The sequence below is a fragment of the Apodemus sylvaticus genome, chromosome 9 (assembly GCF_947179515.1).
Source record: "Apodemus sylvaticus chromosome 9, mApoSyl1.1, whole genome shotgun sequence".
NCBI classification, from domain to species: Eukaryota; Metazoa; Chordata; class Mammalia; order Rodentia; family Muridae; genus Apodemus; species Apodemus sylvaticus.
This window is the reverse complement of record NC_067480.1, coordinates 86,365,447-86,437,535: the sequence shown is the minus strand read 5'-3', so window position 1 is coordinate 86,437,535 and position 72,089 is coordinate 86,365,447. Positions and strand designations below refer to the sequence as shown.

Below are 72,089 nucleotides of genomic sequence, written 5' to 3'. Positions count from 1 at the left end.
CAGATGTGGATGCTTGGAGTCAACCATCAGACTGAGCTCAGGGAAACTGGTGGGGAAGCTGACAGAAGGACTGGAGGGGTGGAAGAAGATTGCAACTTCATGGAAAGAACAACATAGGCTGACCTGACCACCCAGTTTTCCCAGAGTCTAGACCACCAACCAAGGAGTGTACCTGGAGGGATCCATGGCTCCAGAAACATATGTAGCAGAGGATGGCCTTGCCTAACCCAACAGGTGGGGAGATCCTTGGTTCTGCGGAGGTTTGATGCCCCAGAGTAGAATGCTGGAGCAGGAGGGTATGGATGGGTGGGGGAGCACTCTCATACAGGCAAGGGGGGGGGTTGTGGGATGGGGGTTGGTGGAGGGGTATCCAGGACATGGGGTATCAGGGGATAGGGGGTTGGTGGAAGGGGGTCACTGGGATGTGGGATATCATTTGAGATGTAAATGAGTGGAATGATTAATAAAACAAAAAGCAAAACAAAAAATTTAAAATGCTATAGTTACATATGTTTAAAAAAAAGGAAGCAGAGGAACAGGACATAAGATGGCATCTCCTAGAAATGTCAGAGAAGCTACATGCACGAAGTCTCACCAACATGGATACCTAAAAAGTGATCTGAACAAGCACAGCACCAACAGCATCACATGCTTTGAAGAGGGCGGATCTCTTAGGGCCCCCACCCTTAGACAAACAACTGTAGGAAAGTACGCAATGCTGAGAGTAGGGGAAAGAGTCTTCAGGGAAGAGCGCCCCCAACTGGTTGTCCAGTACTAAGCTACCAGCCTTAAAATCGTATATATAAGGTAGTATTATAGGAACTGAACAGGTTGTAGCTATATATTTAGAAGTGTGTGTGTATGTGTGTGTGTGTGTGTGTGTGAGAGAGAGAGAGAGAGAGAGAGAGAGAAGGAGAGAGAGATTAAAATTTAAGCAAAAGAGGCCATGGATTTGAGAGTTCAGGCTATACTAGAAGGGTTAGGGGTGATAACAGGAAAGGGAAAAATGATATGTTTATATTTTGATTTACGAATATAACAACAAATGTATAATAAGGAATCCAACAGACTCAGGCTATGGTCGTGACTTTGCCACTTAAACCATGAATAATTTTGGTTACCTAGAAACAGTTCTAGCTTTCCAGTACTGATCATATTGAATGTAATCTTGAAGTATTTATTGTCTTTAGACCTCAGATTTCAATGTAATAAGATTAAATTTGAATGTAATATAAATTTCCTAGGATTATACACACATGCATATAGAAAATATGTCACATATCTTTTATGCCGTTTTCTATAATCTTGTTCACACCTCTGTGTGAATTTCAGATGTTCATGAAAAAGCAGATTGTAACTCAGGTGGCTGGGTCAGGTCTGGTCTTCTGAAGGCAGTTGTTCATGAAGCCATGGCAAATGAGAAGGAAAAATTGGAAAATGCAAATTCTCAGTTTCTACCAGGTGTTCACTCAATGGGGGGTGGGAGGGCGCGATGGGGGATGGGTCGACATCTGTGCTGCAACCTTTCCTCTCTTGATAAACAGCAACCTGTGGAAACAAATGAAAACTCCCAGGGAAGAACTGTAGTTTAAAATCACAGTCTGCTGCTAGTCATTGAAGAGGGTAATGGCTGATCTCCTCCTGAGAGATTAGCGACAACAAAAACAAAAAAGACAAAAAAAACAAGAAACAAACAAAAAAAAACCCTCCTGCTGGAAAACATCGAGGGTTGGAGATGACAGAGCAGGAGGTCAAAGGCCCTAAATTAAAACATGCATTTTTCATGTGGTCTTTCTAGGGCAACAATGGCTAGCTTTAAAGAATTCTTTCCTGCAGTGACTTCTAACAGGATCTACACCCTCTATTCGGAGACACAGCTACAGCCCCCCAGGGACCCCAGCCCCTGAAGTTCTTGGTGGTGGAAATCTGAGAGTTGCAAACAGTTGGGGGGGGGGGGGAGGGGGACGATCTTGCAAGCCTTTTTCAGGCCCTTTTCAAATCCACAGGCTTCTCTTGGTTTAATTCTCACCTTAATGGTAGCTAAAAGGGGCGGCTATTAAAGGGAAAGTAAGACCATTCTTGGAATTTCTCCAAGCTAAAGGTGAGCTTGCAAAGAGAAAGCTGCAGGGGTCAGAATAAGCCTGTGGAAACGACAAGGCAAGAACTCAGCTTGGACACTCTTCAGCAGGTTTATGGAGGCCATGTTGTCATCCCGGACATTTCCCTGGGAGGGGAATCCCCGGCTTTGCAACTTCCTGGCCAGCGTGAGGGCCACCAGTCGGCTGTAACCTTTCCTGCGATGGTCAGGCAGGGTGTAGCCATGACACATAGTGGCAAACTGATCTGTGATACCCCAGGACACTGGGTTTCCCTTTTCATCACGCACACACACGCTGGGAAAGCAGGCGATGAGATTGGCCAAGTACCGCAGACACTGCGGGTTCCCACCACGTGACCAAGTCCGGTTCAGAAGATCTGCATCTGCAACACTTAGGTAGGTCAGTCTTGGAGATGGCCCGGATCTACAAGAAAATGGCAGGCGAGAAGAAAAAACAACAACAAAAAAAAGCCATCAGAGTCACATGATTACCAATAACTACTTTTTTTCTAATGATTAAAATGAGAAATCCAAGACCATGTCCCCATTTTTAAGAATTTAGAACCTAAGGACGGCTCAGTTGAAAGATAAAACATTCTTGTCAAACTTAGTTTTATGCCTGCTTGTTTTCGTCAGTCAGCTCTGTGAACTGAGATGTGGCTGCTCCTGCATCTTCATTCACTAGGAGAGAATTACAACTTAATTTAGGCTTGGATTTTTACATACTGACACAGCCAGTTATAAGCAGGCAGCTGACCTGAATTTCTCCCGAAGGAGGCAGCTAGCTAGCTGTTGCCAATCAAAAGCTCCTGCTTTGCTATCACCTGGATGGCAGTGTTGGAGTCTCTTGATTTTTGAGTGGTGTCAGATTCTTGAGTCATTCTTTGCACAAATAAGCTAAGATACAGTTAACATACACATACATGCTTACATTATTATTATTATTACTATTATTATTATTACTACTATTATTATTGGTTAGAGTTGTCCTTAAAAGACCTTCGTGAAGTGTTAGGCACTCCAATCCTTTGAGCTCTAATATTTTGGTACTAACTGATATTCTAGCATTCAGGATCCTTCTTCCCTTGCACAGTCAAGGCTAACAAATGAATGCAAGTCAATATGCATTCTCTGGGAGAACTGACTTTGCCAGAATTTCCCCTTGGCTGCTCTTCTCCAGATTAAATATTCTCAAATTCTCACTGGCCAAGTTTTGCCAGCCACTAGCCTGTATTTGTTTTTATTTTACAGAAGTGTCTAATAATTTTATATGTAAAAGCCACGATAAAGTCGCTGGTATATTAGAACTGAAACACACGGGGGGCTTGGATAGAGAGACAGTTCAGCAGTTAAGAGCACTGACTGCTCTTCCAGAGGTTCTGAGTTCAATTTCCAGCAACCACACAGTGGCTCACAGCCATCTGTAATGGTATCTGATTCCTTCTTCTGGGATGCAGGCATACATGCAAACTTACATACATGAGTAAATAAATCTTAAAGAAAAACTAAAAGAAATTTCAGCCTATGAGTGTGCCTTGGAATTTGCTTTCATGGTTGACTTGTTTGCTAATTTGTTGATACTACTTAGTCCGTTGACTAGCAAAGACTCAAGACTTTAGACCTGCTGTGGTTTTATAAATGTTTCTGATTAAGTCTTACACTTTTTCTTGAGCTGTAGCAATGGCCAGTCTTTTATCCAGGAGGGAAGGGAGGAAACTGCTTTAGGATTTTTCAGTTCAACTTTGAAAGTATACTTTAAAGAAAAGGCAGAGAACACTGAGAACAAATATTACTGCAAACAGAAACATAGCCAAGGCATGTACTTCAAGCAATGTGCTGAACATCTGAACAGAAGGACTGAGTATGAGTAAAGTCCACAACGTGAGTATAGCTTTAGGGTTAAAGAAAAAAATGTCACGTCTATGAGAACTCACTAGAATAAGCCCTATGATCTTTCCAATGGGCAGGAATATTTTAAATAAGATACAGAAGTATGAGGGAAAATTGTCAATATAGGATGACATTGAAATAAAAGCTTCCAGAAGAGGCAGCTATACTAGGTATTGCACCACTAATACATCATAGTAAAAGCTATGGACAGGAAAAAAAAAGTGAAGGAAAACCTTGCCAATAGGTGAAAGTACTTGCAAGTTATACTTGTCTATTATCTATCCTATTGTCCAATATCCAGCACAGAATGAATGGAAGAAACTCAATGGGGATAAAACCAAATAACCCAATTTAGACACAACTAATAGGCCTATAGAGACCTTTTTAAAAATAAGGTATACAAGGCCAAGAGATAGATAAAAATTATGAATCAAACACACAATGAGATATCGCCTCACTGGAGTCAGAATGGTTCTTACCCAAAAAGTCAAAATGGGACAAGGAATCTGGCAGATGGGAAAAAGAAAGTAAATTAGTGAAGCTACTGAGGAAACGAGGATAAAGACCCCTCAAAAATTATAGCTAGAACATGATCAAGCAATCCTATTACTAAGGATATACCTAAAATAGTAAAAATCAGTGCGCAGTAGAGACATCTGAAGTCTCTGTTGACCACAGCATGATTCACAATAAGCAAGACACTGATTCATGTTAAGTGTTTATGAACAATGCGACACATACACAATGAAATAGTGCTTATCTTTAAAAAGAAGGTTGAATCTTATCATCTGTAAAAATATGGATGGGAATGGTATTGTATTAATCAAACTTAGTCAAATACAGAAAGAAAAAAACCCACCCAATCTCACTCACGAGAAAATCTAAAATCATAATCTCTAGAAATGAGAGAAAGAAACAGAGGTTAGCAGAGGTTAGCGAAAACCAGAGGCAGATTGATTTTTCTCTTTAGAGCCTTCATCTTACCTAGGCATGGAGGTACATACCTTTAATCTCAGAATTTGGGAAGCAGAGACAAGTAGATCTCTGTATTTGAGGCCTGCCTGGTCTATAAAGTGAGTTCCAAGACAGCCAGAGCTACACAGAGAAGCCTTGTGTCCACTACCACAAAAAAAAAACCAAGCAAATAAACACAAACACAACACAAAAGCAAAAACTCAAAATCCAGAACTAAACCAACAAAAATCTCTATCCTTTAGACATCTTAAAGCTAGAGTTATGGAAGGCCTGTGTACGGTTCTGTTTCAATTAACTGAATGGCATGCAGTGTTCCTAGGGTAGAGTTTTCAGGGTGTATGTGAAATTTTACCTCTGTCGTGGGGGAGAGTTTTTCCTTTCAATGTTTGTGTGTACTCAAAGTTTTCATACTGTGAAAACATAGAACAAAGTCCTAGAAATTTCCTAAGACTTCCTGTGACTTTAAAGTTAGTCTGTGCTAACCAGTTCCTTCAACTCCTACCATAGGGAACAGGGAAACTAACATGCATGGAGGCAGGCACATTGCGATTTATCTTGTTTCATTATTTTACAAAAAAATAAAGAAAGAAAGAACAAAAGAAAGGAAGGAAGGAAGAAGGAAGAGACAAAATCTTTTACACACAAAATCTTTTAATTTACTTTTATTTAACAAACTGCCTCTGTGTGTATGTGTGTGTGCATGTTAACATGACATATATTCATAATTGTTCTTCACACTATTTTTTGAGAAAGGGTCTCTCAGTGAACCTGAGCTCACTAATTCAGCTAGATTGGAGAGCCAGCAAGTGTCAAGAGAGGCTCCTATCTCAACCAGAGCTACAGGTGTGTACTGTGCACTTCCACAAGCACCTTTTAAGTAGATGCCGGGACTTCAAACTTGTGTGTGTGTGTGTGTGTGGTATATGTATGTATATATATATATATATATATATATATATATATATATATATGTGTGTGTGTGTGTGTATTGTATATGTATATATATGGTCACATATGTATATATGTACATGTGCGTACATAATGCATATATATATATGTATGTATATGTATATTATGGTTTGTATATGCTTGGCCCAGGGAGTGGCACTATTAGAAAGTATAGTAGGTGTGTCATTGTGGGTGTGGGCTTTAAAACCCTTGTCTGAACTGCCTGGAAGCCAGTCTCCTACTGGCTGCCTTTGGATTCAGATGTAGATCTCAGCTCCTATATTCCCATGTCTGCATGGACACTGCCATGCTCCTACCTTGAGGACAATGGACTAAACCTCTGATGGCCCCAATTAAATGTTGTCCTTTATAAGTGTTGCCTTGGTCATGGTGTTTGTTCACAGCAGTAAAACCCTAACTAAGACAATATACATATGTTTATATGTACATATGTATACATTTGTATGTATATATTTAGGTATATATGTGTATGTATATTACATTGGCATATATATTGGTGTATATATAGGTACATAGGTGGATAGACACACCCACACACTTACACACACACACACACTTTTTTCTAAGAGAGGATTTCTCTGTGTAGCTCTGGCTGTCCCAGAACTTCCTCTATAGACCAGATTGTCCTCAAACTCAAAGAGATCTGCCTGCCTCTGCCTCCTGAGTTGAATTAAAGGTGTGCATCACTATAGCTTGGCTCAAACTTAGGTATTTGTACTAGCATCAAAGGCACTTTACCTGAGTAAGCTAGCTCTCTAGCTCCTAGACCCTAATGTCTGAGAAGAAGTGAGGTCTAGGAAGGAGAAGCTGAAGGGAAGATAGCAATGACAGCAGAAGGCCTCTAAACAAGGGAGAAGCAATGGAGACACACACTATTATGTGCTTTCAGTTACAGCCTTCTTATGCTGGATCTCTGTGATCAGCTGCTGGCCTCAGAACTCACTTGTGCTTTACTTCAGCTGTTAAAAATAGAATAATAGGGGAGCAATGGGTTACTGTGCAGAAATGGCCACATCCAAGAACCACACCACACATGACCAGTCCTGCAAATGGCACAGAAATGGCATCAAGAATCCCCATCACAATGATATGAATCTCTTAAGGGGGTTGACCCCACATTCCTGAGGAACATGCACTTTGCCAATAAGCACAACAAGAAAGGCCTGAAGAAGATGCAGGCCAACAATGCAAAGGCAGTGAGTACTTGCCCAGAAGCCATCAAGGCCCTTGTGAAACCTCAGGCCATCAAGCCTAAAATGTCACCAAAGGGCCCCAAATTCAGACACCTGGCTTTTATCTCTCACCCCAAGCTTGGGAAGCAGATTTGAAGCCACATGGCCAAGGGGTGTAGGCTCTGCCAGCCAAAGCCCAAGGTTCAAACCAAGGCAGAGGCCAAAGCTCCAGCTCAGGCTCCCAAAGGTGCCCAGGCCCCTGTGAAGGCCCCATAGAAAAGGCTCCTGCCAGTGTGAAGACAGATGGACTGCTGGGAGCCACCTAGCCATGCACTATTTGCAGATGACCAGTATCCTATGCTGTTTTTACAAATAGACTTGAGGCTAGATCTTAAAAAAAAAAAAAAAAAAAAAAAGAAGAAGAAGAAGAAGAATAGCTGGCTGGTGGTGGCACATGCCTTTAATCTCGGCACTCAAGAGACAGAAGCAGGTAGATCTCTGAGTTCAAGTCCAGCCTGATCTACAGAGCAAGTTCCAGGACAGCCAGGGCTACAGAGAGAGACACTCTGTCTTGAAAAACCAAAATGAGATAGGATAGGATAGGATAGGATAGGATAGGATAGGATAGGATAGGATAGGATAGGATAGGATAGGATAGGATGCAATGCAATGCAATGCAATGCAATATAATACAATACAATAATGATGGCTCTACTTTAGAGGCCCATGGAAATAAAGGAAGAAGGATATATTTCAAACATTTAGTTCCTTGTACTTGAAAGCTCAAAATAAATCTGGAATGGAATATACTTCTAGCTTTAACAACAGAGACCTCAACTACTTTGGACTCCAGTCCACAGGAATTATTCAGAATTAATTTATGAAGGAGGAAGCCAAGAAATGATCTTTCTATATGGACTCTATATATTTCGAAATGCAGTTATCATAAGCTCACAAAGACACTGATTTGATTTTCAGAGAAATTACAAACCATGGTGTACAGGAAAGAAGAATACATAAGCACACATATATTAGCTTTGTTTTCTGCACTTGCATAACAATACACCCAGGCCCAAATGTTAAACTAGGCTTACATACAGGAAACTGTGGTCTGGCACAGTTGAAACAGGAGAAAAATGGACAGCCTTGAAGGAAGCCAACTTTATATCCAAATCTAACAGCTTTGCATTGGCAACGGCTTTGGAAACAGCAAATAATTCACTTTGTAACCCTGGATAATAATAGACACAAAAAACACAATCATAATATTTCAGCAAAATGTATTTATTTTAGCATTTATATGCGAAATATCAATACCACCAGTTTACTACCCTGTCGTGTCTAACCAGAATATAATTAGTTTATATATGTATTACTATAGGTGTAGGGTTGTCAACCTCACCTATAAATATAAATCATGTTTTCATCACAAGTCATAGTCTTTCAAGGGAATTTCTGCTGGAAATATCTCAAGGGAATTTGGAGTTTCTTACTGGAAGTTTTATTTGTTAATTTTTTTAGTGCCTCTGATTATTTTAAATTTCTTGAAGAGAATTATCTTTTTTTATTTAGAGCTTTAAAATTAAAGATCAACTTTGGACTTGTCCCTGAGTATCTAAGTATATATAATGTACAAGTGTATAAAATATCTTTTAAATGAGATTTATAAACAGTGTATGTGTGTATGTGTGTATGTGTGTGTGTGTATCTGTGTGTGTGTGTGTGTGTGTGTTTGTGTTTGTGTGTGTGTACACATATGCACACATGAACATACTGACTGCGGACACCAGAAGACTATGTCAAATGTCTTGGAGCTGGAGTCACAAGTGGTTTTGAGCTGCCTAACACTAACATGGTTCTAGAAACTGAACTCTGACTTCTTGGAGGGCATCAAGGGCTCTTAACCACTAAAGCATCTCTGAAGTCACCATAAAATGTCTTTTCTATACCTCTCTAGTACACCTGATAAAAAAGAGAATGAGTATATAATGTATGCCTTGAACATGATCTTACCTTGTATTTGAAAAACTTGATCCCAGTTAATAACATCGTGTTCTTCCAATAGCTTTTGGTAAGCTCTGACGTCCTTGTAGAACACAGCATATGCATTAGTGTAATGGTCTAGGTTATCTGTCTCAGCCTAGGGTAGAAGACATAATCATGAATACAACACTGAAACAAATCTTCTGCTTAATCCACATCTTAGATTATTATCTAAGTTATCATTACTATCTAGCTAATTTTCTATTTCCCAAATTAGTTTCCAGAAACAGAGAAATAAGAATGAGACTCAAACTACAGTGAGAGAAATACAAATGTTGTAATTTTTTTCCTTGAATTTTTTCCCAAAATTAAGAGAGTTATTTCAAGTTTTGGGGATTTATTTTATATAAATAAATATTGTAGTGGCCTGCATGTTTAGTCTGGATGAGCTGAGAGGCTGTTGAGGGTCTGAGGAAGGAGAATTGTTTGATTCTGAGAGGCCAGCAGGGGAATATTAAGACTCCCTCTCAAAGCAAAACAATAACAAAAGAAGAATAGAGGTTTGCTGGAAATGTAGCTCAGACACAAAGCAATTGCCTGGCATAGGCCAGACCCTGGTCTTGTAGTTTGCTTACTGTTTCTGTAATAAAACACTCTGACAAAAAAAGTGGGGTGGGGTGTTTGGCCTACACTTCCTGGTTACAAGTCATTACTGAGGGAAGTCAGGCAGCAACTGGAGAAGATATGAAGGAAATGTGTTTGTTTGGCTCTTGTTCAGCTGGCTGTAGTCTGTAACCAGAGTGTCCCACTGTGAAGTCTGGGCCTTCCCATGCCAGTCATCACAGACATGGCAATAGAGCAATAGAGCAGTGCAGTGTCTCAATCAAGTGTACTTCAGATGGTTCTAGAACACATCAAGTTGACAGTTAAGGCTAATAAGGAAATCTGGGTATAACCCTGAGCTGTACACACACAGACACACAAACACACACACAAACACAAATACAAACAGAAAAGGTAAAACTCAGTGAGCACAAAGAAAGAATGATAGCTCTCAGTCTTCCTACTGGGGAGGGCAGCTTACTTTTGATCACTTGAGGTTTGCTTTGGCTTCACAGCCATCATGAGACCTCTTCGTTCTGATGATTTCTTTACTTTTTTTCAATAGTTTTTCAAATCCCAAAATTCATCAGTCAGAGAAATCCCTACTCAGTGAATGAGCTAGTATGTGCATAGTGCATGCTGCATCTTCTAGAGATTATAAGGCAGTAAGGGAACACTTTCAGGCTAGCAGTCGTCCATGTCTGAGTCCCCAAAGCAATCAATCACAAACTAGCGATGAACTGCATACCATATTTGTTATTATAAATGGTCATTCTTTTTATCTTTCCAGTTGGTGCTAACTTTATTTTTAATTTTAAATTTTTTTAAAAAATTATTTTATGTACATTGGTATTCTTCCTCCATGGATGTCTGTGTGAGGGTGTCAGATCTACTGGAACAGGAATTACAGACAGTTGTGAATTGCTTGCCATGTGGTGTTGGGGATTAAATTGAACCCAGTTTCCTCTGGAAGAGCAGCTGGTGCTCTTTAGCACGGAGCCACCTCTCCAGCCCTACTTTTCCCTTTTCTTAATTTGCCTTTCAGAATTGTACCTCTCTCTGTCGCCGGGTGATGATGGCTTTGAAGTCTGGCCATGAATCCAATACCACTTCCTTTTGAAAGGGATTTCCACGATTTATGTTCATCACTGCTCCATAAACCTGAGCCAGGGAACCAGAAACAAGACAGTTATACCTCTAGCCATTCCAGCTGCATCACCGTCTTCCAGCTCTAATCAAAATCACAGCCCTGAGAGAGGAAGTGTAGATACATTCCCTCACACAGAGACAGTATGGATTTCTTTAGCATAGCCATTTCAAAGATGCTCATAGAGCTGATTGTCACTAAAGTGCTGATACCCTATAATCCTGAAGAAGCTGAGAGAATGTGGTGAGCACCAACTAATATTTGGGAAGCTGTTCTGCAGCTTTCTCATCTTTTTCCTTCATCAAGAAAAATGTCTCTTAAAAACATTATGCACACACAGAACTGATGAAAGTTGCAACATAGGATTCTTGAGCTAATGTTCATAGCTAATTCTTTTTCTTGTTGTTCTTGTTCTTTCTTCATCCCCATCCTCCTCTTCTTTGTCTTCATCATAATCAAACACAAAATAACCTAAATGTCTGTCAACTCAAAGGCAAATTTACTGCTCGCAGCAGCCCTATTTTTATATTTCTTATAATCTTTGATTTATGACATCATTCACACTAGCATGGAGATGAGGCGGCACCCTTGGATTTTTGATTGTAGGCTTGAGTGACCAAGAGGTAACAAACCTACATCTAAACTTCAGTCCTCAAGCATATTCTTACCTTCAAGGTTACTACATCCACAATATTCTACTATTTAAAACACTTTACCTCAGGAATAACATAATCTACCATTGCCCAAATATCCGTAAAGAGTCCCCTAGAGCAACAGAAGGATGATGGGAGCAGACTGGAAAACCAGCATGTTTTCATGAGAGAAGATCAGGAAAAGCCACAAGTCTGACATTATCGATAGCTTAACACAACAGAGAAACTTAGTAGAATTACCAGGCTTATACTACCTTGAGTGATTCAGGAAAGTGACTCTTCAGCATGTTCTCCAGTATGAGTAATTTGGTGGAGCAGTTTAGCACCAACATAGTCTCCACAGTTATATATCCTGCACCTAATGAGGAAATTTAAGATAGACATTTAATTTCTACTTATTAACCCTGCCTATTAACATATCTACTGGGGATATGCTTGTGGTGCTGTTTTCTTTGGATATAACGCTGATGATTCCTTTGAAGAGAAAAAAAGCAGAAGATACAAGACTGCTGGATAAATAAACCAGTGACTATATGGAAATGTTGATCACTAGACGTAATCCTTTACGGAGTAGGCTACAGATCCACTGCATTATCATTTCCAGCAGGGAACTTGGAAGAGTTGGGATATCACATTTATGTATGTTCTCTTTCAGTTAGTTTCCCTCAAATAGCTTGTTGGCAGCAAGATGGAAGGGCCTGGCTAGTTTATTGTTTTCCTTTGGGTCGCCTGCCAGGTTAAGTTCCATGTTATAGAAGAGAACTATAGACACATATGGACCAATGAAGACTGAGAATAGAGAAATTACTGGGTTGTACACTCTAAAATAAAAACCCGAACTCTTTTAGAGTCAGTGGTCTGTCTATCTCTGTGAGGCCCCTCCTCTACTGAAGGAACTGTCATGCTTGGCAATACTTTTGATTTGTTCTGAAAATGTCCGTGTTCCTTAATTGAAGGATAGAATGATATCACCTGCTACTTCTATCAATGCATAAATGTCTTGAAAACAGTTTTTTGAAAGCAGGCAAAATATATGTGTTGGGGTTTTATCTTTTACTGTCTATTGTCATGCTAAATACGATCCATAAGACCTGAAGTCTGAGTGTAGCTCCTGGGACCCTGGCCCTAAGTTAATTCTGATTGGTAAATAAAGATGCTGACACCCAATAGCTTGGCAGAAGAGATATAGGTGGGTTTGAGATTTCTTGAACTTGTGGAAGAGAGCACCACAAGCAAAAAGTAGCCATGAACAAAGAATAACATACTGAAGGGAGGAGAGTTGCCATAGGCTAATGGTCAAGAAAACATGGCCCAGAGCACTTCCAAGTTGGAAGAAGAGCCTAGACAGAACATAGTAAATGGTAAGTAATAATTTGGGGTTTTCTAAAGTAGATTCTAAAATCATGGAGGGGAGGCAACTGCCCAGCTGTTGGCTGCCTAAGGCTATTTTAAGCAATCCCACTGAAATCAGGGAATAGACAAGGCTGTCCACTCTCTCCCTACCTGTTCAGTACAGTACTGGAAGTCCTAGATAGAGCAATTAGATAACAAAAGGAGGTCAAAGGGATTCAAATTAAAAAGAAAGAAGTCAAAGTATCACTGTTTGCAGATGATATGATAGTATATCTAACTGACCCCAAAAATTCCACCAGAGAACTCCTAAACCTGATAAACCAACAACTTCAGCAAAGTGGCTGGATATAAAATTAACTCAAATCAGTAGCTTTCCTGTACTCAAAGGATAAAGAGGCCGAGAAAGAAATTATGGAAATGGCACCCTTCGCAAAAGTCACAAATGATATAAAATACCTTGATGTGATTCTAACCAAGCAAGTGAAAGATCTGAATGACAAAAACTTCAAGTCTCTGAAGAAAGAAATTGAAGATCTCAGAAGATGTAAAGATCTCCCATGCTCATGGATTGGTAGGGTTAACATTGTAAAAATGGCCATCTTTCCTAAAGCAATCTACATATTTAATGCAATCCCCATCAAAATTCCAACTCAATCCTTTATAGAGTTAAAAAGAGCAATTTCCAAATTTATCTGGAATAACAAAAAACCCAGGATAGCAAAAACTATTCTCAACACTAAAAGAACTTCTGGCAGACTCACCATCCCTGACCTCAAGCTCTACTACAGAGCAATAGTGAAGACCCAGAAATGAACCACACACCTAAGGCCAGTTGATCTTTGACAAAGGAGCTAAAACCATCCAGTGGTAAAAAGACAGCATTTTCAACAAATGGTGCTGGGTCAACTGGAAGGACACAACATGTAGAAGGACACAAATTGATCCCTTCTTATCTCTCTGTACAAATATCAAGTCCAAGTGGATAAAGGACCTCCACATAAAAACAGGGTCTTAGTCAGGGTTTCTATTTCTGCATAAACATCATGACCAAGAAGCAACTTGGGGAAGAAAGGGTTTATTCAGCTTACAGTTCCAAATTGATGTTTATCACCAAAGCAGGTCAGGACTGGAACTCAAGCAGGTCAGAAAACAGGAGCTGATGCAGAGGCCATGGAGGGATGTTTCTTAGTGGCTTGCTTCCCCTGGCTTGCTCAGTTTGCTCTATTATAGAACCCAAGAATATCAGAGAAGTGGTACCACCCACAAGGGGCCCTATCCCCTTGATCACTAATTGAGAAAATGCCCCACAGATGGATCTCATGGAGGTAGTTCCCCAACTGAATCTCCTTTCTCTGTGATAACACCAGCCTGTGCCAAGTTGACACACAAAATCAGCCAGTACAAATGACCCCTTGTCAACTTGACAAACACACCACTATTAAGCCTTAACCCTTACTTTCTTATTCATCTCCAAGATCTAAATAACTTTAAAAGTCCCACAGTCTTTACATATTAAAATTTCAGTCCCTTTAATATGTCTAATATCATTTAAAATCCAATGTCTCTTAACTGTGGGCTCCACTAAAATACATACTTTCTTCCTTCAAGAGGGAAAATATCAGGACACAGAGTCACAATCAAAAGCAAAACTCAGACTCCAATGGTTCAATGTCTGGGATCCAACTCACAATTTTCTGGGCTCCTCCAAGGGCTTGGGTCACTTCTCTAGCTCTGCCCTTTATAGCACACACCTTGTCTTCTAGACTCCACCTGTTTGTACTCCATTGCTGCTGCTGTTTTTGGTGGTCATCTCATGGTACTGACAACTCTAAAACACTGCTGTCTTCCACTGTAACTAGGCCTGACCAATAGCCTCTCATAGGCTCTTTTCATGTTGCCAAGCCTCAACTCCTATGCATGACCCCTTCAGTTCTGGGCCATCAATTGCAACTGAGGTTGCACCTTCACTAATGGCCTTCTGCAGCTCTCACAGTGCTGAACCTCAGCTGTTCTTCATGACCCCTTCATGCCTTCAAAACCAGTACCACCTGGGTGACTCTTACACAGTCTCAAGACCAGCCACAGCACAAAATACAATCATGGCTATCTCTGTAACATAGCCTCTGTGCTCTTAGAAAACACTTCACAGAAGATTTCACCTCAGTGATGCTGGTCTATTCTTAATCACTGCTCCAGCTAACCAGCATCAATAGTCCCAGTAACTCAGAGGTTTGCTTTAGTGGCTCTGGTGTCTTGTTAATCACAGCTGATTCTTCAGCCCCAGCTAACCAAAACCATAGAATCTTCAAAATCAGAACATGGCCCTGATAAGAGTCTTTAATCTTCCCTCTGAAATTTCACAAGCCAGGCCTCCATCTTCTACACTGTTCTCAACATTATCTTCCAAGCTCCTATACAACATCCCATAGAGCTCTTAACACCGAATGGATCGTCTAGCCCAAAGTTCCAAAGTCCTTGCACAATCCTCCCCAAAACATGGTCAGGTTGTAACAGGAATACCCCACTATGCTGGCACCAATTTGTCTTAGTTAGGGTTTCTATTCCTGTACAAACATCATGACCAAGAAGCAAGCTGGGGAGGAAAGGGTTTATTCAGCTTACAGTTCCAAAATGCTGTTTATCACCAAAGCAGGTCAGGACTGGAACTCCAGCAGGTCAGAAAGCAGGAACTGATGCAGAGGCCATGGAGGGATGTTTCTTATTGGCTTGCTTCCCCTGGCTTGCTCAGCTTGCTCTCTTATAGAACCCAAGAAAACCAGCCCAGAGGTAGTACCACCCACAAGGGGCCCTCTCCACTTGACCACTAATTGAAAAAATACCTGACAGCTGGATCACATGGAGACACGTCCCCAACTGAATCTCCTTTCTCTGTGATAACACGAGCCTGTGTCAAGTTGACACACAAAATCAGCCAGTACAAACATATACACTGAATCTAATAGAAGAGAAGGTGGGGAAGAACCTAGAGCACATGGGCACAGTAGAAAATTTCCCGAATATAACATTAATAGCTTATGCTCTAAGATCAAGACTTGACAAATGGGACTTCATAGACTTGTAAAGCTTCTGTAAAGCAAAGGACACTGTCAATAGGACAAAACAGCAACCAACAGATTGGGAAAAGATCTTTATAAATCCTACATCTGTTAGAGGTCTAATATCCAATATATACAAAGAGCTCAAGAAGTTAGGCTCCAGAGAACCAAATAACTCTATTAAAAATGGGGTACAGAGCTAAACAAAGAATTCTCAACTGAGGAATACCGGATGGATGAGAAATATCTAAAGAAATGTTCAACATCCTTAATCATCAGGGAAATGCAAATCAAAACAACCCTGTAAGATTCCACCTTACACCAGTCAGAATGGCCAAGAACAAAAACTCAGGGACAGCAAATGCTGGAGAGGATGTGGAGAAAGAGGAACACTCTTCCATTGCTGGTAAAACCACTCTGGAAATCAGTTGGTGGTTCCTCAGAAAACTGGACATAGCACTACCTAAGGACCCAGCTATACCACTCCTGGGCATATACCCAGAAGATGCTCCTACATGTAATAAGCACACATGCTTCACTATGTTCATAGCAGCCTTATTTATAATAGCCAGAAGCTATAAAGAACCCAGATGTCCCTCAACAGAGGAATGGATACAGAAAATCTGTTACATTTACACAATGGAGTACTACTCGGCTATTAAAAACAATGAATTCATGAAATTCTTAGGTAAATGGATGGAGCTAGAAAATATCATCCTGAATGAGGTAACCCAATTACAAAAGAATACACATGGTATGCACTCGTTGATACGTGGATATTAGCCTTAAAGCTCGGAATACCCAAGATACAACTCACAGACCACATGACGTTCAAGAAGAAGGAAGCCCAAAGTGTGGATACTTTGATCCTTGTTGGAAAGTGGATCAAAATACATGGCTCACAGCCAATCAATAGAATGAAAATAGGGTCCCCAATGGATCAGCTAGAGAAAGGACCCAAGGAAATGAGGAGTTTGCAGTCTTGCAGGAGGAACAATAATATGTACCAACCAGTACCCCCAGAGCTCCCAGGGACTAAACCACCAACCAAAGAGTACACCTGGAGGGACCCATGGCTCCAGCTACATATGTAGCAGAAGATGGTCATTTCAGACATCAATGAGAGGAGAGGCCATTGGTGCTGTGGAGGCTTGATTCCCCAGAATAGGGGAATGCAAGTCAGGAAAGGGGGGGAATCAGCAGGGGGAGGGAGGATGGAATAGGGAATTTTCAGAGGGGTAACTGGGAAAGGGGATACCATGTAACATGTAAATACAGCAAATATCTTAAAAAAAAAAAAAAAACTATGATGGAGTGCTTGGCCCAAAACGTACACCTCTATATCACTCTCCAAAGCTTGGCAGACATCATAGAAGAGGGACAGGAAGAAAGAGCCAGAGTGCAAGAGATGGGAAGCAAATGAAATGGTTATCTCTACAAGATTGGGCCTGTCAACATTTCATCATGGATGGGAGTGAGAGGCCCCGCATTTCCCTGATAGATGGTTGGCAACTAACAGTTGTTAAGAGGGGTGTGCCATTTTCTTCAGTGGTGTAGCTGTGATCAAGGGCAAGAAACTCTTATTAAATGCAATGGCACCACACAAAAAGAAGACATGAAAGTAGGAGCTGGACTTAATGGTTCCAGTGGGAGAAGAAGGGGATTGACAGAGAGGAGCTGCAGGCCCAGGGGACAAAAGCAATACAGTTCATGACATAATAAATGAAACTGTCTAGCGACTAACAATATTTAAAAAGGTTCATAGGCATAATGCATAAGCACTACTTTCATATTCCCAGGTGCAAAAGGACTGTGATCTTAATGTTAGGTAAGCATTGTTCATGCATGTGTTTCAGTGTTACTGACCAATTCATGAGAGCCAATGACTAATATATACTAAATAAACAAGAACACACCAAGTGACAGTATGTATTACTTGTGAATGAAAACAAGTCTCCTAGGAACCTAACTCACTATCAGCTAAATCCGTGTTCCACATGATTTTACAGACTGAGACTCCTCACGAGAAATGAGAAGCTGAGAGTTCACAATCGACACTAAACTTTACCTGATAAGGTACTGCTTCAGATGTCTATAAAATCACCCCATACTCTTTTCCTGTCGGTTTCCTGCTTTTGCAGGTTTGCCATCTCTACACTACAGTCCAGCTCCCTATCGCGAAGCGAAAGTGTCTCACTCTCAGGTATCAGTCTACCTTCTAGGCTAAGCTCTTGGAATTGATAAACTCATCAGGTAAACCAATTAAAAACAGACACTTCCCAGGGTCTTAAACACACAATACTATTTTTAACACACAAGATGTGAAAATACACTGTTCAGGAAACAGTGATGATTTTCATAGGTGACTACCTATGAAATTAAAGTGAAGCTTTGGTTAATGCCACAAAATAGAATATGGAACTCCCATAGATGAAGAAAACATTTTCACAAATTTTAGTTTTTATGTATGTACACATATATACATATGTATATTATGCTACATATATAATAAAAATAATAACTATAAATAAGTGTTAAAGTTATGTAAAGGGAATGTCATATGCTTCCTAGTCCACTACATATCTCTAAAAATCTATTTATGTTCTAGAGTTGGAAAATAAAGGGTTAAAATCCATTTTTAAACTTCTATCAATAGGCACACAGAGAAAGAAAAATTAGTTTTTCAAGTTGTAGAAACTCGAGTTTCCTTGTGGACATTAAGCATCTATCAACACAGAGAAAGTGATGGAAAAATTTCCCGACTGATTGTACAGACAAAGCATTACTTTCTTTTGGAAAATGATTTTTGTATTAAAAAAAATAAAACAGGATTTCTTATCTTGATGGCACACCATTTGCAACACAATAGCCAGCATTTTTCTTCATTATAATTTTCATACGAGGGTTCATATGAACATAATCGCCCACTACCATAAATCATGCAATCCAGTTTTCCAAATTTTCAGATATTTCAGAGCTCACTACATCACAGGTGTGATGGATGCAGCTTGCTCTGGGAAAGCTACCTTTATTTACTATGGTGTCTCAGCTGCAGGTAAATCTCAAGTTGCAATTATTAATTTAACTTTTTTTTTTTTTAATTTTCGAGGACTGCTCTAACAAGTTCCTACAATCTGAGTCATATAATGCCGCAGAAGTTTATTCTATAACAGCTCAAGAGGGTAGATATTGGGCAAAGGATGTGGGTAGGTATCCTAGTGCCCTGGGAAGGGCCCTTTACTGTTCCAGCCTCCGGAAGTTGCTGAAAGTGTACTCCATTTTGCACAACTGTGTTCAGGGAGGCTCTTTGCTGAAGAGAATAGCAATGAGCACTCAGCCGCTCATGAAGTAAACCATTTTCCTTTCCTGTGCAGCTTTGGATTAGGCTCCGATTTCTAATTCTGACATAACTATCATGTAACAGGACAAAGACAAAAACAAAAACAAGATAACAACAACAACAACAACAACAACAACAAAACCTCTTCATCAATGAGATTCACAATTCTTGTGCTTTCTCTATGTGACACTTTAGAGTTGGGGGAAATAAATCAGGATTAAGGATAAAAGAACGACTGTTTTTCTTTCCTTTTTAAATGAGGCAAGTTTCTTTTGAGCACCTGCAATCCATTGCTTGAAACTGTCACATAATAAAGGACTTCCGGTACAGATGACATATCTTTTGTTACTCAAGTTACAATCATACCACTGTACAGAGTTTGAAACTTCATAATGTTTATTTTCCTATCAAAAAATTAAAAAGAAAAATGAAACCACACAAAGTGTTCTTTCCTCTAAACCTAATAATTTATCCTGTATATACAAACTGAATTTTTATCTTTTCTGCATCTCTCATTTTTCCCTAACGATAGGCTTATTTTTTGGAGGATCCTATTTTTATAACATACCTTCCTGTTGAGAGTTCAGTCGGAAACAGGTATTATAGCTGTGTATCCATGCAGAGCTCCTTCTGTGTAAATGGTAAACTTATACGCCAGGGCTACTTTTCTAATTAAGCCTTGGTGGAATGGGGAGGGAGAGAGGCCACACCTAGAGAAGGGGAGGGATTTATGTAGGGTCTGATAAAAAACTATCTCAAATGTAGCACTATTTGCAATCCATTTCTTTTTAACCTCATCTAGTCTTGTCATGTGAAATCCAACAAATATGAATCTTGAGTAGATGTTTCTCTAAATTTTAGACATATAGCTGTCTATTTAACAGACTCCTATTGGATGGAAATAAAATAGAACACAAGCCAGGCAAAGGAAGTACAATAAGAAAGTGATATTTGAACTGTTCTCAAATATTTTTAAATTATTTTCAAGAAAATGATTCTGTTGCCCTAAACTTCCAAGGCTATGAAAGTCTCAGAAAAGGACAATTGTGAAACTAAGAGGTGTTCTGGGCATTTTGGCATATAACACGTTACACAGGCCTTAACTAAGCTTAAACTAAGCTGCAGAAATGTGTCCACAGCATGGGGAGAGTGCTTGCTTGATGTAGCCTCAGGGAAGGATGCTGTTTACTGTCTTAGCTGTGAAACCTAGTCAGTGAGGAAGGGCATTCTTACTAAAAGACCCTGGCTTCAGGAGTAATGGAGTAACCTGAAATTGAAAACCACTGATTTGAGAAATTGTTATGTAAACCACAGTGTACTAAATTTAAGAGGGCTGTATACTGGTATGATGATACACAAACTTAAGACATGTGAGAGCAATGTATAGCATTTTTTGTGGTCCTTTCGAGTTTTATAAGTAGATTTTTTTTATAAATACTAAGAAATTTAGACCTAAAAAATAAACTCACTATTATTACAGAATTAAAATTGTGTGTAGAGCATCCAGAAATATTATTTAAAGTAAGAGGTCAGGTTATTTAGTACCTTTGAGATAGGAGTGTCTCCCTCAATGTGGACCATATTCTGTACAAGTGCGTTCAAAACAAGCTTCTACTCTGTTCAAAGTTCTTTGTTTTGAATAACGTCAGAACTACTCATGGTTGCTTCTGGCCGGATGGAAAATAACAAAGGCCGAGTGCTCTTCCCAGAAAAACTGAATTGGTTGAAGACGATTATTCTGTAGTATGCATCTCGGAATAAGGCAGGCGCTCACCTCCACATTGAGTGTGTGTGTGTGAGTGTGAGTGAACGTAAATCAAAGGTAGAGTTGTTTTCCTCAGTGAACACAAGGGATAATTCTGTCCTTTACTTATTGTTTCCGGAGAAAACCACAGGTCCATGACGCTGTAAGGGGACCCGCTGATATTTAATAGTTCCTTACAACCGTAGTTCAGGAGGTTTCAAAGAACTCAAGGTCTCAACTGTTGTATACGTTCATATTCTGTCACTGACTATTTGTGACCTTAACACACTTTACTCTCTGCTTCCTCAGTCTATCTGCTAAATGGAGAAATAGAATCGTGAGGTTTAATCCCCACTGGTTCGTTATGAGATTAAATATTTTTATAGAGTAGGAATGAGTTAGTATGCAGGTACACACACACACACACACACACACACACACAGACAGCTCCCTAACACTGTTAATGTCCCAAAGACCCACTTGTCATATTTGTCTGATTTGAAAACTTGCACTAATTTTAAGAGATTCTTTAGGAATGAAAATTGCTAAAATTGGCTCAGATGTCATTTTTTCCTTATTGGTCCATAAGTAAACAATTTCATTAAAACAAATTCTAAAATAGTTTCATTGATTTGGAAGCCATTTTTCATCTTTTTAATTTGAACAGAGTCATTACTATCTTTGTACTATTGCTATAGTAATTTCCAGCTCTGTCAGAGAGGCTATTTCAGAGGGTAGCAAACTGGGCATGATGGTGCATGCCCGGAATCCCGGCATTCTCTATTCAGAGCCAGTAGAACTGACAAAAGTTCCAGGCCAGCCTGGACTACAAAGGGATGCCTCCCTCAAAGAACAAGAAGGCAAAGCACCTAAGCCAAGAAGTGGCTGTATGGTGATCTAGTAGTAAAGAAATGTAGGTAAGAAAGCAGCTTTGTAAGAAAAGCTCCTTTGAAAAGACACAGGGATCGCCTCTGTAGCCCCACTATGACTCAACTGGGTAATGTGAATTTCTCTCTGCATTTGCTCTCCTTTCCTCTCTCTTACACAAAGTCTAATATTTCTTAGTAGTGAACGAAACATGAGAACATTTAGACATGTTTAGAAAAGAAGCCAATCCACACTCTAATTTTGACAGGTGCAAGCTATATACTTTTGGTAAACAGAATGCAAAGAAATGATATCCAACCAAGAAAACTAAATCCTTTAATCATAGGTTCCACTGCAGGTGTTTCACGTAACAGAGCCAGATTGTTGAAGATATGCAAACAGAGTTGGCAGGTAATAGAAAGGCTTATATAAAAAATTTAAATGGCCGACACAGAGGCTGCATCTTACCTGTGTAGTACGTTCCCCAAAATGGTTCTATCAAATTACTGTCCTTTTGCAGCTTACTGGGCATTTATTTCTGTTAGTTATTTCAACACATTTCATTCTTAAACATTCACAAACCTAACTGGTGAAAGCATTTAGTTTCTATGTCTAAGTGAGCATTATAAGATTGAAGATTATTCAAACATTTCTTAGCTTTTTGTTTCCCCCGCCCCCATTTCTTAGCTTTTAAACATTTTCTTTTAAGAATTAACCCATTTTTCTCTTGGTATTTAACATACACCTATTTTGCATTTCATTATATATCAGGGCTTTGTTTAATGACTGCTCTGTTCTACACTCTGGCTCTTTTACAAATCCATCAGAGCTCCATACAATTATCTGCTTTTATTACACCATTGTTTTTGTTTCCTAGGACCAGGCTTTTGCTACAGTGACACCTGCTGTTCACTCACACCTTGCTTACTTAGCATCTACTTGGGCACAAAGACTTATTAGCTATATACTTACCACAAATCATTCACGAAAAGGATGCCAAGAGAAAGCATTTAAAGAAAAACTCTGGTTTTGATGGCCTGTTATGACCTGGAGTGCAGCACAGTTCTAAGTTAAAGGCTCTACTTCTAAAGCTGGGCAGGTAGAAGTTTAGCCATGGCAATGATGTGACATTCATTCAGTAGTAATGATGAACTGATATTCTAGTTGACTTGAAATTATCTACCAAGGAGATATCCTGAAGAAAACAGTATGCTGCTGTGAATGTTTTAATGATAAAAATAAATGACTATTATTTTTATCTATTAGTTTGGTTCTATTAGTGTAAAAGAACCAAAATTTCAGCTGCTGAGTACAGGGTTTTAAGGCACCCTGTAGAATCTCTTACTTTCCTAAAGCCCTCCTGACCTTCCTAAGATGATCCAGCTTCTGATTCATTGGGCTCAAGCAGCCCTAGGATCCCTAAACTATGATCTCCCTCTACAACAAATATCAATCTCAAGATGTTTAACCATAGGTAAATAGGCAGTTCTGTTTGGGAGATATTAGCAGTATTATGGCATTTCCTAAATACACTAACAAAAACACTCCAGTACGATAGAAAATTTGGGACTGGAGAGATGGCTCGGCTGTTAAGAGCATTGGCTGCTCTTCCAGAGTTCCTGAGTTCAATTCCCAGCAACTACATGATGATTCATAACCATCTGAAATGGGATCCAATGCCCTCTTCTGGTGTGTCTGAAGACAGCAACAGTGTACTCATAAACATAAAGTGAATATTCAAAAAATTTAATCGCAGTTATAAGTAGATTAAAAAAATGCAATGCAATATACTACTGTTGCTCAGATGATTTTAGATCTGCTTATGGAATTATTTCTTCACACATATAAACTTACCAGAGTCAAAGTTTATGAGAAAATGCAGCTTGATATAATTAATGTTGTCTTTATCAAAATTGCCACCTTCCTGACAGCTGCCCTGGCACATATGTTATTCTAGAAGATAGTTGTTGAGATATAAGATGGACACCCTGGGTGTGCACTAACTAGGCTGTCTCATAACTGACACAGCATGAGAAACTCTAACAGTTTCTCATAAAGTGCAGGAACATTTTGGTTAGCTGTGGGCCACTTTTGTGGAGGTTAGCATAGCGACCTTTGCACTGCACAGTGCCAGGGTCCTCCTGGTTAAGCCAACAATCATTCTCTCACCTGAAAGTCTCACATATTATCATTAGTAACCCTAGACTGCTGCCCTTCCCCTTTATCTGAGTGCCTTCTACCTTTGGTGGTCACTTCTCTAGTGCTGGGTTTTCCCAAAAGTTTTCTGGCTGTTTTTTATTGTTTTGCATTTATCAGAAAGGATATATGTATTCAGGTTCCCTTTAAACAATCCTAAAGTATGCTTTGATGACAGCACAAAATATCCAGCATCTAACAATTCACTAGCCAAAGAACCAACATGTTATTATCTTTAGTGCAAAAACACCTGAAAAAATATCAATAATTTCATAGAGATGAAGGATTTAAGAAGGCGTTTAGGATTTTTCAAGTTCCACTTGACTGGACAAAAAAACACATGCTACCAGTCAAAGAGGAGAGAAAGAGGAGAGAAAGAGGAGAGGAAGGGGGGGGGGGGAGAGGGGGAGAGAGAGAGAGAGAGAGAGAGAGAGAGAGAGAGAGAGAGGCTGAGACTAATGTTTCTACCAAGTGGGTGCTATATACCCACTCTTCATAGTCACAGAGTGGCTTCCAATAAAAAATTCCATTCACACATCATAAATTATTACACCATAGCATTTTTTATTTTTAAAAACAATTCTCAGTAAACGGCTTTAGCAAATATCTACATATATATAGATTTCCTAGATTTAGCAACTGCTATGTTTTTAGGACATTAGATAATAATGGTAAGTCCACAAAGGCTTGTTCTAAGGTAGATAACAAAGGTTAGTTGTTTTGAAGAACGATCTAGAGTTAAGTTGTACACCTTTGGGCCAGATGTGAAGCTCACCCCTTGTAATTCCAGCACTCAGGATGCTGTGAGTTCAAGACCAAATGGGAGACAGAGTAAGTGATTAGCCAAAGTAGGCTACAAACAGAGACTGTTTTAAAAGTGAAAAAAAGTTTTACAGTTTATGAACAATAAGTTAATATGGAATATGGCCTTAACAACAAAACAAAACCCAACTCTTTAGGAGCCATCGAGTTTCCTATAGGCTTCTTGAATGAATGCTGACACGTTCTTCACTGGGGCTGAGTTATGAAGAATATCCAAGTCCTTCAGAAGAGCATTCTGGTCTGGAATTAGTGCCAAAATTTCTTTCTGTTGGTAAGACAGTATACTTAATTTTAGCATCTTATGATGAAAAATGTCAAACATCTGTTATTTGGAGATATAACAGTCTTAAGAAACTACCACCCAAGGTGATTAGTCATTAACCAGTGGCTGTTCGCTTTCAAATAAGACTTTCCTTGTCTTCTTTTCTGCTCTGCTGGTGTATTCCAGATAATAAAAAGAGCAATTACATGACAATATCTATAAACTCATTGGGAGAAAGAAAAATTACAAGAGTATTGATTAATAACATACCACAATGCTAGTCTATAAGAATCTGTATAATTTTGTTAAAAGTCAAACAAGAAGGATATATCTATAGTTGTGACTATGCAAATATATAAAAGTATATAAAGAAGTATAGTATAAAATTTCTTACTTCTATCAGTACTTTACAACAATCGTACATCTGTGTAATGGAATGTTATATACTGATAAGAATGAGTGTATAAGAATGGACAGAAATGATGTTTAAATTATATGCCAAGTAAAGAAAAGTAATTTATCAAAAGTTTTATAACAGGATTAGTTTGTTTAAAGAAATAGGATATGGTTTTATATCAGTGTGTGTGTGTGTGTGTGTGTGTGTGTGTGTGTGTGTGTTATGTAATATAGCCTGGCAATAGTCAGAATGGTAAATAGGTACTTACTTGAAGTATAGGTGCTTTAAGACTTTTCTGAGAAAGTTCTGGAAGAGCCAGTACTTTATTGCTATCTATGTGAAATACCTAAGTAGAAACAGAAAGATAAGGATTATTTCAAAATGCTGGTTTTGTTCACCTTGCAAAACTCAAGTTATTTTGGTAACATTTTAGTATTAAAAATTATATTTAAATACTATATTTAAAAACCATATATTTAAATATGGTTTTCAACCATTACCTGTTTCACCTCCTGTTCCTCTTCCTCTACTTCATTTGTCAGAATTTGAATTTTGTTCTTTAGGGTTTGAATACTCTCAGTCATTGACTCTGTGGTCTCTACTATTTTGTCTATTTCTTCCTAAAGCAAAACGAAAAGTTAATAATTTAAAGTAAATATATGATAAATGAAACCCTAGGAGATTGTATTCATACATATATACATACATGTACATATATGTATCTCACCTCATATTTTTAAATACTCTGCAAGAAATTGTTAACTTTATTTTTGCTTGTTTTTCAAAAATAGACCCTCTAGAAAGCTGCTTGGCTAATATAACAACGAATTATAAGGAAGGATAAAGGCGATAACTCTGGCCATCAATGCTTCTTCAAAACCTTAACAACAGAAGCTAACGAGCACTGGGGATTCTGCAAAACCCTTTGTATGAGTTGCACAGCCCAAGGACTCCAGGAAACAGCATCTGTTAAGTAACAGGTAACTTAAGTGCCAGAAACAAATGAAAATATTTTTAATTTTAGTTAGGAACATTTGAATGACTGCTGTTTCAATATGCCAAAAGAATAGAATGCTAGGCACTGGAATTAATATTAATAATTAATTAATAAAACATTGTATGAATATTTTCTAATATAAAGAAATATGCTAATTAATAAAAAAAGACAATATATGCAAAATGAAACAAATATAGCAGTAACTGGAATATGCTGATTGCAGGCCACGTACAGTATAAATCAGCTTCTGGATCATTAAAGCTGCACTATTTTAAAGTATATCCTAGACATCACAACATTTTATTTGTAAATATTTCAATATACAACTCTAAAGGACTTAACAAATATGTAAGATCAATAACCCACATTAGTTAAAATCCTAATAAATTCTATAATATTGAACATTTTCACTTGCACATAGGAACCACTTTATAATTTGAGTCAGGCTCCATGTTGGTTATAGCTGGTTTATTTTTCCTTTAAGTATTTTTGTTTCAATTCTTTATGTCACTGAAACTGCTAGGTAGAAGGAAGCAGGCTGTTTTTTTGTTTTGTTTTTTGTTTTTTGTTTTTTTTTTAATCCATGAATGTCCCAGAGCTTGAATTCTATAAACTACATTCCAGGGTGAAGTTAACTTGTTTCTTAGCACAACATTACTATGAACTGGCTGCTGGATTTACAAAGTACAGATTAAGACAATTATAAAGTAAACCATGTATACCAGTTTATTATTGGTAGCCTAACAGATTAAAAGGAAATGGCATGCAATAATATACCCTGAAGGGCAAAAGCCCAAAACGAAGGTGATGGCTTGGTTATGATACCTCTAAATTATACTGTGGGGATTTTTGGCTTTTGCATCCCCTCTGTTTTATAGAGGTTCTTTTCTCTTCGTATGTTTCCTTTTTCTGCTGCATGTAAATTTCTCTGCTCCTAATAAAAGCCTTTGTCCAATTGCTGGTTTGCTGTGTTCAAGATTTCACTGCTGCTACTGTTGAGCTCAGGATTGAGCTAGCTCGAATTCATCCATTCATTCATTCATGGATTTTCAAGAGAGGGTTTCTCTGTATAGTCCTGGAAGTCACACTGTAGAGCAGTCTGGCCTGAACTCAAGAGATCTGCCTGCCTCTGTGCTGAGATCAGTGGTGTGCATGACCATACCCAGCTACTCCCTGCCTTCTAATTTTTTATCTGGCAGAGAAAACAAATGGCATCAAGACCCCTATATGATAAAATTTTGGGGACCTTCACCTCAGAATTTTGACTGAGGATCACTAAACCAATTGGAAAGCTCGTGTTCAGAATCTTTGCAATTGTTTTAAGTTACATTGTGGCCTCTTAGACCAATCCCCTTCTTTGGTATTATGACTGTTCCTCCTCCCTCATAGCCCATTTTGACAGCCCAAGGAAGCTAGAGTGGTAGAAACCCCAATCCCCAGCTCCCCAGCAACAGGGTGGTCTGTAAAAAGGGAAAATGAGGGACTAGGAGTTAGACAGACTTCTGGTAGGCAGACAGAGATTATGGCTAGTTAACAAAGGCAGCAAATTTCAAGATGGCTAGCTTCTTCCTCACACTCCTAACCACTGTCAAAACATTGGCAGCCTAAAAAAGAGGCCTTGTGCCACTCCCCATGGACCGGGGCCAATCAGCTGTCCTGTCTTTTCTCAAATGGACTAATCATTAAATTAGGTTAGGAAGAACCATCCAAGACTTAAAAGACTCGAGCTTCCTCAGTTCCCCTGCTTTGTGGAGGGTCTTTTTCTCTGTGTTCTGCTGCATGCCTTATTCCTTATCTCCAATAAATGTCTTCTTCAATTGCTGAGAAAAAAAAGATTACATGGGAAACCTGGACATTGGGCAACGCTTCTAATCCCAAGTAAAGATAGAGGCAGGAAGATCAGGAGTTAGAGGACAGCTTTGGATCTAGAAAACCTTTCAAAAAGAAACAAAGTTATAGGGGAGAGTGCTTCCTTGAGAACGAGACTCTGACAGGTGTATTCATTCACTTTAAGCAGATTGTCTATGGCTCACCTGGAAAAAGTAAAGTAACATTTTTTTTTCTCAAATTAGATGAAGTTTAGACTCTTCAGACAGTGGTGGGGATTAGAGATTTAACTATGGTGTGTTTGGACACAAAGGCCTCAATACAAATGAGCTGCAGTGATAATAACAATCACAACGATGACTATAACCTTCCATAACAGTGTGGAACCAAAGTTGTAGAATTCTTTAGCATTCAGCGATAAGACTTGGTAATTACAAATATTGCAAATTCAACTAAAATAGAGTAGAAGAATGGGGCTGCCCATGCTTAGGAGTATTTGGCCAACATAAAATAAAACTAAATCGTATTTTTGTACACTTTTTGGTCTTACTATGGTTTTTTCCTTATTTATTTTGATTTCCACTTTTGTGTTTTTTTCTTAAATGAGCCAAATTTTATTTATTTATTTCTTGTATTTGAAGCACTCGGATTCTTTGCCACAGTCCTTAACCATTGCCAATCACTTTCTGTGGCTTCTGTTTGCAATCAACTTGACAGAGGCCTATCCATTCCCTGGCTTTTTGCCATTAAGCTTCACCAGGTTGACGTGGTGCTCTGCAGAAAGTACCTCCAGCAGCTGGACACACATGGGCTCATCTCCGTTGGAGGCAAGCACACAGAGACTAACTTGCTGCTTTGGCAGCTTCACATATACCACATGCTAGGCCATCGTGGATGTGGGCGGTCTTCAGAAGCTCTTGTAGAACAGTGTCGATCTCGATCACACCTTCAGCAGGTGTGCCTTCCTTGGCCATGGCTGTGGAATACGAGTGAAGCCAAATGCTGACTGTGCCCAAAACTTTGCCTCTGTGCAACTAGACTGAGGCAGATGAAAAGCAGTTGTTGTTTCCTTGATTTTTAGAGAGACACAGAAAGAGTAGAAAGTTGGGTGGGGGTAAGAAAGAAAAGGAAGATCTAGGAGAAATTGTGGGGTGAAGGACATGATCAGAACATATGAAAAAAATTTAAACTTTTTTTTTTTTTACAATAATGGCACTGTTACTTGAATAAATCATAAACACTTCAAATTTAGAGGGTTAATGTTCAAGTGACAAAAATCAACAAAAACCCTAATCCAAACTTTGAGCTTAATGCTTGCCCACTAATGCTCTGGGGCTCTGATTTCTCCTCGCTCCCTCTCCCAGCTCTCTAATCACAGCGGCCTTCTGCATGGCATACCTGCAGTGACGCCAGGCTCTCTTCATTCGCTTTTTCCCGTGCCTTTTCCATCTTCAGCAGATGTGACACATCTGTTAAACTGTTCAGCTTTCTTGGGGGGACTTTCAGTGTTGCACACTGTTGTAATAATCTTAAAAATAGAATACGACATGTTTATTTTCATGAAGAATACCATTTTCTTTAAAAGTTTCATTTTTTCATTTGAAGGGGCTACAACATTCTTTTACTTTTTTCCCCCATAGAGGCTAATGGCATTCCTTCCCAAAACATTCCTGACAAAACATCACCTAATTTTTTAATATATTAACAGGACCAAAGGCCTCTCTTCCCATTGATGACCAACAAGGCCATCTTCTGTTACATATGTGGCTGGAGCTATGGGTCCTTCCATGTGTACTCCTTGGTTGGAGGTATAATCCCTGGGAGCTCTGGAGAGTCTGGCTAGAGGGCAAGGAGGTTGGAGTGGGTAGGTAGATGGGGGAACACCCTCATAGAAACAGGGGAGGGGGATGGGATATGGGTTTCCAGGGGGAGGGGGGACCTGGAAGGGGGATAACATCTGAAATGTAAATAAAGAAAATATCCAATAAAAATATTTAAAAAATACATTAACAATTATCTCAAATCATGGAATGCTAAGGCTACTTTACTAGAAGATTTTTTTAGTTTACACACTTTATAATATACTTTAATATCAGAATTCCCTAATACTGTTTAAATACATTTTCTTTACTACTATAGTATGTGAGTCTGTCAGTTTAATATACTCTAGAATTGTTGAGTCTGACCCTAAATCCCACCTTTCACTGTAAAGGATGCAGCCAATCAAGGTTAATCCAAATGTTTTCAAAGATCATTTAGCTTTAAAGCTAAGACTGATAGGAAGATGTCTACAAGCTTTGTTGTAGAGTAGTATGACATGGATTTTATTTTATATCAAATGAAGTCAGTCCCTACTTCCAGCAGACAGTAAAATAATGTTCTCAAACTTGATTTTTCAAATTTATGAGAAAGAAATGAAGAATAAATTCACTGTAGTTGTTTCTGCCACAGTAACTGTAGTTTTTCTAAAAATTCTACTGTAAGGTAAACACCCTCCCAAAGCTAAAAAACATAATGTTCTAAAATCTGAACCCTTTTTTGGGGCCATATTGATGGAATCTTCCCTGTCTAGTGGCATTTCACAAACTAGTGGAAAATTCACTATCATAAGACACTGACTTATGAATAAAAAGTGTGAAAACAATGTATAAAGGCTGGTAAGATGGCTCAATGGGTTTACCATGCATTCAACCCCTGGAACACGAGGTAGAGGAAGAGAACCAATTCTTCAACATTGTTTTACCTTCAAAGCATGCTATAGCTGCTTTATGTGTGTACCCGTGCACACGCATAAACAAATAAATGTGAAGTTTAAAAGAAACATTGTATAAAACTAATTTAAGAGAACTGACAAGATAAATAAATGAATTTTGTGTTCAGATTTGAGCTAACAGATTGGTCTGCCTGGCAGCACTTTTTGTCTGCTCATGGGGACAGGAACATGGCTTAATTTATATCAATAATGCAGTGAAATCAGCACAATTATAGGAACATTTTCTCAGCCAGGTCTCAGTCAGAGACCATGGATTACAGCTAGACGTCAACAACAGAAACAACAGAAAATCTACAAACTCACAAAACAGAATAACTTTCTACTTAATGATCCCTGGGTCAGGGACGAAGCAAAGAAATGAAAAACTTTCTAGGATTTAATGAAAATGAAGGCACAACACACAGGACTTATGGGACACAATGAAAGACATGCTAAGAGGAAAGCTGACAGCAGTAAGTTGCCTTCATAAAGAAATTGGAGAGTTCTCATATTAGCAATTTAACAATTATCTACACTGAAAGCTCTAGATAAAAAAGGAGCAAACACACCCAAGAGGAGCAGATGGCAGGAAATCAGACTCAGGGCTGAAATCAATAAATTAGAAACAAAGAGAACAATACAAAGAATAAACTAAACCAAGAACTGGTTCTTTGAGAAAATCAACAAGATAGGTCAGACTTGTTGCTTGTGTAAATAACTGAGCAATACAATATATGGCCTTGTGTGAGCAAGAAAGGACCTCAACTGAGACAACGCCCTTGCCAGATTGGCTTGCGGGCTTGTTTTCTTGACTGATAATTGATGTAGGAGGGCCAAGGTCATTGTGGGTAGTACCACCGCTGGGCAGGTGGTCTTATGTGCTGTACAAAAGCAGATTGAGCATGCCACATCTCAAATCCTAAAGGAGGAAACCAATAAGCCTGCACGTGTTCCTCCATGGCTTCGGCTATAGTTTCACCGCCAGGTTTCTTCCTTCACTGATCATCTCTAGACTGTAAGGTGAAATAAGCCATCTCCTTCCCAAGTTGCTTTTGGTGCTGGTGGTTTTTTTGTTTGTTTGTTTGTTTTTGTTTTTGTTTTTTTTCCGAGACAGGGTTTCTCTGTGTAGCCCTGGCTGACCTGGAACTCACTCTGTAGACCAGGCTGGTCTCAAACTCAGAGATCCACCTGCCTCTGCCTCCCAAGTGCTGGGATTAAAGGCGTGTGCCACCACCGCCCAGCTGGTGCTGGTGTTTTACCAAGGCAAAAGAAAATGTAATTGAGACAGATGAAGGAAAACCATAGGGTAAACAACACAATGGAAAACATAAAACAATGTGAGAGTTGTAAACACTTTAAGTTGTTAAAATGTAACGAAGTTAATGTTATTAGGTATTTTTAAATACTGACACAATACACAGAACACTAAAAAACGAGCAATAAAAGTTATACGAGGACCATATTCTCTTGTATATAGTCTCTAAAACTTAATATGTAATTCCAAACCTCATTTCCTCTAAAATGTAATGAAAAGTATATTTTATAGAAATCTATTTTAGAACATAGGCAGAAATCACTTTAAAAATAGTCATTTCCAATTGTGGGTTACCTTTTCTTTAACTGGTTGAGATGATACTGAATTTGTTTTTTGCTTTTAATGTTTTTGTTTAAAATTTCACTGCAAAAAAAGAAATTGAATAAAAGAAATTGAATAAATATTACTTTGAAATACAATACAATCTGTATTTAAAAGTTTTTCAAGTTCATCCTTACTAGCTAGGCAGAATCATTCACCTTCTCCTTCATAATAGAATTATTATTATTATTATTAATTTTTACATCCATCTTCTCTTCCCAGTCTCTTCTCACCACCCACCCACCCCCTTCCACTCCGCTGTTTCTCTTCAGAAAAGGGCAGCCCTTCCATGAATATTAAGCAGCTATAGCATATCAAGCTGCAGTAATACTAGGCACCTCTTCACCTACTAAATTTGGACAAGGCAACCTAGTAGGAGGAAAGGTTCCCAAAAGCAGGTAGCAGAGTCAGAGACAGGTCCTGCTCCCACTGTTAGGAGCTGCACAGGACCAAACTACACAACTGTAACTTATGTGCAGAGGGCCTAGGTCAGTTCCATTCAGGCTCCCTGGTTGGTAGTTCAGGGTCTGTGAGCCACTATAAGCCCAGTTTAGTTGGTTCTGTGGGTTCACTAGATTGCATTTTTAAGCAACATAACTTACCTTTAATTGAAATCCATGATATTAATATTTTAGTGCCAGGAACCATTCTCACAGAGATCTCAAAAGCCCCTCCTCTCAGCGGTTTCTAGCCTGCTTTCTCTAGGCTGCTTTTAGAAGGAAATGTACTAGTTTAAAGATTAGCCAAGTAAGCTAGATGGTCAGTACATGCAGAGCTCACCCATGTAGGCTCGAACAAACGAAGCTCATCTGTGATTAGGATACCATAGCAACCCCTTTCTATTTCACCTCCTCATGATCAATTTTCTATGCCAAGTTCCTACAGCACTTGCCAACACTTCCCTAAGATTCTGAGAGACAATTCTGAGAAACTGTTCCTGAGAAATGATGTTAGCATCCTGAGATTGTTCCCCGAATACAATGACTTTCCCCCTTCACCTCTCCCTACACCTGCTTGCTTGCCTTTATATTGCCTTGTGTAAAAAATAAAATTTAACAGCTTGGTCAGAATACTGTCTTGCTGTCCATCTCTCATGTCTCTTGTCTCTCGCCTTTCCCTAGGTGATGCAGGGACCCTGTTGACTGTCCTGCGGGTTGGGACACTTTAGTATTATATATCTATGTTTTTATTGTTCCTGATATATATTAAAACAAAACAGTTTGACACATACTCACATACACACACCAACATGGTAATCTCTACATTTTTCTTCTATAACTCACAAAATACTTTAAGCAGCACAATAGCAATTTCTATGAATCATATTGCATCATAAGAATTCATGACCCAACTTTTGATACAGTTGAATTCTAGCATGGAGGTCTCTCTTTGTTTATATTTTATATAACATGGTAATTTTCACAGAAAGTGTTACTCATGAATATAACTTCTGAAAAATCAATATTGACAAAACAATTAAAAAAATTTAGAGACTGCAATCTACACAGACTTGATTTTTACTTCACTGATTGAATCATAAGTTTCTACAATTAAGAAAATCATTTTTGGTGAGGGTAATGCCAATCATAAATCAATGAATAATATCTTTTCTGAAATTCAAGAATACTTTACTGCCTTAAAATACTGTCATGGTTTAAATTTGATATGTCTGCCACCATCATATGGGTGGGAGGTATGGTCTTCAGCTCCTGGAAATTCTAGGAGGCAGTGACTGGCTGGATGATACACAGGGCACTGGGGTATGCTTGTAAGTGACATCTAGCCCCTGGTGCCAGTCTTGTGCTTCCTGAAAGGCATTTCTCCCACTGCCATGATGTTCTGCCTACCAAGGGCTCAGAATCATTGGAGCTAAGGTCTAAGCTGTTGAACCTGTAAGACTAAACAATCTCTCTCCTGTTTAGGATGTTTATGTTAGGCACGCTGCCACCTCCGTGAAGAACGTAATTCAGATATGCAGTAATATTGAGAAAAGTGTAAATAGTAAATATCTAAGAGTCAAGAGCTGAAAAATTAAAAAACTTTTTAAACTCACAGAATTACTGATTCCATCATACTTTGCAAATATTCTTCAGTATTCTTTGGAAGAGGTTGCCAGTTTGTTCTCTTGTTGGATGATATTTTTACCCGTTTTAGATGAACAAATTTTGTTTGTCCTGTTCCTGGTAATATAAGATAGTCTAATCAATCTAAAGTTTTGTAGTTTCACTTAAAAATAATTTTAACGTAAAGAACAGTAGTGACATTATGAAGTTAAGACATTCTACTTTTGAATTCACATCATATTGTAGCTATGATATTTCAGTGAAGGTGCATTTGCTATTCTGACAATACCTGATATGCTATCAACTGACACTGCAATACAAATACTTTTTAATATAGAATCAGGTTATTATTATTAAAACTTGCTTCTGAAAATGACTTGATTTCTTAAGAGTTTCAGTAAAAATACTGGAAAACTACTTCTACCAAACAATGGAAAAGAAGGAACAAGCAAGAAATAGACATTGACTGGTATATTTTAAGATCAGAGATGAATAACTCACAGTGGGGAACAGAGATTTGTTTTCTAGTCCTTATCAATTAGAGCCAGTAAACCTCAACAGTGTTTGCTGGAAGGATTAGATAATGAACTGTTCTACTTCCAAGGGACAAGGAATAAGCAATAATATACAGTATTGGCTTCACAAAGATTAGGTAGAGAAAAAGGGGATGCTATGAAAACTGAAGGAGTGCAGAAATTACAAAGTAAAAGCATGGTACCCTAGGAAATAGAATCAGAATACTATCTGCATCGATTTACAAAGGGGAGAGGGCTTATGGAACTTTTGGGGAAGGGGGAACCATGAAAGAGGAAATCGTTTAAAATGTAAATAAAGAATATATCTAATAAAAAAAAAAGTTATTTCAAACTAATTACCTTTGAAATCTTAAGCTAGTGATTACAAACTATCTGTACCAAACTGGCAGAACTAAAGCACAGGTGTCTTAGAGAGGAAGAAGCAGGTTTGTTTTTATATCAAAGATAAGCAATTCAGAGTGAGGAGTTCTCCTAGTTCCTTTCAGTGTGACAGGTAAAGCTCTACATATTTGCAATTTAGAATTAAATACTGTGGATGTGGCTGCTCATGACCACCTTCTACTATTTCTGAACTCATACCCAAGATGCTGAAACATTTTTTATGAAAACCAGAAGAAGACACTTTAAACAAGACATACAGAACAATACCTGTAGTGGACTGATGCTCTGCATGGCTTCTGTTTCTTTTGGCTCTGTTTCCAGCCTAGAGACAGAGAAACAAACAACAGATAAAAAGAAGGTTTTGCAACACATATTCCATGTATACAAATACTGTACCTTCCAGGAGGCAGAAAAAAAAAATAGTAGATATTATAAACAAAGAATGCACTAAAGTGTGTGATATGAATTACAATTTGTAGTAAAACTGACTTTTAGCCCTTTGAAGGGAATAAAATAAATATTCTTAACTAAAAGGATCTGAAAGATAAAATTTTAAAAGATAATATTTTCTTACCTCATTCTCTGGTAAATCTGTTTCCTTATCAGCTCTTCGTTTTAAATTTTTTTTTGCCTGTTGAGATTTTTTCTTAGAAGCATTTGCTTTACCAGACATTTTTATCTAAGCAGTACAATCACAATGATACATAGTCTGCAAAGGTGAAAAAAAATAGAGATAAAGGCTTATATAAATTTTTGTTAAAAAGAGTACATTAAAAAACATTTTTATTTATTCTTCTCTTATATAGTACATCCGGCCATAGTTTCCTCTCCTACGCCCCAAGTAATGGGCCCCCTCCTCTTTCCTCCAACCACTGCTTCTCAGTTTTCCTTCAGAAAAGTACAGGTTACCCAGGATTATCAACCAAACATGGTATAATAAGATGTATTAAGTCAGCCTTTGGAACAAGATGTAGAATTCTCAACAACTCCTGCTCCAGACCTGCCTGGATACTGCCATGCTTCCTGCCTTGATGATAATGGACTGAACCTCTGAACCTGCCAACTAAGACAGAAGTTGGTAGCATGAGTGGGTTGCTATGATAGCTTGACCAAGTTTTTGGAGGAATATGGATTTGGGGACTTTGGAATGCTTTCAGTGGTACCTAATCTGCCATTCTAGTAAGAATATGAAAGACATTGGAGCTGAGGGTGTTTTGAATTCTGGAAATCATTCTTATGATGAATAATGTGAATAATGTTGCTGCTTTTTGTCCTTGTCTGAAGAGACTACCCGAGGCTAAGGTAAAGAGATTTATATTAGTTGCATTAACAAAGGAAGTAAAAAAAGTCCAGTAGAGGCTTTGTTCGCTGGTTTAGTCACATGAAGAACATTTTGATTAAGCATAGCAAGCTTAAAAAGAAAAAATACAAAATGTAGGTTTCAAAGAACAAAGGGCAACAGGCAGTAGAAAGGAGCTGAATCCTATGCTCAGGGAGATGAACAGATTAAGGGAGCAGCGACCTCTAGGCAGATCCCGCCCAGCTAAGCTTACTATTTATGCTACTGCAATTGAACAAGGATCTTGGTGATTGTTTTCATTTGGATTTTCAATCTGGAATGCACCTATGCAGACCCAAGAAGTTTCTGGGATTGCTGTTTTGGTCACTGTGAGCCCCCATGAACCCGCTGAGTTGATTCTTGTGGTGTCCTTGAACACCCAGACTCCTTACTCCCCCCTGTCCCCAGGGTTCCTTAAGCTCCACCTAATGTTTGCTGTCTGTCTCTTAATCTGCTTCCAACAGCTGCCGCAGGAAGCTAAAAAGACTACATTTTAATTCTTCTAAACTATGTTTTCGGAATTTGGAAAAAGCATCTTAGCATTTAACACATTTAATGATGTTAAAAAAATAACTTTGAGGCTAGCTCAACTGGTTGAAAGCTTATCTAAAATGCGCAAAATTCCCAGAGCTGCATAAATCTAGCTTGGTTTGCATGTCTGAAATTTCAGCACTCAAGAGCAGAGTCAGGAAGACTGTAAATTAAAGACTATCATCAGTTACAGAGTGGTTTGAGGTAGGCCTTTAACAAGATAAATGAAACTCTGTCTCAAAATCAAATGAACAAGCAAACAAATACAAAATGTTGGATCTCATTAGTAAAGAAATATTAATTTCACTGCTTAAAATGACTACCATTTGCATGGCTTCAGAAAAACCATTTTAAAGATGCTTTTGATTTTTTTTTTTTACTCCCACATATAATATTATCTCCATTTCTAAACTCAAGAAAATATAAAGCACAGTCAGGCCAGAGAACATTCAAGTAATAGGTTCACCATAATTTAATCTATAGCAAAGGCGAGAGGAGATAGAGTTTAGACTTGTACTATCATTACACACCGTGAAAGTCTGCCCCTCATAAGAAGGCAGGCTGTGCTTCCATCGGACTATGTGAATTGTAATCAGGCTATACAAGGAAGCTGGAGATCACTCAGTGTTCTCATCAGTTACAAAGCAGGCATGGGAATGGTGATGGAGCTATCCTTAGTAACAGAGTAACTTCTCTCTAGATTTTTTTTTATTCTATTTTTTTTTAATTTATTGATATATTTATTTACATTTCAAATGATTTCCCCTTTTCTGGACCCCCACTCCCCGAAAGCCCCTTGTTCTCTCTAGATTTTCATCATCAAACTCATTTCTGATAAAAAGATAACAAGGATGAGTTATATATTCTTGTATTTTTATAATGACTGGAAGATTATAAATTAGGCACCGTACAAAAATATGTGTTATAATTCTTAGCATGTATCTACTAAATTTGCAACTATTCTCTCTCTAAACTCTAAAAAATTATTGTTTTTAAAATTTATTTATTTCTATATCTAAATGCTTTGTCTGTAACCCACAAACATGCCTGGTGGTCAGAGGCAAGAGAACACAGATCCTCTGGGAGTAGTAAGAGATGGCTGTGAGTTACTGTGTCTGTGCTGGGATTGAGGCTAGGCCCTTTAAAGAGCAGCCCGTGTTGAGCTCCTGAAAAAAATTTAAAACTAATAAACAAACAACAAAACCTTAAAAGTTTCCTCTCACTTGTTTAAGATGGAGAGGAACCATGGTATCAGGCACAGATCAGGTACAAAATTAAGCAGAACCTCCCTAATTCCTCTATGTTATTGAGCAATGTGGTACATTACTCAATGCCTGGACTTATTCCCTTGTTTCAGTTCTACACTTGATCTTAGCCAAAAGGCCGAGAAGCGATATGTTTCAGTTCTAAATACCTAATTCCCACAACTTAACTTCTACTAAGCGCACAATAATTTGGGTTTACCTGTGGACCTCTCCTAGACGAAATGACTTTAAGGAAGTGCATGTTCACTAAATAAGGACATCTAACATGAGAGGGAAAGTAAGGGCTGAGATCTTTAGATTAAAATGTATGAATTCCTTAAGTAGGTCACAATCCTGAACTTCAGAACAAAATGTATGGATTAAATATTCACTTAATATGTTTATCATCTACACTCTACACTGTGACATGTATAGTCCTCAAGAATTTAACATTTCTCATTCTCCTCTCCTATTATACATTAAAAAATTTTCCTCTCTAGCTAGATTTGATTTCTTAACACATAGAGTAATTCTGTCTCTCATGCACCTGAATTATTTTCTAGCCTATTTCTCTTTAGTCTCTTAGATTAGGAGCCATTATCTTTCCAAATCCTTTCTAATCATTCTTCCATGTCTCTATAAAAGTCCGTGAGCTCTTATGAGTCTCATCATTTGATAAATAGCTCACTTTCTCAATCCTAATTAACTAAAACCTTACTAGCCCCCAATTCAGTAAATTAACTAAAAGTTCCCACAGACAGAAGAATACCAATAGCAGGTACCTTTAATATCAAAATGGCAGGATGCAATACAGAAAACTACTAGATCAGATCATGATACAGACATTGTAAGAATCTATAGAACCAGGGTCATGATCTCTATCCTGTTGGGACTACTCAACTTGTTGTCAATTTTAATTAAACAACAACAAAAAAAAAAAAAAAAGAAAAGAAAAGAAAAGAAAAATTAAGATAGAAGATAAAAATTCCTTACTGTTCTCAGATCTACAGAAATCATAGCGTAACCGTGGGTTGGTAGACACCGATATGAAAACAATTATTATGTATGAGATTTACTAAATGCAATCAAACTGCCTTGTGGGGCAGCTGTGGGGGTATCTTTGGACTATTAGCCAAGAGGAAGAGAAATAAAGTGCTTAAATGAAATGAGCGGAAAGTCGGACGGTGTGACAGCTCAAAGGACAATGCTTTGTTTAGCTTTAGGAACGAGGCCGTTTAGACTTGATTGAATCTTTAAGGGAGGAGAGGAAAAATGCGCCCCGCTACTGTTTGCGTGCTGCTTTCCTTGCCGGTTTACTGAACCTAGTTTAAACCGAGTCATCTCAATTTAAGCTGTTTACCTGCGAACCACTAACGAGAGCGAGCATTGGCTATTCCGCTGGCCGCTCCAGGACGAGAGGAACCGAGCTTCGGGAACGAGGACCAAGAGAATCATGGGAAATAGATAAGGAAGATCAATATTTTCACTCCACTCTGGAGTTACCTCAAACAGCTGCCCTGGATGGCAGAGACCTAGTCGGACGTTAGACATTGCCCCTTTAAAAAAGTACAAAACAACGAAACAACGGAGTTTACCACAAACGCGTGAGGATCAAAATGATCCCCTCTAGATCTGTCAGCCGCGTAAGCGCTTCCTCGACTCCTCGCTGTTCCTTCTTCACCGACTCAAAAAGCGCGCGTCTGACTTACTCCGCCCAAACAACCAGGAAAGAAAGACTTCAACGACCCGGGAACCGGAAGTGCCAGTGAAGAAAACCCAAACACACTCGTAGGAAGAGGCCGGCCCGCGTGGCGTGGGTTTTATACGTCTTCAGCCGCGCGCCCGCAATGGCGGGATTGGATTGGTTAATCCTGGGGCGGTGTTGGCTACGCCCCCTGATTTGATTGGCTGCCGAGCTCCATCGGCGAGCGCCTGAGACCCGCGGGTTCAGTTCTGAGATCCGGGCTCGGTCTGGTCGACCCTAAACACTGTGAGTAAGCCGGCGCGCGGCGGAGCACGTCAGGCTTGCCGGTCTCTCCTCTTATTGGCTTCATTCTTCTGTGCCACCTATCTGTCTTGCTCTCCTTTCCTGCTTCCCTCTTCACCATCTTTCTGAGATAGGAAGCCGCCTGCTTGCTCCTGAAGTTTAGATGCTCACCGACTGACAGGCTTCTCCTTTCCCGCTGGTTTAGTGGAATTCGGAGGTCACCGCTGCAAAGTGCTTTGCAACGGCGCGGTCATCTCGTCGACCTTCTTCCCTGGTTTCCCTGGCACGCGCAGGGCAGAGGTCACTTGTTAGAGGTTCATAAGCTCAGGTGGTTTCTAGGGTGTTAAGTAACAGAAGGAAAAGATGAAGAAGGAAAGGCGGGTCCAATTTGATTTAAAAAAAAAAAAAACATAACCTCTGTTTTGTCATTGAGAGCGTCACACATGCATGCAATTTTAAATCACTTGCTGATTGTCTTCCAACATAGTTTTGTGTTTAATTATTTCTTTAGCCCAGTCGTTCTCAACCTTCCTAATGCCAAGACCCTTCAATACAGTGGTGACCCCCAACCATAAAATCATTTTTGTTGCTACTTTGTAACTGTAATTTTGACACGTTTGTGAATCATAATGTGAATATTTTTGAAGAAAGATTTGCTAAAGTGTAATGACCCACAGGTTGAGGATCGTTGCTTTGGTCAAATAGTTCTTTTATGCTTTTAATTTTCATGCTCTGTGTAGTCACCACCTATGTATATTGAACAGTGAGTGACTAGCTCTTCTGGGGTGTTGCTACAACTTTTAAATTCATTACAAAATACTTAGAGTACACACAACGGTAATTGCACAGAGTACTAGTTTCCACAAACATAATACGTCTTGTAATTTATGTCCAGATCACACAGTTACCATAAAGGCTTCCTTTTGTCTTTTCTGTACTAGCTGTCATAAATGAATACTCCTGTAAGTTCCGATATGAAATATAAAAGTTCCATTCAATTTAGTCATTTTTCTATATTGTAACACAGTTATTCTAACTGTAGATGTTTATAATGTTTCCGTTTCTCTAATGCAAATAAACTGCAGAGAATTCCTGTTCTATCTTTCACTATATAAGCTCTCCCAGAATGGATGTTACCCAGTTTAAGAGGGTAGCATTTTTGAGATGTTTTCTGTTTGGGAAGTTTACATTGTAAAGAATTAAAACAGTACTCCCATTAGTGGCTTGTGCTTCTTGTTTGGTGACCCATAATAAGTATTGGGCAGTCTTCAAGGCCTCACTAAATTGATAGGTCAGAAATTATCTGAACAATCGAATTTTAAACTCCCTCTGCCCAATTAGTGTAAAGCACCTTGTGAGACAACTGTTATTAAAGAGATCTGTGTCTGATTTTCTTAAATCTATAAGCTTTACATGTTGAGGCTTCAGTATCAAGTAATTGAGGCAGTTTGCTGCTTTTCTGTGTGGGGAAATGGCAAATGCAGTGAACTATGAGTTTTCTAGGATTTCTAGTACATAAAATGTATAAATGGCCAAGACAGAAATAAGTTTGACAGATAGGCAGAGACCAGATCATAGATACCTTGGATGCCTGCTATCCTTATCTACTGTATTTTTTCCATACACCAATATAATGTCTACTAGAGGCTAGATAATCTGTACATGGGTTTGAATGAAAATTAATTGAAATATTTTGTTCCAATCTCCCACATAATGTAACCCTGCAGAAATTTTGTGGAGAGTATGATATAGTCAGATTTGCATTTTATGAGGATAGAACGGGTTTCAGGGGGCTAACACTGGTCCATGAGACCAACCAAGAGGCCATGAAGTAAGAAGACTGTAGGTAGAAGAACAAGAGTAAGTATTGTTACACCACCAGAAAAGGGAAGATGAATCAGGACCAATCTTCCTTCTTTTTTTTTCCCTACTTGCTGAAAGGTCTCAATTTTCTTCACAATTCTAAATGTATGTATATTGTTCTCCTAATTTTTCTAGGTTCATTCTCATCTCCTTTGGGGAGTATTCATGCTTCACCATGTTGAGAGCTAAGAATCAGCTTTTTTTGTTATCACCCCATTACCTGAAGCAGCTAAACAATCCATCAGCCTCCAGATGGAAACGACTTCTACATCAGCAGAAACCCCTTCACCCAGAATGGGCTGTACTGGCCAAAAAGCAGCTGAAAGGCAAAAACCCAGAGGACTTAATATGGCACACCCCAGAAGGGATCTCTATAAAGCCCTTATATTCCAGGGCAGATACCATGGACTTACCTGAAGAACTTCCAGGAGTGAAGCCATTCACACGCGGACCGTATCCCACCATGTATACCTATAGGCCCTGGACCATCCGTCAGTATGCAGGCTTTAGTACTGTGGAAGAAAGCAATAAATTCTATAAGGACAATATTAAGGGTAAGATTTTTAATAGGAGACATGATGCCTGTGATGACATGAGACACTAATTCATGTCTGTAAATAGTACATTCATTCCTGTGAAGCAAATGGATGCATTTCAACTCTGTGGCCAAAAAGATATGAGCCCAAAGTAAAACATGCAACGTAGTTGTAGAGAAATCCCACTTTAACATACATTATAGAAAAGAAACAAGATGAAGATGCATGAAGAAAAGAGAGATGCAAGTCTGTCTTTGGAAAGTGTTTTTTGGTTTTTCAAGACAGGCTATCTCCGTATAGCCCTGGCTGGTCCTGGAACTCACTTTGTAGACCAGGCTGGCCTCGAACTCAGAAATCTTCCTGCCTCTGCCTCCCAAGTGCTGGGCTTAAAGGCGTGCACTGCCCAGCAAACAAATCATTGTACAGCCACAAGCAGTAGCTGGGATTTGAACCGGGAACTTCTGGATGCACAGCCAGCATTCTTAAATGCTGATCCATGACTCCAGCACTTAATTCATTTTTGTGTGATAAAAATTGGGAGGATAGCTTAAATGATGCCAAGCACAGTCATAGGATATAATGTTATAACCATATACACAGTGAAATCTGCCCTTCATTAGAAAGTTATAGTACGATTTCCTTTCTAATGTATAGAGAAATCTTACTGTTTGAATGCTAAACTTTAGAATTTCTAAGTTTACGTTGCTTACAGAGAGACTGAGTTTATGTTTAATGTAGACTATTGTAGTTATCTGAAAACTGCACAAGAACTGCATATTTAGCTGAGTGGTTGTGCACTTGCCTACTGTGCAGAGGCCTGGGGTTTCATTAAAACCTTTTTAGGGTGATGAGAATAATCACACCATTCAAAAATTCTATTTCAGCAATATTTGAATGGCTTTGCATTATGTTACAACTACAGTAAAGAATAAATTTAAAGTAACCAAAGCATATACATGCTAAGTTGTATTAAGTATATGGGATTAGCTAGGTGTTTTCATGAGTTTTGGAAATATTTCAATAAAAAACTGAGTAAAAACAACCCTGAAAAGTATTTGACGCATGAGCTCAAGCAACAGATCCTTGTGCGGGTCTGAGATAAGTGATACTCTGTTGCTTTTATTATTTCTCATAGATCTAGCAGCTCAGTTTGTGTGCCTTAGCCCCCTGGAAAGTGCTGATTCCTAGAAAGTCAAACGTTTTTTCAAATTTGTTTCCCATGAGCACAGACATGTAATAGCAGTATACTGTGATGAGGTACATCTGCTTGCAGTGCCTCCTATCTGAGACTTACGTTTTTCTTTATATCCTCAGCTGGTCAGCAGGGCTTGTCTGTTGCCTTTGACTTGGCAACACATCGTGGTTATGATTCAGACAACCCCCGAGTTCGTGGAGATGTCGGAATGGCAGGAGTTGCTATTGACACTGTAGAAGATACCAAAATCCTATTTGATGGCATTCCTTTAGAAAAAATGTCCGTTTCCATGACCATGAACGGAGCTGTCATCCCAGTCCTGGCAACGTTTATAGTCACTGGGGAGGAGCAAGGTGTGCCCAAGGAGAAGCTCACTGGCACAATTCAGAATGACATCCTAAAGGAGTTTATGGTCAGAAATACTTATATTTTCCCCCCAGAGCCATCCATGAAAATTATCGCTGACATTTTCCAATACACAGCACAGGTATGCTTGCTTTCTGCGGATCTTGCTGTAGTCATTTGTGGGGATTTTTACAGAGTGCTACAAGTTACCTTGAATTTCATAACTGATTAAGTTATATTGTTAGGCTGTCTGTCTTCTTGTCATAATAGGCTATATTCAATGTACTTTTTTTTTCATTGGTATTATGTTGTCTGATACTTGTATCAAGACAAATGAGCATCAGGATGTCAGGGCCATTTCTTTTATAAACTGAGTTGGAACAGCTTATGTGTTTGCTACCTCAATGATAGATCTCATTCACCCAGTTAGGCACAGATTAGGAGGAGAAGGCAGCTCCCTGGGCTGCTGTAGAGGCAGCATCTCCTCTACATTTGCCTTCAAGCAGATCATGTTTTCTGCTGTGCTCACACTTTGCTCCTTACTAGGAGATATTGCTCCTTGTTTTACTCCCTTAATGCTAAAGACACAGTCTCCTCTGCATCAAAGTATTCTTTTTTAACCTGTTCACCCTCTCTCTGTATCTAGTTAGATCAGAAATCCTGCAGGCATTTTCTACATGCCTCATTTGACACTTAGCCTGTGCACATTGCTAAGTATGCTCATGTTTTACCTTAAACATGAGCCCAGTTGGATTGAACTAGATGGAATTGTTTGTGTGTACTTGAATTATATACAGCTCTGCCTTTTGATCACACTTTGAGTTTGTAAGATACATGTAAAGCTTCTGCCTAGTGATCTGTAAGAAGCATATAAATAGCAGGAGCTTAAGCTAACTAGGAGTCTCTTCTGTTTGATTTAAGGAAGTGAGGAGCGGGCTGTGAGGGGTTTGTGTCTGTGGAGCTCCATAGCAATTGGAACTCCAGGCTCCTTTGATCTTGTTTCTCTTTCGTTGTTAGGTGTATCAGTAATGGCTAAGGAAGGACGAAGGGAAGGAAGGCCAGATGTGCGAGAGGCAGAGGGATCTTACAGAGGGAGGTAGCCAAGTCCTCCTATCTCTGTGGACACAGTAGTAAGAAAACACTGCAGTGTAGGACTCGCACCGTGGAACTCTAACCTTAGGACTTGGCTGTGAGAGGAAGAAGGTGAAGACTGGTTACTGGAGTGGATAGTATCACCCTATGCTTCTATATCCTTATGGGTTTTACCTTGTAAAAGAGCCTAATGTTATCCAGAAGTTCAGAATTGCTTTACATAGTTCTTCCTGTAAATGACAGCATCCCAAATTAAGATTCTGAACAAATGATGCTTTAAGTACTTCATACTTAAGTTATTCTGATAACTTTATATTCTTGGGAAAATACACATAGCATAAAATTTCTGTGTTAACCATTTACAAGTATACTGTGGCATGAGGTGTATTTCCACTTCTATGCAACCATTACCAATGTCTGCCCGTCTACCTTTACTCTTAGTTTTACAGAACTGACTCTGTCTTTTCAACAGAAAACCCCATCTTGCCCCCTTTCCTGCTCTGCTCTTCCACCATTGTACTGCTATAAACATTAGCAAATTTGAATACTGTATATTGCTTGTATGTGTAGGATCGTTCAGTGTTTCTATTTTGGGCAGGCCCATTTTATTTAATATAACATCCCCAGTGCTTGTCCAGTTTATACCATACTAGAATTTCCTTCCTTTTAAAGGTTGAATAATATTCTATTATACTTCTATTTCTATTATTTTAAAAGACTGTCAGTATACTTCTCTGCACAGCAAAGCACCTGTTTTCTGGATTTTGTGTGTTAACTCCAAATATACAGTCATTCTTTTCAATTCCACGTGATTCTCTTTTCTGATTTTGCTATAACTCATTTTCAAAGAGCTTTGAGTTATAAGTAGAATACTTGAGAATTTAAAATACAGAACTATATATATTATATGAATGTATATTTGCATATATGCAAGGTATATAGAAATGTGATATGTTATACCATATTTAAATAATGGCAACTAATTTTTTTCAGGGCTTAGTTTCTGCTGGGTAAGCTCTGATTTTTTTTTAAGCATGACATTTTTGTTTGTTTTACTACAAAATATAACACTAGTATCAAATCAATTTTGTTCATGGTGTACTTTTTCATATTTAATACCTTCATTCAAGTAAGAAAATATTCTAAGTAATATGAAATTTGTGTGTCTTTAACATATCAGGCAAAATTATAAGGTCTATGAAAAGTCTTAGCCAGCTTAAAGGATAACCGGTGCAGTTGTTTGGAGAAAAACAAGCATAATATTCTGAAAACTCTTAATAGGTCAATCATTGAAATTTGAGAGGGAATCTAATGTAACAAAAGCTAGGTTTTTTTTTTCCAGTTAAGATTATAAACTACCAAGAATATCTGAAATTGAACATCATTTAAAGATACTTGCTTTCATAAAGTAAGTCTAACAGAACCTTTTCATATTTTACTCTTTGTTGTTTTTATTATTTTAAATAGCACATGCCAAAATTTAATTCCATTTCGATTAGCGGGTACCATATGCAGGAAGCAGGAGCTGATGCCATTTTAGAACTGGCCTATACCATCGCAGATGGGTTGGAGTACTGCAGAACCGGACTCCAGGCTGGACTCACAATTGATGAATTTGCACCAAGGTCAGTAGATTAAACTTAGGTGTCTTTTCTCCATTAAAGACATGCATAGGACCATTTTATGCCTGTACAGCAAAATGTACTGATAAAATAAATGTGTTGACATAAAAGCCAAGATAGGTTTAGATTGTGTTATATTTTTTTCAAGTGAGAAAGAGAAAATAAGCCAGTATTACCTATAGCACACACACACAAAATCAGAATTTAATTTGACCATACTTCTTCGGTAGAAGGTATATTAAAATAGAAACATAAAATGAAGTCACATTAATTTTTTTCTATTTGAAAACATGGAAATCACCTATTCCTTTTTCATTGTGTAATACATAAATATTTGGGGATACACAATACTATTTTTCTCAAAATGAATTGTTAATAAAGTTGTACATAAAGTATAGAAACATGCCATTGAAGTTTATGGAATATATAAATTGGTCAGAAACCAGTCTAGGTTTCATTCCAATCTGCCATCCCTTGGTGAACTTGCCCCTGAAGCTAGTCTCACCTGCTGGTTGGCAATTCACATGTTTAAAACGTGGCTAGTGATGGTTCCTTTATTCTAATGTATTGTATCTTATTACAGTGGCTTCTAAAATGTGCCCCAGTGACTCTGGGGATTAGATAGATCTTCAAGGTCTATGATGTCGCTGGATGTTTTAAAAGTTTGCTTTCCTTTTACATTTCCATTTCTCCCAGATTTTATATAAGTGCTTCACTAAAGCTGCATGGCATGCTGTATTGAAATAGATTGAGCGTGTATAAGGATCTTTCCTGCCTTCTTTTAAGCTGCACGTTAAGAGGCTTCGAAAAATGTGCAGCAGGACTGGGAACATGGCTCAGTTGGTAATGACTTGCAGAGCTTCTGAGTTCCATCACTACAACTTGAGTGTCCCAGCTAGAGGTGTAGTCCCAGTGCGGAGGAAGCAGAGGCAGGCTCCTGAGGCTCAGCCACCCGCTAGCTCGGCGCGGATATGAGTTCTGCATCAGTGACAGACCCATCTCAAAAATAAAGAACCAAGCAAATAAAGGTGGATGACGCCCAAGAAGCTCTCCTTCCTGTGTCTTTTGCCCTTTGGCTTCTCTATACACACTTGAGCACACAAAATATAAAAACATTTGAACATGCCTTTCTACTAAAAACATTTAAAAGTAGAAAGTAAAGTATTTCTTTATAAGTTTTCGTGATAAATATTACTCTTCATCAGATACAATCCATTTTGCGTTTAATATGATTATTATTTTATATAAAGCAATGATAAAATTTAGATAAGTATATCGAAATAAAGAAAAATTCTTCAGTCTCCACAGATGCTGAGAATGAGCACAGATCCTAAAACCTTAGTACTTGTTAAGTTTCATTGAATTTCCCTGTCTTAAAGCTCACTAAAACAACTTGAAATTTTACAACCTCTGGCCATTAAAGGCAAACCAGTAATCTAAATATGTAAATCAGTTTAATCTACTACAGAATGTGAGATAAAAGATAATATCGGGGCTAGGGACAAATTAGAGAAGAAAATGATTAAACTCAATGCTCACCCATGGTCTTAAAACACACAAAGCCAACCCTGTGCTACAACAGACAGAGCAACTGTGTGATTGTGTTCTTTCTGTCACAAATCCCATGTTGCAAAGGTGGTGTTCCAACTTTTAAAAAAAAAATTATTTATTTTATGTCTGTGAGTACACTGTTGCTCTCTTCAGACACACCAGAAGAGGCTATCAGATAGTTATGAGCCACCATGTGGTTGCTCGGAATTGAACTCGGGACCTCTGGAAGAGTAGTGCTGTTAACCGCTGAGCCATCTCTCCAGCCCCAACTTTTTTTTTTTTAAAGAAACAGATTTTGAACTGGACATGAAGTGGAATGGTGGGAGCATATGTCTGATCAAGTCACAGGTTCAGTCTCAGCACCAGGAAAATAAAAGATTTTGTTTCGGTGCTACTGGGGGTGGAGTTTGGCATCTGGGACATGTTGGGTAAGAACCATAAAGCCACATCCCCAGCCCAGGAAGTTTTCTTTAACTCAGCACCAAGAGAAAATTCCTTCCTAAACAAAATCACTTGTGAAGCAAGTAATTCTCAAGAGAAGCAGACATTCACAGCGCCCGCTCTGTTAGCTTACAGTTACTTGGCTAGATGTGTGTTGCTTTTAATTTAAATTACATTGTTTGCTATTCAAATCTGGACATGGGTTTTCTAGTGCATGATACATACAGTTAGTTTCTTTTCTTGGTTTGTTAAGTTTCAGAGGTTCTGGACTTTGTCCTTTTAGGTTGTCTTTCTTCTGGGGAATTGGGATGAACTTCTACATGGAAATAGCCAAGATGCGAGCTGGGAGAAGACTGTGGGCGCATTTAATAGAAAAAATGTTCCAGCCTAAGAACTCCAAGTCTCTCCTTCTAAGAGCGCACTGCCAGACCTCGGGGTGGTCACTAACTGAGCAGGTACGGATGGAAAATAGAGAGCCTTAGTAACGGAAATGAGCATTTTCTTCTAGGCAACAGGCACAGCCAGGAAATGTGCTCAACTGCGGTTTGTTAATATCTGAGAGTCATAAATGTATCGAAGCATAGTGCTTACTGAGAGTTGAAGTTCACACATACTGAATAGAGTGAGCTCCCTCTAGTGGTTAACACTAAAATCTTTCCCATCTTGGCTTAGTCCTGGCAAAGTTTGGATTTATTTTCTTACTATTTTAGGTTAGCATACAGAGTCTCTTCAAGTCCTTTTCAGATACATCTGGCATTCTACTTTGTTTTCTTTTTTTCTTTATTTCTTTTTTCTTTTATTTTGGTTTTTTGAGACAGGGTTTCTCTGTGTAGCCCTGGCTGTCCTGGAACTCACTCTGTAGATCAGGCTGGCCTGGAACTCAGAACTCCGCCTGCCTCTGCCTCCCAAGTCCTAGGATTAAAGGTGTGCACCACCATGCCCGGCTTTCTTTTGTTTTCTTGAGTCCACTCCTGTTCACCACTCCCTTTTCCCACCAGTTTCCTTTCTATTTCTAGACATTCCATTGTTCAACTCTTTTTTTTTTTTTTTTAAATCAAATGTATCCTCTTTGATACTCACTAACCATCAATTATCTCTTATTTCAGGCATGGCCTTCTTTTAGTTTTGTGCCCTACAAAAACACTTGTAAACACACACACACACACACACACACACACAAGTTATAAATCTAGGTTCTGTGCATAAGAGGAAAACATAGGTATTTATCCTGACTGGGTTATTTTTCTGAACATGATTTTCAGTTACATGCATTTCCTTGACAGTCATGATTTCACTTTCTTTATAGCTGCATAAGAGCCCATCTTACTTATTTGGTTTTCATCTGTTGATAGAGATCCAGGGTCATTTCATTTCCACACTACTGTGACTGGAGAATCAGTAAACTTGGGAGCACATGTGTCCCTGTGCTGTGTTGGTGTAGAATCCTTGGGTGTATATTTGGAGCATTATAGCTGGAACATATAGTAGTGCACTTCAAAGACTCGTAGGAATGTGTGACTAATTTTCATAGTGGCAATACAGCAGTTTGCACTTCCACCAGCAGTGACTAGGGCTCCTCTTCACATCTTTGTCAACATTTGTTGATAATTTGTTTTCTATTTTTTTGTATCCCGCCTTCCTTTTTTATTTCAATCTTTTAATTTCCCCACTTGTGATCCAAGGTCTTACTGCATAGCTCTGGCTGCTCTGGAACTCTTTATGTCGACTGGCTCTGACCGCCTCACTCTGCCTTCTGAGTGCTGGAATTAAAGACATGCACTTCCACATCTTGTATCATTTGTGCTTATGATGATAGCCATTCTGACTGGGATGCAATGGAACCTTTTTTAAAATTTAATCTTCTCTCTCATGTATTACATCCTTATTGAAGTTTTCCCTCCTTCTCTCCTTCCAGTCTCTCCCTCTCACCTCTCCTATTCCACAGATCCACCCCTCTTCAGTTTAAGAAAAGGGCAGGTCTCCCAGGAACATTAACCAAACATGATGCAACATACTTCAGTAAGACTAGGTACCTCCTCTCATATTAAGGCTGAGCGATACAGCCCAGCAGTAGTACACAGGTTCCCAAAACAGGCAAAAGAGCCAGACAATCCCTGTGCCCTCTGTTAGGAGTCCCACAAGAACACCAGGCTACACACCATAACATATATGCAGAGGACCTAGGTCAGACTCCTTGATTGTCAGTTCAGTCTCTGTGAGTTCCTTGAGCCCTGGCTAGTTGATTTTGTGGTTTGTGTTCTTGTGGTATCTCTGACTCTTGGCTTCTACAATTCTTTCTCCTCCTTAGTCTCAGGATTTCCCAGCTCTGCCTAATGTTTGCCTTCATTTTTTTTTTATTTATTTATTCATTTATTCATTTATTTATTTATTTATTTATTTATTTATTTATTTATTTATTTAATTAATTTATTTTTGGCTGGCTCAGGTTTCTTATGAAATAGAATATTAAAGCAGTTTTAATATGCACTTTCCTGATGGCTAAAGCTGTGAACACTTCATGTTCACCTGCTTTTTGTATTTCTTCTTTTGAGAACTGTCCAGTTCATTAGCTCATTTGTTGAGTCAGTGGTTTTTGGCTTGGAGGAATAATTTTCCCAGTTCTTTTATGTATCTTAGGTATTAATTTCCTATAGGTAGATTTTTGTTTTTTAATTTACCCATTCTGATTACTCTTTAATGATTGCTTCCTTTGATGGACAGAAGATTTTTAATTACATGAAATCTCATTTTTTCAGTTCTTGTGATTATGTAGTCTGCTAATATAATAGAAAATTATTTGCTGTTGAAGAAATAAAAACATTATAATTAATACTTTTAAATAATTTTAAGACTTCCATTTTTGGTTTTTTGGGTTTTTTTTTTTGTTTGGTTTTTTTTTTTGGTTTTTTGAGACAGGAGTTTTTTTCTGTGTAGTCCTGGTTGTCCTGGAACTCACTCTGTAGACCAGGCTGGCCTCAAACTTAGAAAGCCTTCTGCCTCTGCCTCCCAAGTGCTGGGATTACAGGCGTGTGCCTGGCTCCACATATATTTTTGTATGAAACTACATCTTTAAATTTTTATTTTTATCTAAACATACATATATATATATATACACACACACACAGTTGTGTTTTAAGCAAGAATACAAGCAGGTATTCAAAGACTATTATCATTTGGATAGTCTGATTCCATTAAAATTGTGTGGTGATAGGCTCATTTCTATATGTTCACTTTGATTTTTAAGTTACATGTCTTTGCTACTTTTAACATTGAATAACAATGAACATGTTCTTTATGATTAGAGAAGTGGAGATTCTCAGGTTGGAAGGAATTCTATAATTATATTTTAATATGTTGATTTTTATAGTTAAAGCTGAAGTCTATAGAAATCAAGTGACTTTCCAACATCACTGGAATATAATGAAGTGGAATCCAATTTCCTACCTATGAGTTTGTGCTTAATCAGTTTAATTAGTCATTTATTAAGTGAACACTTTGTATACATCCATTGAGGACATACTCTGAGGAATACAAATTAATTAGGAGATAGTAAATTAGGAAAAAAGTGTTCTGGTTATCTAAGAAAATCTATACTTCATGATATGATTATGAAACAGTATTTAAACAGTGTAATGTATTTGATATTTCTTTGGAATACTTAAGACAATGTTTTTATGCCCAAACCTGGACTAGACTTCTTGGCTCTTAATTCTTTTATAGCTTGCTGATTTACTTGGCAGAATGTATTTGCTACTCTGATGTCTGATGTTCAGTCCATCCCCAGAGTGCTTTTGAAATTGGTGTAGGTTATATAGTTGTTGCTTAATTATAATATGTCTTACCAATCTGTTGCCTGTGAACCTTTTCTTGCTTTGATTTGGATTTCTGGTCAAATGTTTTAGGATCCTTATAATAACATAGTCCGCACTGCAATCGAAGCCATGGCAGCTGTGTTTGGGGGAACACAGTCCTTGCATACAAACTCTTTTGATGAAGCACTAGGCTTACCCACTGTGAAAAGTGCTCGGATTGCCCGGAACACGCAAATCATCATTCAGGAAGAATCTGGGATCCCCAAAGTGGCTGATCCCTGGGGAGGTTCATACATGATGGAGTCTCTCACAAACGATGTTTATGAAGCTGCCCTGAAGGTCAGATACTTAACTTTGTTTTTTATAATTTTTTTAATCTATAAACAACCATTTTTAGATTTATACTAAAATTATAAACTGTACATTAGAAAAGGGAAATTTACCTTTGATTTTATAGTTTTCACTACTGAAATATAATTTAAAAATACATTTCCGTTTCCATGATTGTATTTTATGCAGGATTAAAAGATAGCTATTGTAAAGTGCATATGCTTAAACAGATGCCCAGACACAGAGAGACAGACACACATAGACAACACACATACACAAATAGACATATGTCCACATACATAGACACAGACACACACAGAGACGGATGTACAGGTACAGACATAGATGCATACTGGCACATACATGCACACACGCGGCCGCACAGGACAAGACACACAAATGGACACAAATACACATACAAACACAGAGGTAGATTTCTATTGTCTTCCATTTCTTATTTTTCTGTTTATCGAAATATGTGACACAGTTGTTTTTTTTTAATCTACCATCTATGCATTTTTAAGTGATACATGTCATTTCTTATAGTTTTGTTGGCTTTACGCATCAGACACAAAAATGTAGACACTATTGCTTTCCTGATTAAATAATATTTGGTATTTCAGCATTAATAACCTTTCTTTTCTTTCCGCTGTATGTCAATATAATTATATCAGCTTCTTCCCTCCTTTACTACTCTGATGTTCTCATGTGATTTGCACTTCTAGGTCTGCTGAGATTAGATATGAAATGTAAATTGCATACCTAACGTTATTTCCAAGCACTTCTTTTGTGAAAAATTATTTAATATTCATACATGCCCATAATGTGTTTGGGTCAAATTCACCCCCTATTTTTTTTTTTTTTGCTTGAATTCTTCCTGCTTTCACGTTTCCTCCTAAATTTATGTGCTCTATCTTAAAAACAAAACAAAACAAAAAAAAACACAAAAAAACCACACACACAGACACTCAGTCCATTTTGTGCTGTCTCTCTGTCTGGATGTGGGACCATCTACTGTCAAAACTATGTACCCTACAGAAAATGACCTTACCCGCTCCTAGTAGACACCAACTACCAAGAGCTCCTAAAATAGCGAGGGAGCTTCACAACCTGCTTCCCTCTCCAAAATGAGATCTTGACGGGCTTAATTTCATGCAGGTCTTTGCACACAGTCCCAGCAGCTACTGTGAGGTCATGTGTACAGTTGGGCTGTTTTTCCCCAGTCATCTACCTTCTCTGGCTCTTAGAGTCTTTCCACCTCCCCTTCTGCAATGTTCACTTAAGGCTTGGGGGAAGGGATGAGATATAAATCTCCTGTTTCTGGTGGAGCACTGCAGTCTCTTAGTCTCTGAACACTGACCAGTTGTATATCTCCATGATAATCTCAAAGCACTTCTTGCGGAAGCTTACTAGGAGATGAATCATTTGTAACCTTACACGTTTGACAGTTTCTCCATTCTGTTCTTAGCCTTGATTAGTGTCGATAAAATCCTGAGCTCAGGTAGGTCAAGACCTCAGTGATTCAGACCAGGGAATTGAAATGCCTTCCTTTAATCCACGGGAGATATACAATGTGTGCAAGACCAGCAACAGCAGCTTCCTTTCCCTGGGTGGCTGCAGCCCGAGGCTGGTGCTTTATGCAGACCTAATGTGGAGACTAGCTAATCCCTCCTCCTCTGCTAAAAATAATAAAAGCACCGAGCTGCATGGCCACGGCTCATAGCTGGAACTGCTCTGCATCAGGAGGCCAGAGCCAGTGCCAGCTTTGATTATGTTCTGTACATGTGTGTCTTCCTTAATCTTCTGTCGTTCCCCCTCCCCCACCCCAGTCAAGGTCACAAATCTATGCGCATGACCTGCAGCAGACTTAGTTTGGAATTATTTCTATTAATAATTCTATGAGCAAATTTATTAATATCAGTCTGCTTTTCATTCTAAGTTCTTACTCTTGCCTCTCATATTTGTGATCAGAAATCTGATGCTGTTTAGTTCCAGATCGTTCTTTGTGAAAGCATCAATATCTCTTCTGACTTGTGTCTTGACACATATTTTTCCTATATAGTACTGGGTTTTTGGTGATTTTTCTTTCATCTCATAGATACACATATATGATATTACTTCTTAGTCATGTAACCAAAAATAAAGGCTAGAGAATTGAAGCTGTTGTTAGCATTTTCTTACAAGACTTGACTGAGAAATCTCAGGTTTTTCAGAATATATTTTAAAGGGTTTTTTTTTTTTTTTGTCTTCTTAGGTAGCTTTAAGTACATAAATTCTACATATTTCTTTTGTATTATTGTCTTCTAAAGTAATAGCTTTTAACTTGTAATTTGAATATTGTTAGGGATATATAACATCCACAGATGAATGCTTTTATGTCTTACTTTTCTTTTTGTCCTTTTTCCCCCTTTGGTTTCTTTTTTTTCCTAGCTGATACATGAAGTTGAAGAAATGGGCGGAATGGCCAAAGCTGTGGCTGAAGGAATCCCTAAACTTCGCATTGAAGAATGCGCTGCCCGAAGACAAGCTAGAATAGATTCCGGTAAGAGAGAATAGAAAAGCTTATATATGAAATTCAGTAATTAAGGAGTGGTACTAGTTTTTGTCTGTTGTTACTCTGCACAATTGATACAAATACATTTTTAAGTGAGACAATGGAAAAATAGGGCTTCAGTAAAATATTCCTCATATCTGCATATCTGAATATATCCTTATATCTGTATGTCTATGCATTCTTGCAAGCACACATGTAAGCATACATGTAGTTATAACACATACATATGGATATATGAGTGGGTACTGCCAATGACTGTATTAAGGACGAACAGCTTGACAGTCATGCGCTCTCCATGGGGGACTTGACTCCTTCACTGCAGGAATACTTTTTGGTATGCCCTGTTTGAGGAGTCTGCTGTGGCTGGACGCGCGGCTGTAACTAGGACAGACATGAGCTCTTGGGAGTATAGACATTTCTTTGGAGTCAAAGAGGAAATGTACAAGTAAAGAAACAATGTTATTACTGATGATAAAGTGCTGTGAAGGAAGTAAGGATGCAAGTGGTGAGTTACCTGTAGAGGAGAGAAAGTATGTTCATAATATTGATTTATTATGGATAGGGTTTAAGAGCACTTGTCCTTTCACTAACAACTGGCTATAAGAAAAACTTAAAAATGCTGGAAAGCTATTGACTTTTGCTATTTGCTTTGCCTTCTAAATCTGTGCTGGAAACTGACTTGGTTTCTTGTGTAGCTCAGAGGACTAGCAAAGCTCTTCCTTGCAGAGAACTCTTCGTGGAACAGTTTAACAGTTCTCTGTATCACAGGATGCAATTTTTGAATTACGCTGAAATTCATTATAAGTTAAGACAACTCTTTAAAAATATGTGATAATCAGAGAATTCTCAACAGGGGACCATTTACAAGCATATCTACTTGTTATTATTTTCCTTTGGGAAACCAACAGGTTCTGAAGTAATTGTTGGAGTAAATAAGTATCAGTTGGAAAAAGAAGATTCTGTGGAGGTCCTGGCCATTGACAATACTTCAGTGCGGAAGAAGCAGATTGAAAAACTCAAGAAGGTATTTTTGGAGATTATTTCCTAACTGTGTCCTGGGTTCTGAGTACTTCCATTGTTCTGCATAACATTAGTGTATAACATCCACATATTATTTCTCACTCTCTTTTATTGTTTAAGGTAAGATATTGGGAAACTTGCTTAGAATAAATAATTGGTCATTTATGACTAACTTAGGTCTCTTAAGACTTCAGTGGTAAAGTCACAACATAAGAACAGTGTGACCCAGGGTCGGTGTTTGAGTCGGGGAGGCTCTTACTGTCCTTTTCCACTAGACCATGGTCCATTTGCTTCCGGGGTTTTCAGATTAACTGTGTTTGCTATCACCTTTGTAAGTTTCAGTGTTTAGGGAGCTGTCTGCATTTGCTAGAGTGTGCGCTGTATGTTCATCTTGGTGAGCACCGTGCTTCTGTTTTATTTTAATTTCATTCTGAAATTATACAACATAATTATACAGAAGCAGAGCCAAAATGTATTTGATAGAGCCAGGTATGGTGAGGGTGGGAAGGGTGCCTCATTGGGCTCATTCTGAGGCATCTCCTACTGAGGTACCAGCTATAGGATGGGTATGGTATAGAATAGAGTTCATGTAGGGACATGGGAAGAGCAGTTGAGGACAGACAGAGGGAGAGGGAGATGGAAGAGGTCAGCCAGGAACATGTGGAGAGAGAGGGGAAGGGGAAAAGGAGAGAGGGAAAAAGATGGGGGGGGGACCAAACAGCCCCCTTTATAGTCAGCCTGGCCTACCTGGTTGTTGCCAGGTAACGCTTGGGCAGAGCCTAGAAGAAATGCTAACACTTTCTGCTATCTTTTTTCTTTCTCAGTCTCTTTCTGTCTGTGACTTACTCTCTTGGACTTATATTTAAATAAAAAGAATAGTGATATGTACAATGCATGTTGTCAGTCATCTATAGGACACTTGTAGCATAGTTAAAATCCATAAGCTCTGGTCTGGTCCTCCACCGTTAATTGTGAGGTTCTTTGACATTCCACTGTAAAGGAACCACCTGTTTTCACTGGGCTTTTGCTTCAGAAAAGCCTGGGGAACAGGAAAGTTACCACTAAGCTTGCTTCTGATTTGTGGGCTGTTTACTAAATTAGAATTATATTACAGACTCCTGCATCAATGTGTTAGATAATGAATATACCTCTTCAGTTGACTATTATAGTATTTCATTGATTCCCCCTTTTGAGGTCAGGATCACGGAATATGAATGGCCAATAGAATGTATGTCAGGGTTCAATCTTTTGGTGCCCATTTTATTGCCCTTTTAGATAAACCCATTGCTTTTCTTTCTAAGATCAAATCCAGCAGGGATCAAGCTTTGGCTGAGCAGTCTCTCAATGCCCTTACCCAGTGCGCTGCCAGTGGAGATGGCAATATTCTGGCCCTTGCAGTGGACGCAGCTCGTGCAAGGTGAACATGTGGGACCTGGGAGGTTTCCAGAAAATGAAAGTTTGATCAGTTTCACTTTTCACAGTGTATGCAAGTAAACCAATGCCTCTGTAAACTCTTTGAGTCCAAAAGAAATTAATGGAAGCTACTAGAAAGTTTATACTGGTTTTTTTGTCCAGTTGTATTACATTCTGACAGAGATTAGTAATTGTGTAATTTGACTGTAGTTCAGACTTTAGGTTAAGATCTGATGTACTCTCAATTATACCTTCAAGGTTGTGTGTACAACCTTGTCATAGTCTTTGAAGGAGATGGGAAAAGTTATTGATATGTGCTTGCTTTTGAGGCATTAATCATGAAGCAACCAGAAGAATAATCAGCCCCAGAATAATTTAGCAATCTCTGCTGCTGCTAAATAAGTTTGAAGTTGTAAGAGGAAAACACAGGGAAGAGGGAAGTGGAAGGAATGGCCCGAGAGTGCCTGTAAGCGTGGTATTCAGTTGCTTATTTTCTCTTGGAGTCTCGGCCTGTTTCACACTGCTTGCTTCTGCCATCTGCCTGGGCTTGAGTCTACCGCTGTCCCTGAGTGAAGTACACTGAAACATTTATTGCTCTTCGGAAACTGTCAGTGGCTCTTCTGCTCTGCCAGTTTCTATTGATAAATGGGCTATTGTTGAGCTGACTTCAGATATTTATCTACTTGTGACTTTTAGGTGATTTAGTCTTTATGTTGGTTGGTCCATATTAGAAAAATTGTACCAAAAATCATTTTCATATAAGTATTCTCAGGAAATATGATTTCATAGGATCTTAAAAACATTCTTGAGTTTTATACTTTATTTCTATTTATTCACAGAATATTCTACTTTCAGTGATTATTGAGCTAAAGATGTAGCTATTTATTGTAAATATATTGTAACATAAGTAGCTAAACACGTATTTATTCTAAATTAATGCTCTTACTGGCTTCTTTTTAATCTTGTAGATGTACAGTTGGAGAAATCACGGATGCATTGAAGAAAGTATTTGGTGAGCATAAAGCTAATGATCGCATGGTGAGTGGAGCATATCGGCAGGAGTTTGGAGAAAGTAAAGAGATCACATCTGCCATCAAGAGGTACTGCGTGAGTGTGAGCTTGGCTCTCATCTTCATTTCAATGCAGTTCCCTTGAGCCTGCTGACGGCTCAGTGCTCCTGTTACTTGTGAAATACACAGGCTGACTTTTTTACTAGCCTGTTATTCTTATAAAACTAATAATCATTAAATTAAACATGTGTATTATATAGGTGATATATAATAGATGATTAATCTATAACTTGTAAAAACTGCCATATAATTTATTATTCATAACTAATATGAATACACAGTCCTGTGCCAGTATGTGAAACTTTGATATTTTGACAAACAATAGATTGAATGCACAGTGAGGAGCCGAGAGGATTATAATGGGGTTTATTCCTGTCTCCCACTGGTATTGCACCTAGTGATACTGTTGCCATGGTCACTGTCATGTGTTTATGGTGATGCTGCTGTACACCTGTGCTCTGACAGTTGCATAGGAGTATAGCACTTATGATCTTGTACACTACATAGTAATTAGTGATAACAGACAATGCTGGTACTCACTTGCTGTACTTTTAATTTTTATTTTAAAGTATATTCTTCCTAATGGTAAAAAAAGGTATACTGCAAAATGTATGTGGGTAGAAAGCAGCCCACATGCTTTCTCCTTACTACATCTCAATTGCACTGTTTTATCCTGAATTTTATTTAATTTTCAACACTTGTAGGAACAAAAAGTTATAGCACACACACACACACACACACACACACACCATAGAGCTTAGATGTAGAGTAGGCTGTATCACTAAGCTTATGTATATTGTATGATGTTTGGACATTGACACAAGTACCTCATGATGTATTTCTCTATCCTGGTCATTTTATAATTTATGGCTATTATGAGTTACATATAATTATGAAATATAGCAAATATGGGATAATTAGAATTCAATTAAGTATCAGAACTAATATTTATTTGGAAAATGAATATTATTTTTACCTTGCACCCTAGTCACCATTATGCGTTTTCCATTCCAAACATCCATTTGTATAACTAATCCTGACAGTGCTTCAGGTCCTCCAAGGGGAGAACTTGCAACCCCGTGGCCATAGACTTTCATGTTTCCATAACTTTCTTCACATGGTTTGCTTGCTTGAATAGTTAAAACTTTATTTTCCCATTTGAAAAGTAAGCACCGATCTGCTTCCTGTGCAAAAAGTCAAGTTCAGTTTTCATTGTGTTGACAGAGAGGACTAGTGCAGCTTCCAGATGTGAAGTTGCAGGGTGATTTGTTTCTGGAGTGTAAAGCTGGCTTCTGAGGAATTGGCGTTTTCATCTTGTGTAACACATGTTATTCTAAAAACTGCATTAGCATGTCTATACTATATAAATGTTAGATATCCAAGACATCAAAAGGAACTTTTTTTAAAAAGAAAAATTGATGTAGTATTTTGTTGTGGTTGGTATAATTTTGTCATTTTATGCACACACACATTCTGATTATGGTCATCACAATGGGCCAAACTAAATGCTAGTACTGGATTCACAGAATGAATGTGGTACTGTTCTTTTCCTATCCATTTCATGGGACAGTTTGAGGACCATTGGTGTTGGTGTTTCTTTGAAGGTTGTAGAAATTGACAGTGAACTCTCTGGTCCAAATCTTTTCTTTTGGGGAGACTATTTCTCTTTTGATTTCATTGCCTGCTGTGTATCAGTCAGGTGTTTGTCCTTTTGATTCAATTTTCATAGTCTGGATGTGTTTAGGGATTTATCAGTTCTTGAGGCTGTGTGCTCACAGGCTGTGCTATCTTTCAAATGTGGGTCTAAACAGAAGACAATCATATTCAAGGCTTGAATGGGATTCTTCCTGTTAAACAAAGTAACTAATGAGATGCACATAAGTGGGTGTTTTGAAAGATTTATGTGGATAAATTGCATTTTTTATATCTTACATTTGGACAGTTAATAATTCAACTGTTATTACTGTGTTTTAAAATGTTCCCAGAGTTAATAAGTTCATGGAACGTGAAGGTCGCAGACCTCGTCTTCTTGTGGCAAAAATGGGACAAGATGGCCATGACAGAGGAGCCAAGGTCATTGCTACAGGATTTGCTGATCTTGGTTTTGACGTGGACATAGGCCCCCTTTTTCAGGTATGTGCCACATTTAGAAAAGTAAATGATAATAGCCAAGAAATTGCTCTTTAAAAATCCAACAATTTTTGCATTTTCTAATGTGTATTATCCATTTAATATATGATAAAAAATAAAATTCATGTTTTAACTCAAATTTTTGTAAAAATAATTTAAGTTCAGAATGATTAATTTTTCTTATTGAATTACTTTATTTATTTACATTTTAAATGTTGCCCCAAAATGAAATTTTTTTTTATCAGGCTTTGGAAAACAAAGGTTACTTTAAGAAGCTTTATTATTTGAGATTGATTGGTATTTTGTAGTCTGTGAAGATTACTGTGAAGATTCGTTAGGGAAATTATTTTTGTTCTAACTTAAACCTAATTGGTAAATTCCAGTCCCAGAAGCAAATGCAGCATTGGTGTTCATTGTGTCAGTAACTTCAGTATTACTCAAAATATTAAGATGACGAAATAACAATGCACAGTCAGTCTGAATCCTGGGAATTTGACAGAAGTATCTCAGTGCCGTGCAGTAGGTCTTGCTTCCTCCTTACCTGGTTATAACCAGATCTCTCCGTGTGCTCAGACTCCCCGTGAAGTTGCGCAGCAGGCTGTCGATGCAGATGTCCATGCTGTCGGTGTCAGCACACTTGCTGCTGGTCATAAAACCCTCGTTCCTGAGCTGATCAAAGAACTTAATGCCCTGGGACGGCCAGATATCCTTGTCATGTGTGGAGGTGTGATTCCACCACAGGTAGTTTTCTTCTCCATACTCTGGTGCACATGCATACATGGATGTGTGCACGCACATACATACTCACATATGAGTTTGGACTTACAGGAGTTTGGGTGAGGGGTTACTTACAGGATCAGGGATGACTCAAAAGCAGCGATACCACGAAAAAGCCCGGTTCACACTGGTGAAGGCCGCAGTTCTTAGGCAGCTCAGTGGGTCAGGACAATCTCACTTCTTAGCTCTGTTGGCCAGTCTCCTCCAGCTCATTGCTTCTGTGACCTTGGAGTGGGGTCCTTGGCAATCTTGCAAGTTTCAGCCATCCCAGATTTGTGAATTTTGTTTTCTGAGTCTCAGGAGCCTTTCACCTCTTCCTTGAAGAAAGCTCTCAGGAATTCAGAGAAAATTGCTATGTAAAACAACACATACACATCACCCATCATGATACATATGTATATACGAGATTACGAATAACATGGAACTAACCCCCCTCACCCCCCAACACACACACAGAAAGAGAGGCAAGGAAGGAACGAAGGGAGGCAGGCCAGAGAGGCAGCAGGCAGTCAAACAGGCAGATAACACAGACATGTTTCTAAGGATGTAAGACTTAGATCAGTCCTTCTTTTGGGTATCAAAATTTCAGAGTGTTCCACAACTCTGCCAACTGAGTACCCCATTCCGAGTTCATAACTCAGATGTAAGGATAATGCCATGGAACAATACATTATTAAGAGAAGAAAAGAAGATAGCCTGTCAACTTGTTCTCAACTTGGAGATTATTGTTGCTGAATGCTTCAGTCATTCTTATAAGCTCTCAGCACTTACCGTCTCCATCAGTGATGTGTTTTCAGTGCTTATAGGTCCAGTGCTAGGGATATGAAGATGATTAGACGTTTTATCTACTCTCAGAAATTCAGGGAAGAAGGACACAGGTTCAGGAGTTTATGTTAAATGCTATTGCAGAATTCTTAGCATTGTAAGAGTAGTACAAAGGTAGGCAGGGGTACTTGGTATACATTGGTAATTTCTTGTCTAATTTTGATCATTTGAAAACTGGGAAAGATCAGTGTTGGACAGTTAAACACAGACCAGACAGTCTGTCCTGTATGGGGCCAAACCTTAAAGCTCATCCTAGACTTAGTGTTAGAGCTAAACACGTTCTGATGCTAGCACAGCCTAAAGCCTGTTGGGGGACTTGTATCCCAGGAATCCTTTTACTAACATACTGTCACTAATATAAGCTATTGACTGCAGTAGAAGAACAGAAAAAACAACCAGTCTTCATTAGCAGAACTGATTTATCATGAGAACAGATTCAAATTACCAGCATTCACTAGTGACAGACATATATCTAGGAGGAAGTAAATAGACTTTTAAAGTCAGCGACATATCATTATATTAAGTTTAGCACATAGAACAATAAGCAGTGAAGTTTTAGAAAGAAAATAAGGTTTTAAAGTGTGGTTCTCTTCTTGTTAGGTCTATATAGCTTCACAAATAACACTGGCTTAGACTTGGGGTCTGTGGTGGAGGTTAGTCTGGTACTGCTATGGATTCAAATGCTAAATCCTGGCCCCCCAAATCTGGTTGCCCCTGAGAAGGAGATCCTCACATGCACCAAGTGATACTATATAAACCCTGCTCCCCAGTTTAAAGTTAATTGGCTAATAAAAGGCTAGAACCTGTGATTGGGCAGTAGGGAGAGAAAGGTGGGACTTGAGGATTGAGTGAGGGGTCTCAGGAGAGACTAAAGAGAAGGAAAGAAGACACGAAGAGAGGAGAAGGCCCGCTGTGAGAGATGGGCCCTGAGCATGTGGTCAGGAGAAACAGCAAGTTACAAGGGATATATGGCTGAGATTTAAGATGGAATAGCTCCCAGACCTGCCCAATCTAGGCTTTTAGCTTGTAAATAAAATACCAGGTCTGTGTGTCATTTATATAGACTAGCTAGAATATATAATTCCTTTTGCAGTCTGAGCACAGGCCTGCTGGTTTTTAGCTGCTTCAATCAAAGAAGATGTTTGTTTCATATACATTCCAGCTAAGAAAGCTTTGGGTGTTGGTGAAGAATAAAGGAGAAGGTGCATACTCACACACATACATGCTCGAATGTATAAAATATTTTTTGAAACTGAAATAATGTTTATTTTAATTAAGCAAATTTGTTCAACAGGATTATGACTTTTTGTATGAAGTTGGAGTTTCCAACGTATTTGGTCCTGGAACCCGGATTCCCAGGGCAGCTGTTCAAGTGCTTGATGATATTGAAAAGAGTTTGGCGGAGAAGCAGCAATCTGTATAACATCTGGATCTTTAGTTATGACTAAAGAAGGTAGTAGTAAAGCTATGTCTTCAGGTAATCTCAACATCTGTTAATATGCTTGCTTTGGAAACCTCACATTAAAAGACTGATTATAAATGTGCAATCATGCCAATATATATATTTAAAGAATCTGAGCTAAAAAAAAATCTCTGAAAATCATCGACACCAAATGTTTTTCAAGTACATTATTCTAGAAAATTAAAATTGTATACTGCTTAGAAATAGCTAATAATATAATTCTTATAAATAATTAAACTTTTGGGATTTTTTTTTTGTCCTCTGAAATGCGGTCACACTATATAGCTTCGGTCTTGGGACTCACTCTGTATACCACTCTGGCCTCCAACACACAGAGATCCACCTGTCTCTGCCTCCCTAGTACAGGGATTAAAGGTATGCACCACCATGCCCTGGAAATAATTAAACTTTACATTTAAAAATTTGACTGAGTCTTTCTTCAATTCAGTGTTGATTTGAGTACTAGAAACTCAAGTTCCTATGTTAATGTACTTAATAAAATAATGGCATTTACCTTATAAGAAGTAGTGGAGGGTATTTATGGATGGAAATAGGCTGGGGTTATGATCTTCAGCCAGATCTACTGTTGCTTCAATAAAAGTAGTATTTATCATCCCCTGTACAATGGAATAGGGAACATGGCAGATATGCCTTCCAGGATTTCATTAACTCCTTTTCACATGGAATGATATTGGTAGTGTCAGGCCTGGCTCAAAACTCTGGAAAAGATGTTTGTGAACGCTCCTTTAAATGAAGGGCTGATGGACTGATGAATTTGTTATAATAACAATCTAAGTCTATTAAATAAAATAAATGAATTTTCAGATCTAGAAACATGCTTATCTGTATACATTTTCTTATTAAATATAAGTCATAAAAATAAAACATAATCTGAAGAACCCTTGTAGTGTGATGTTAAATAATTTACTCACTGAAGGAAGAGAATCACTCTGTTAACATAAAGGATTGAGTGAAGGTGGGGTGAACAACAAGGATTCTTTTGTAACTTTCTGCATTATAGATCAGATAATAGTGTGGGGGAAATCATATATTGCTATATAATTAATAAACCATACTATAATATAGTTTAATCTTCAGAACATGACTTTTGGGAGGGCATCGTGATTATTGTTTCCATTTAAGGATGAACAGTTTGAATTCAGGGTCAGCAATATATTCACTGTGTTATCTTATGTTCTGTTAAAAAGAAATACATATTCAATAAATATGATGTTCCTGTTGTATGTTCCATTATGTGCTGGTGACATGGCATGCACTGTGTTTTATATATTTACAATTTCTAACATTTCTCTTTGAATACCACTTAGAAAAAAATAGTCATCAAAATCTACTAGATTACATGTTTGTCAGGTGTTTTTTACCTGAACCCCAAAGTAATAGTAATCTTACCATTTGAAAATGTGTTCTGAAAGCCCCAAGAAGCATGCTGCATAGGTGGCCATACTCCAGATTGTTTATCATGATATGTAGGAAATGCCAACATGTAGCCATTTTACTATTTGTTTGTTTCAGAAAATTCCAAAGAAAATACCATTCTACTTTTTCTGGTTTTAGCTTAACACATCTGTGCTAACTAATAAGCACTTTTGGAATTAGACAGTGATCAAGTATTAGAAGCAAACGAAGGTTCCACAGTCACTAATAGATTGCAAAAGAGGAAAAGATTAGGAAGCTATTTGCTATCCTTACACCTACCTGACGGGACCTGAAATCAAAATAGAGGATTTAGTGAAATTCTAAAGCACATTCAGGACACAATGCAAAGAGGATTTACCTTACTAAGATATCTGAGTCACTGGTGCTTTTGCCAGCAGCTAAATGTTTAAAGCCACATCTTAACACCGGCATTGATCTTTGATAACAGGTTGGATTTGTGAGTCTTTGTGGTATGGACAAAGGTGATGAAGGCATATGCCATACGGAGGCATAACCGTACAGTATTTATAGACCAAGGGTAAACAGATGAGTGAGAAACAGTAGACCCTTGCATACACTGGAACTGCAGAGAGAAAACCTGTGTTAGTCAGGGTTTAACGAGAAAAGTCACTAGGGATAGTGATGTGTGCCTTATGATTTAATATGAGGAACTGGCTTATTAACTGACCAGAAACCTACAGAAGACCACAAGGAGGCAGCTGCTCTCAGCCACAAGCTGAGAAATGTTCTCTGCAAGTGTAGGAGGTCAGGAAGGGAGACAGCAGGGTTCAGAGAGAACAACTGCAGGTATCGGAGACCAAACCCTAGAAAACCAGAGTTTCAATAGCCCTCACCTTGAAAGTTCACCGACCTTGTGGTTTACAGCAACTCCCCCCCCCGCCCCCCTTCTTCACACAAGGCTGATCAACCAGTTCTTTACCTGGCCGAACACCTGGGATGGTCTGGGCAGAACCAGCATTCGAGTCAACTTCCGCCCCATGACCTTTCCTCCTTCCATGCTTTTAGGATCCCCTCAGCCCCTCCCTACTTCCTCTTACCGAAGTGTTCAAAACCAGATGTTTTACGTTTCATTAAAGAGACCTTGACACAGAACACCCCGTTTGCTTGGCCTCGCTCTTCTTTCCTGCCTGTTCTCCCTTTCAGGCTTGGGTCTTCCTTGGCTCCCTGAATTACTAGGCCCTGCGGGTCGGGACATGCAGGTACATCCACCCTGTGGTGTCTATAGAGAGAAGGTTTTTCAGCTCCTCTGAGAGGGTCAAATGGCTCATTCAGGGTAACCTCTCATTTGCTTAAAGACAACCGAATAAGAACTTTAGTTATAAGCTCCTCAGCATGATTCACTTTGTGTGCGTCCATGCATGCTAGAACATGTGTTTGTATGTCTGTCTTTGTATCTGTATGCATGCCACACAACTGACTGTTTTTATCTTTCTACTGTAATCTCAAGTGACTAACCCTGGAGGCCATCTCACTGGACATACACAGTATTAGCAGCCAGAGGATGCTTTCATATTCTTGGATAGAGGAAAGCACAAGACCCAGAGACTCAACACTTGCCTGTGTTTTCTATCCAACATGATAGCCCCACATGTAGAAACAATAAATATATATTTGGGGGTAGAAAATTTGAGGAAGAATGACATTGAAACGAATTCAAACTGTTTACCTCCAAGGTATTTGGAAATGTTCTTTCTTAAAACCAATCATTAAAAAATACTCTTATTCTCAGAGGTCCATTAATGAACCTTGTGCAACTGGGTTTTGTAAGAATGTGATAGAATCTAGCCATGCCTCAGGCTAGATTCATCTTCCCATAGATACTCGATATGTCGAGTTCCCCTGTTGAGATGTTACAGGCAGTTATACCAGGATTTCTCACTAGGGAAACCAGTTCACATCCCCTGCTTCCTCTGGTCTTTCTGCCTGGGGACCAGAGAGCCTGGCTGCAAGATTTTGCAAGAACTTCCCATCATCAGAGAGCTATAAGATCAGGCCTCCACCTCTACCCACCACAGCGTCTGTCTCTGGTTATGGGTCCTGAACTCTCCTTAAAGCCCTCACTATGGTCTTGCCTCTGCCATTCTGTCACAGCATTGATCGTTTTTCTAATAAACTATCGATTCCTCATGATCCTTCTAGAGATTTTCTGGAGAACTCTGCCCCATCTAAAATCTATAAGTTTGGATAGCAACAACATCCTTCATGACACAGAGTATGTACAATTTTGCCTTTCAGCCTCAAAACTGAATTAAAGAATGTACAAGCAACTAGATTCAATTTATTCTTCTTCTTTTTTTTTTACTTTAAATTTTTGTTTTTTAGGAAGAGGCAAGAATAGCTTTTCACATATTAATGGGAATATGGTATGATATTTTGTTAAATGTATAATTGTTTCATGATTCTAACAATGTAATTAGTATATTCATCACCTTAAAGTCTGATCATTTCTTTATGACAAAGACATAAAAAGTTACTTTAAAAGGTAGGTTTAAAAGGTTAATTTCATAGAAATTGAGAGAAGAGCAGATATTCCACAGCTAAGGAGTATTGAGGTTAAGGATATGAAGTTGTTTAAACAATATAACACTAACCAATAAGTTGTAGTTTTTTGGTTTGTTTTGGCTTGGTTTTTTGGATTTGTTTTTTTCGAGACAGGGTTTCTGTGTATAGCCCTGACTGTCCTGGAGCTTACTCTGTAGACCAGGATGGCCTTGAACTCAGAAATCCGCCTGTCTCTGCCTCCCAGAGTGCTGGGATTACAGGTGTGCACCACCACTGCCTGGCAAGTTGTAGGGTTTTATAGCTTCATTTTTGAGTTGTTTCTGAGGATTTGACTATAAAGTATTTACTAATGCCGGCTTCCAGAGATCAAGCTATTCCTAGACCTGTGCAAATATTCTCTTTGCTAGTTTTCTTTGACATGAATGTCATAACCTCCGAGAGCAGAGAGGTCTTCCTTGGCATTTTTCTCTGAGAAGTGACTTTTTCTGACACTTTTGTCTGAAAGTCCTAGTCATCTTTACCATCTGATCTCTGACCTCTGCTCCTCAGCTCAATAAGATCAACACTCAGCTTATGTTTAATTTCCTATACGGCATGAATAGAAAATGGCTTCCATGCAATAGAGTAGCCCTAAACAAAGCCATAATGGCTATGGCAAAAGGAAACACCATGCAAACATGACGTGGGATGCTCACCTCATAATATTTACAAAACTTATCTCAAACTGAGTCAAATGTTAAAATAAGAGCTAACAAAGGATGGCTGAACTTAGCTGTAGTCTGTTGGATGTGATATCAAAAGCATAGGAAGCATTAAAATATTGGAAAATACTGACATGAATATTAAAAATCTGTGCCTCGAAGTACAGTACAAAGAAACGAGTGGTTGCACAGTGAAAGAATATTTTCTATAATGTGATTTTATGAATAACTGATCTCCTGAATATACATAGATCTCCAGTTCAATAACAAAGCAAAAGAATGACTGTCCCTTTTAAAAAGCAGACAAAGGAGATGGATAGATGACTCAGAGGTCAATGTTACCTACTGCTCTTGCAGTTGGATTCTGTTCCCAGCACCCATATGGCAGCTCACCATGGTAACTACAGTTCCAGTGAATCTGATGCTCTCCTCTGGCTTCTGCAGGCACCAAGCATGCACGCTGTCTGTATACATACATAGATTAAAAAGAAACCTAAAACAATAAAAAATAAAAAGTGGACAAAATTTGTGAGGAAGTGAATCTCGGAGGGGTTCCAAAGAATAGAAGTGACTATCACCAAAATACATTGTATGCATGTGTGAAATTTGCAAGGAATTGATCAAGGTTTTAAAAAATAAGTTTGCTAAGGACTTTAATAGATTTCTCCAAGGAAATTCCTGTAGGTGACCAAAAGCACTCATGAAGATAATTACCACCAACACTCCCCAGTTTATAAGTGAATGCAAACAGATTCCGAGCAGTATTTCATTTCATTCCTATAAGAATGTCTGTTACATAAGTTTAAAAGAAAGGAAATGAAGAAATGGCTAAAAAGGGGGGAATTTGGCACCTTGTGCATTTCCAGTAGGAACTTACTGGGGTTCATTTGTTATGGAGAGCAATCTAGGTCCTGCACAAAACTCAATGTGATTACCATATTATCTAGCAGTTCCAATTCTACTTGTATAAGTTTAGTTTTTTTTTTTTTGTTTCAAAAAGGTGAATGCAAGGGTTCAAACAAATAACAATTTCCATTTTCATGAGTCTCCTCAGCCTATATTTTGCATACTGACATTGTGATAGTATTTAGAGATTAGACAAGGGAATCACTGCACGGTCCTCATGCTGGACTGTATGTCTTGATAAGAAGAGACCATAGATTCTCATCCCTGTCCCACTATTATATTAGAAGGTAGGCACTATCTTCAACACACCCCTCAATGGAGGCTCCCATGTTAGTCCTTGACACTTCACTACATCTAAAACTGAAATTTTTCTATTGGGCCTTTAGGATGTAATTTTCTTTTAGCAATCTGATATAATGACACTTGTCATAGTGGCATTATTCATTAAAGTTGAAAGACAGAAGCAATCCATGTTTCTATCTACTGAAAAAAACCGTGGCATATATATATATATATATATATATATATATATATATATATATATATATATATATATATATATATATCTCACATATACCACCATATAATCCATATATATACATACATATATATATATACCATATGTGTATATATACATATATGCCACACTATTTCATTGTACACACACACACACACCCACACACACACACACTGAAATATTTTACCTAAAATAGGAAAGTAATATTAGTGAAGGCTACAAAATGGAACTAGCAGACATTGTGCAAAAGGCAATGAGCAAGTCACAAAGGACAAATACTGTACGCTTCTATTTGTAGGAGATTCTTAGAGGACTTACATGTACAGAGATGGGTATTGTTTGGAGATGGTGGTGACCAGAGGGTTAGGGTTAGGGGTTAGGGATTAGGGGTTAGGGTTAGTGTTAGGGATTAGGGATTAGGAGTTAGGGTTAGGGTTAGGGATTAGGGGTTAGGGGTTAGGGGTTAGGGTTAGGGTTAGGGTTAGATTACTGGAGGCCGGGCAGAGTGGAAAAAGACTGTCCCTGTGCACAGAGTTTCAACCAAGGAGAATGCAAAATTTCCTGGAGGTGTACCATGATGTTGGTTGCACAACAAAATCAACACATAAAGGCCACATAACTGTATATCTAAACATATAATTGATATAATCAATATAGTGCTTTTCACATTTTACTCTAGTTATGAATTAAGGGAAGAACCTGGCATATAATACAGTCTATAGTCTAAGTGTGGGTAGTTTGTTAATATTTTTATTGCTCTTTTAAACTTTTTATTTTTATGTATATGGGTGTTTTGATTACATTTATGTTGGTACACTACTTGTGCGCCTGGTGCCTGCAGAGATCAGAAGAGGCTTTCAGATCCTCTGGTATTGGACTTACAGATGATTGTATGCTGCCATGTAGGTGCTAGGAACCAACCCCAGGTCCTCTGAAAGAGCAGCTGGTGTTCTTAACTGATGAGCCATCAATCCGGCCTCTATTGTATCGATCTTATACTATCTCCCATTGCTGCTATTTTGAATGAATAAATGGAATCACAGAAGAAGGCAGGGCTAGATCCTTTAGAAGACTGTACATTTAGGTGAGCTGAATTTTTATTCTAAAGCCTGCAAAGATCTGTATAGGAATTTTAACTAGGTTATTA

General features: G+C 38.4%; 3 protein-coding genes and 1 pseudogene across 4 annotated transcripts; 1 reads left to right on the top strand and 3 right to left on the bottom strand.

Annotated features, from left to right (window-relative positions):
* Positions 1–2,095: 2,095 nt before the first annotated feature.
* Positions 2,096–11,822, bottom strand: Glyatl3 (glycine-N-acyltransferase like 3). Its single transcript, XM_052193763.1, has 5 exons — positions 11,745–11,822; positions 10,744–10,851; positions 9,118–9,244; positions 8,203–8,335; positions 2,096–2,522 (listed from the first exon to the last, which is right to left on the bottom strand). Exons 1-5 carry the CDS (start codon positions 11,820–11,822, stop codon positions 2,096–2,098), a joined length of 873 nt encoding a protein of 290 aa, XP_052049723.1.
* Positions 11,823–24,586: 12,764 nt separating this feature from the next.
* Cenpq (centromere protein Q) lies at positions 24,587–40,608 on the bottom strand. 2 transcript variants are annotated; one of them, XM_052192494.1, is made up of 10 exons: positions 40,429–40,608; positions 40,194–40,260; positions 36,294–36,428; positions 35,987–36,041; positions 34,793–34,919; positions 32,713–32,781; positions 29,750–29,879; positions 26,028–26,147; positions 25,796–25,873; positions 24,587–25,133 (listed from the first exon to the last, which is right to left on the bottom strand). In XM_052192494.1, exons 3-10 carry the CDS (start codon positions 36,390–36,392, stop codon positions 25,002–25,004), a joined length of 810 nt encoding a protein of 269 aa, XP_052048454.1. In that variant the 5' UTR covers positions 36,393–36,428; positions 40,194–40,260; positions 40,429–40,608; the 3' UTR covers positions 24,587–25,001. The 2 variants fall into 2 exon arrangements, with proteins under 2 accessions (XP_052048454.1, XP_052048453.1); XM_052192493.1 differs by lacking the exon at positions 40,194–40,260.
* On the bottom strand, positions 26,681–29,740 carry LOC127692288 (40S ribosomal protein S12-like; annotated as a pseudogene).
* A 117-nt stretch (positions 40,609–40,725) lies between the features above and the next one.
* Positions 40,726–65,757, top strand: Mmut (methylmalonyl-CoA mutase). The gene is made up of 13 exons (XM_052192492.1): positions 40,726–40,823; positions 42,819–43,237; positions 44,534–44,901; positions 47,319–47,476; positions 49,749–49,920; positions 53,368–53,616; positions 56,038–56,149; positions 57,070–57,185; positions 58,483–58,598; positions 59,563–59,694; positions 61,650–61,797; positions 62,368–62,535; positions 64,691–65,757. The coding sequence occupies exons 2-13, from the start codon at positions 42,859–42,861 to the stop codon at positions 64,817–64,819; spliced, it is 2,247 nt and encodes a 748-aa protein (XP_052048452.1). The 5' UTR covers positions 40,726–40,823; positions 42,819–42,858; the 3' UTR covers positions 64,820–65,757.
* The last annotated feature ends 6,332 nt before the right edge of the window (positions 65,758–72,089 follow it).

Bases quoted from the DNA above. Each gene is read 5' to 3' on its own strand.
- Glyatl3 (XM_052193763.1), bottom strand. From the start codon at position 11,822: ATGTTGGTGCTAAACTGCTCCACCAAATTACTCATACTGGAGAACATG. The intron at 10,852-11,744 runs GTAGTATAAGCC...TCCCTGGCTCAG, and splicing joins ACTTTCCTGAATCACTCAAG to GTTTATGGAGCAGTGATGAA. The intron at 2,523-8,202 runs GTATGTAAGCCT...ATTTTCTTGTAG, and splicing joins GTGCCAGACCACAGTTTCCT to ATCCGGGCCATCTCCAAGAC.
- Mmut (XM_052192492.1), top strand. From the start codon at position 42,859: ATGTTGAGAGCTAAGAATCAGCTTTTTTTGTTATCACCCCATTACCTG. The intron at 43,238-44,533 runs GTAAGATTTTTA...TTATATCCTCAG, and splicing joins CTATAAGGACAATATTAAGG to CTGGTCAGCAGGGCTTGTCT. The intron at 44,902-47,318 runs GTATGCTTGCTT...TATTTTAAATAG, and splicing joins TTTTCCAATACACAGCACAG to CACATGCCAAAATTTAATTC.
- Cenpq (XM_052192494.1), bottom strand. From the start codon at position 36,392: ATGTCTGGTAAAGCAAATGCTTCTAAGAAAAAATCTCAACAGGCAAAA. The intron at 36,042-36,293 runs GTAAGAAAATAT...CTCTGTCTCTAG, and splicing joins CAGATTTACCAGAGAATGAG to GCTGGAAACAGAGCCAAAAG. The intron at 25,134-25,795 runs GTAAGTACCTAT...TCTTACCAACAG, and splicing joins TTAAAGCACCTATACTTCAA to AAAGAAATTTTGGCACTAAT.